Below are 61,446 nucleotides of genomic sequence, written 5' to 3' on the forward strand. Positions count from 1 at the left end.
GTCTCTTCCAGCTCTATTCTGATTGATTGAGGGAGAGAGCACAAATTATCCTGATATATTTTTCGACTGTTTGAAGGATGGAAGGATGTGTGTGTGTGTGTGATCTGTAAATGCTAGTTTTTAACCCTATATTCTTAGAAAGTGATTCACAAAAAGTGTGACTTTCTCCTCCATTCTAATGATGCTTCTTCCCAGTCATAATCTATCTATCTATCTATCTATCTATCTATCTATCTATCTATCTATCTATCTATCTATCTATCTATCTATCTATCTATCTATCTATCTATCTATCTATCTAGACTAATTTAACAAATTAGAAGTTAAAGTAAAGCAGAAATCGACTGGGAAGAAGCATCCTTAGAATGGAGGAAAAAGGCACACATTTTTGTGAATCACTTTCTAGGAAGAATGCAGGGTTAAAGAGAAGCATTTACAGATTACAGAAAATGCTTGAATTTAATTCCTAAATTTCTTTACTGATTTTAGTGTTTTAGTAAAATTCCTAAAACATTTCACACTGCACATTAAAACAGTATAAAATTACTCCTGAATATTACAAAATTAAAACAGCAGATTGAAACACAATTGTAGTATCAAGGCCTCACAATTGTCTCAATAAAATCAGGAAGTCATGATTAAACTTTTATCTACTAACACACTTGTGAAATATCACCCTGAAAGAACAAGCAGAAGGCATGCAATGTGCTAAGAACAAAGTTCTGTTAATTGCAGAAAAAAGGATGTGGCTGTTATGTGTCCCATGAGCGCATCTCAATATCTTTTGAAAAAGGCAAAAACAGATAAGAAAGGTATAATGCAAAAGAGTATCAGAATTGCTTCTGTTGAAGCAATGGCTCACCCTTATTCTGTAATTTTATAAATCTGATGAATCTAGAGCTATAAAGGTTTAATGATTATGTGAATGAAGACAATCAACATCAAATGGAATACCTATACAACAGAAATTCAATGACCTGTATAAAAATATGCATTAGAAACCGATATATTTTGATTGATAAAGGTTGAGAATAGTTTGATAAATATAAACAGGAGAAATAGTTTGTATCATAATAGAATCAGTGGTCATCCAACAAAACTGAAATCTGACTTAAAAACAAGATGAATTTTCTTATAAAGCACATACTAAATAGAGGGTTGGGGTAAGGGAGGGAATATCTATAGCTACTTTATTTTGGTCTACTCCAGAAAAGTTGCACACATGCCTTGTAAAAAGCTTCTTCCATGCAGACCTCTCAAGGACTGGTCTAAAATGCCTATTACCTTGAACGTGCTGTTCTGGTTATGACATCTTAGTTCCAGGAGGCTGGATCAGTGATTCCTTGCCTTTCAGGAATTCCACTCATAGGTATTACAATCTTGGCCATGTCTTCAACAGGTTGGCGCTTCTTGGCGCAAGGGTGTTCAGGTCATGCAGCAATTCTTAGCTATGTTTGGGCTCTTGATACAAATCTTCATTTTAGTAGCATTTGCTTCTTGTGCTGGCAAAAGCTGATGATTGAAGCAGAGATCCCACACAATAAGAAAGCTTCTTTCACTGTTCCAGTCTCACATGGTCCCTCATCAGCATCTGCCTCTTGTCACCAACTGGTTCTCTGGGTTGTGAGACAATAGAAGCTTGCATCTAAGCTGCCTTAACCCTTGATACACACTTTTTCCTCCAGGAGCAATCAAGACCTGGGTTTATTGTTAGCTTCTTTTCGTCATCCCCTGCTTAAGGTACAAGTAACAGAATTTAATTTTTATAACTTGATAAAGTTGTTGACCAGCATTTAACTGTTTTATACCACTTTGATCTTCTGATTCCCCCCCCCTTTAGGTATCCTGGAAATTAGGCAAGAATCTAGGTGGAAAGTGGATGCTGAATATGTTACGGTATTTAGGAAGAGTAGAAAAAAAGTACTTCTCAAGGTGGTGACTCCTCACTGGGCCATTTTAAAAACTTTTCAATATTTAATTAGGAGTTTAGATTTTCTGGTTTAAGTGGCCTTTTCAAGTTCTATAATTCTTAGTCTTCCTCTGTAGAATATCAAAAGTATCAGAGACCTGAAAATGAAATTATTTTCATAAGCAAATATGATAATTATGAAATCTGGATGGCCTTAGTCTGTTGAGGCCGATTTATTTTGCTGAGCTCTGAAATCAGAAACTCGCTTTGTTTAAAAAGTTACAGTACAGTGTGAAATCTAAGTTCAGAATCTGAAGATATCCAGGAGAAGGTACAGTACTTACATCCTGAAATGTGTAGTCTGTCTTAAAACCCTTTACATCCTTTATTGAGGCTTAAAAGCAATCTATTTACAATACTGTTTTTCTTGTTTTCTTTCTTCCGGCTTCCCTTGTATTTGTTCACACATGAAACGAACATACAAGATGTAACATTGCCTAGCTCTCCTTGAAAGTAAACCTTCTGCCAGCCTGGTGTTCAAGCAATGTATTGAGCTGCAATTTCCATGTTTCTCAGTATAAAAAATGTCCCTCAATATATCTCCTTGCAGCATGTCAGGGAAAGTTGGCACTTCAAATGGACCCCAATTAGTTTAACATCTTCTTAACCAAAAAATGCAAAGAGGTCTGCAAAGAAGTAGATTCATATCTGAGAGAGAGTGTTACCTTGATTTGGCTCAGTGCTAAAATCATTGCCCTTTTTTGTATTTTGGCAGATCTTAGCTGGGGAATTAAGTAAGATAGAAAAGGCAACTTCACATGTTGACAATACATATGGGCATAGGACTCAAAGCAATGGGGTGGCCATTTATAAAACCATCGGTAGTCAAACGCAACAATTCAATGCTGCTTTTTTTTAAATCAGAAGGATGTATTTAAGAATAATTATGTACAGGGATCTAACAGCACATAATGGATTTAGAGGATATTTAGTACAACACATAAGAATGAAAGAAGTATAATTAATCCTCCCCCACCACTTCTCAAATAAGAGATCTCATTTATCTCAGGCAATTGTTTAATAATTTAATCAGAGGCTACTGGAGTTCCCTTGGCAGAAACAGTCAGCGAAAGAGGAGGCTTCTGATCCAGACACAGCCTGACAGCATCAGCCCAAGCCCTCCCCTACAACAGGGACAGAACATGAGATCACTGTTAAAACTATATGGAGATCAGGCCCGGTTTAAGGCAGATTGCCAGCTAAGTCACATGATTGGAAAAACCAGAGTACTAAATCCAGTAGTAAATTGTTGGAAGGTGGATCAACATAGAAGATAAATCTCTCCCGCCCCCAGACATCCCCCCCCAATCTTTTTCTGCTAGTTGTGATTGAAGCTTGAATTCTTGAGAAACAAACAGTTGAACCCCTGTGGATGTTAAATTATGGGTACAATATTGACATGAAATCCATACTCATGGCTGCATCCATTTCATTTAAATACCAAATAATGAAAAAGAGTTATTATATGCCCACCCTTTGCCTGAGGCTGTATATATATGGTGTTCACTAGCTTGGGACAATGTTTGCTGCGTTTTGCTGGAGCGCCTTTAGCTAGGAGAAGTTAGCAGCTAACTTGGTTTTAGTTATTCACCGTTAACACATATGGGAAAAGACTTGTCTTCCTCATCATTTCCAACTTTTAGTAATTGAAGCTACTGGGTAAGGAAACCTACAGAGGAAGAACATTTTTAAGATTTACAAAGTATGCCAATTCCGCCACCTACTTTGTGAACCCCTGAAGTTTAAATGAAAGTAAAAGATAAACAGAAATACATGGCAATTCATATGGAAATAAATACGTCTATATGTTGGTATAATATAGCTCAGGAAAGAATGTGTATGAGTGGATTACACTGTAATCCTCTGAAAAGTTTCCAGAAGGCAGTTTCTTGACTGAAAAGAGAAAGGATAGCATGGCATGGAGGCACAGATATTTTCTGGGATGGACCTGGAGTTCACTCACCTATGGCTGATTAATCATGGAAGATGCTGTTGCAAGAATCTTTTCCTGAGCCATGTTCTTGGGTTTCCTAGGATCCTGGTGCCATATTCCTCTTCCATTGTGGTTGCTTAATGGTCAGTTTTTACGGTATGGTCCAAAGGTAAAATTGAAACCTGCCTTCTGCACTCTCTGCCTGAATATGCCTATCAAGTAACAGGTGCTAGTTCCACCTCCCTCCTCCGTCTAACACCAGATGCTTCATCTGATAGGCTTGCAACAGTCACTGACCTTTGCCCAGGCAGGTACATTCTCTAGCAGGGTGGAGTTGGAGAGACAACCTGTTGTCCTTGGAAACATTCCAGCCTGATGACGGTGTGTGCACACGTGGGAAGTGGAAACAAGGCTGGTGAAACAAAAAAAAAGAAGGATATACATTACAGGTAGAGGTAAACAATACAGGATGATAAATATTGATGGCTTCTTGCAAGACAATTGACTTTTTTTTTCCTTCGAGGAACTGCACAGGGGCAGTAAAGACATGGTACAGATTAGTATCACCTTTTGGGAAATTGAGAACTTTTGGCAGACTTCCTGAGAATAGGAATGGCTCTTGACTCCTAATAGGAAATATTAATCTGGGGAGTGAACATTTGGTGTTAATTGAATAGATCACTGATGACCCCTACAAAGGCTAGAACAGCATGCAATTATCATTAGAAAGTCTATAGACTGTTGCAGAAAAATTGGCTAATTGGGCTGGATTTGGGGGATCTGTTAAAATGCAGTTGGCAGAAAACTATACCAGCATAAAATTTTCTGTCCCCACTGCCAGTATCTATTCTGCACTGGTTGCCTGTTTTGGCTGGAAGCCAAATAGTGGTGCCCTTATTTCATGTCTACAGGGTGATTCAACAAAGTAATTGGTAAAACCTTATTTGTGACTTTGTTGCCCTCTGACTTTTCACCAACCAGCAGCAACAGCCAATCATAACAGTGATGAGAAGATGGGGCTGGGACAGATGGCAAGCTAACAAGTGGCTTGACCTGCCATTCTCTTTTGATATATGTGCTAAAGGAGGAAAGTGCTGAGTGCAGTGGTGGGATTTAGCCAGTTCGCACCACTTCGGCAGAACCGAATTTTTTGTTGCTCAGGCCCAGAACAGACTTCCGGAAGCGGCATCCACACAGAGAACCGGTTGTTCACATATTTGAATCCCACCATTGGCCGAGTGCATCTGTTCAGTGGTCTTCTGGAGATGGTGAGTTTTGACAAATGGCTAGGAGGGCTTTGGCCTGTTTCTCAAAACTTATTCCCTTTGTAAAGCTGAACATGGAAGTGGCCTCAAAGCTATATCCAGTTCTCCATGGACATAGGGAGAAGTGGGGAACCCAGAAGGTGGAGGTAGAGTGTGCCCAGTAATTGATAGGCATGTCCCCAGATCAGCCTGAGCTGGCTATTACCGGTAATCCTAAATTGATCCCATCTCCCCATGGTTCCCTGACTCCGTTGCCAACAGAATGGTTGGTGAAGCACGTAATATTTTAAGCATTTTGAAACAACCGTGGGATGCTATTAGTTTAAGAGGAAACTATTACTTTAGCAATGGGATAGCTTACAGCTGCCTCACATATGGGCTGAAGACAATAGGAAAGCAATATAACCGGGATGTAGTAGAAAAAATATGTTGCCCCATATCAGGCAAATTTGTCCCCTGGTTAGATACAAGTTGGGAAATGCCTTCTGAAGAGCATACAGTAAAGTTGTTAGATGCTCAAATCTCCTTTGTTCTGATAGCAAACTGAAATTGAACTTATCTGAAGGTCCATCATCAGGGAAAATTGCACAAGTTTCTTTCATAATATTTCTAAACTATGGCAAACTGTTGGGTGTTTTCTGTTTCGGTATCTTGAGTTCTTGTTTGCGATTTGTAGCAGCATATTTCCCTCCACATAACAATGGAATTTTTTAATAAAAGCAGGTAAGACAAGACATTTTGGCATCTTATTAAGTTCCTCCTGCAATATAACTCTCTTCTAGTTGATATAATTATTAGTTTGATGAATATACTATAACTGAAGTTTCCAAGTCCAATTTAAGTCATAGTGACTTCCTGGACAGAACTATGAAGTTTTTTTTGGCAGTAATACTGAAATTGGCTGCCATATTCTCTTGTCAGGCTAATAACATACCCCTTCAGTAATTTTGTAATATTGTTTTCACCACAAATATTATGCTTTAAATCCTTTTTAGCTACCTCTCTCTTGAATGTTCTTGTTTAAATTAAATTAAATGTTTTAGCAGGATATATTGATATTTAGCTTACACTGATTGCTGTTTAAAATGTAACTGTTACTAGGACAATACTGATCACATTAAGTGTACACTGTTTGCTCAATAATGGGAGTTACGTTCCATACACCATGGATACAAAACAACATTAGCACCTGTTCATCTAGAGAAAACTTCCTCTTGTGACATTGATATGCCTTGCGCACAAAGATTTGTTATTCTGCCTTTAGAATTCCAAGCAGAATCGTACATTTTGAACAAATTTTATGAAGCCCACATTACAATTATGCAGCGAGTCCATAAATATCTTCCTATTCGAGAAATGTCTTTTCTCTAATGCTAGAGAGCAATTAAATGGCAAAGTGCTTCTTCAATATGAGCTGCTTGGCCCTTTTTTCAATCAGGAATAGTTGGCTACTTTTGAGCAGGATCTTAGATTTCCTCTTTAAAAGTTGTATATGCACGTGTAAAGACGTGGTAGCGAGAAAATGTCTCAGAACTAAGGGCAGCACTTCAGCTTGATGAAGCCAAAACTAAGCTATTTTACTATACCTATCAGAGGAGAATAACTAGCTAGTAATTATCAATGATAGAGTTCAATTACATCCGCTTTCATTGCAGGAAATGATGATAGATGTACAGAAGAATGCTGAATATGAATGGTGTAATTTGTAAGCTATTATAAAGAGCTGTGACCAGGACCTTTCATTATAAAGTCCTTTATGACCGAAAGCTGGACTGGAGCTCACAATCTTCTGTTTTTTAGGCCAGCATTTTAACCATTCCACCAAACTGGCTCTGAGATCTGTCACTCAATGTCACTCGTCCATCTTTCAGCCATTCTCTTAGCCCAAACCACTTACAGGGTTGTTGTTGGGGAGAAAATAGAAGGAAGAAGGAGTAGTAGGTACATTCACCACCTTTAGTTACTTATAAAAGCAATAAAGCCAGGTTAAAAAAAATATAGTAAAAATATGTGAGGGGCATTACTTTGTTCTATTGTTTTCTGTTAACAGTAAGACATGAAAAAAAATACAGTAATATAAATGCTTATAATAAAGACACCTATTAATACCACTATAGCCATAAAACAGAAGGAAAATATTCTGACTCTATCCTTCCAATGATATCATGATGCCCACTGCAATGTCCCGTATAAAGCTTGGTCATGACAAGAATATCTCTGCAACGTGTTTTCTTTAAAAAAATGTGACCATTGATTTAAAAAGAATGTTGTATTATCAACAGTTATGACACTTTTTGTGCACATCTAATTATATATTTCAAGATACTGTTTTATTTCCCCCCCCCCCACTTTTCTCACTGCTCTCTTTACAGTGTGGGCATTTCACTTGACATCCACAGACCATAATACTCCAAGCATTTTTCAAATGTGCAGAATCAAAATCAGCATGTAAGTTATGACAGAAAGTCAAGCAATAAAAACCTAACACAGGAGGATGAAGGAAATGGCATGAACCTTTAGTTATTGTTTAAAGCGATCTCATCAATGTTATTATTCCAAGTATTCCTTAGTATCTAGATCAACAGGGAATTTATTATACATATAGAAGAAGCTAAAGGAAGTATAACCTTAAAATAGGGACTGTGTTGGAGAACAAAAATGGCATGAAGGAAGAGGGAAGGGGAAAGAATTGTATGAGAATGAAATAAAATTGTTCTGGATAAATAACAAACAGTAACATATTGAAAGTTTACATCCATTAGCCTGTTTCCAATAATGCCACACACACACAAGGGTTTTTATCTCCAATGGAGTCTGCTTTAAGTTGAAGCCAGGTGACCAATTTCTTTCCTAAAGCTCTGTGTATGCTCTCACTTGATTTTCCAGTCCTGAGACTTGAAACATATTAACAGAAGACAGGCAAATCCAGACTAGCTTGTTTACTGTTTCTTTAACATTCTGTCTCAGTCCAAAACTAGACATGCTAAAAAAAAAAAAAAAACAGGAAAAAGCCATCCTCCAATCACACTTGGACAAGATTACAAGTGCAGAGAGCTGCATTTAGGGAATGTTTAGAAATGCAGAGAGCTGCAACGTGGAATTCTTTCCAGCCAGGTCAATGTGATTGTATGAAACTAATTTTGTCCATTTCCAGAATAGGCAGTTTTCCATCGGACAGAGGCCGGAGGGCGAGGGCTTTTTCTTGCCCCTGCATTTGCTCTCGAAGGCATTTGATTTCCAGTCGCTGCATTTGAATTATTCTCTCTGTTTCCTCTTCAAGATTCAAACGCAGAATGCCTGGACTTAGCTGCCGATCTGGGGAGGGACCTAGATGAAAAAAGAAGTCAAAAGTCAATAGAAGTCGTAGACATGATTATGGGGATGCTGCAAAGGTCGTAACTGTGAAAAACAGTCATAAATCACTTTTTTCAGTGCCGTTGTAACTTTGAACGGTGACTACATGAACTGTTGTAAGTTGAGGACTAACTGTAGAGTATTTAGAAACTCAAGAGAAAATAGTGAAAAATATAGATGCTGCCATATATGAAATGATATAAGAAGAGTTGTGCTTACATTATCTAATAAATTGTATTGATGGGTTATTAACTAAGTTTTCATTTTTAGCATCTGGAATGCTTGCACATGTTGCATTCCAGAATACCATTTTATACATTCTATAGCATTAAGGTTCCAACATAATTGGCTCTGGGAGCGCTTCCAACTGGTAACAGTGTTAAATGATATCATGTAATGTCTAAACACACTAGAAATGCATAGTTGCTGAAAGACTTCAGGGCTATAGACTGTTGGGTGATCCATGATTAATAAATCCTTTTGGATAACTTAAAATGAAGGAAGAGTCTAGTCTACTAACCATCATGTTCTTACAGGACATGACAAATTGTCCTTCATGGATAAGAGCCGATTTCAGATTCTTTTCTGAAGTTGTAACGATAAAGAAAATTATTTTTCGACCAGATATCAAAACTAATATCAAACCGTTTAAACAATTTTCAAGGATGCATTGGGTGCAATTTAAGTAGTCATGGTAAAAATGATACTCTGGAGAGCAAAAAAGTTGAAGTTGAGCGCCTTCACTTTCTGCCGCAAGCGGCATTACCTTCTTGATTTATGCAAGATGTCACATCACATATCCTGAGGGGAGAAAACTGATGAAGGAGTTATGAGGATAAGAAAATTAGCCTAATGGTATTGCTTTTGTCCTTCATCTACATGGCCTGACTACTTGACTACAAACATAGCATCTCTTCTTAGGGCCCTGAAGGAATTCACTGGCAAAGTTTGAAGAACTGGTCTACTTCACTTGCAAAGTCAGAGAAACATGTGACTGTGTTCTTTTCCAGTAGCAATGGGAGAATTACAGAAAAAGTGAGAGTAGGAAAGTAACTAAGGTCATTTGAAACCCTAAGGTTTTTTCCAATAGAACATAGTGTTGCTGTTCTCTTAAACAGGAATCAGTGTGTGCTGTAAACTGCTTGATTTTTGCCCAGACAGAGAGATCAACCCTGAAGTGGTATCTAAGTATGGCATTCATACACAAACTTTTTTTTTACTCTATTGGAAACTCTAGCTCCATAAATGAAAGCAACATAAAAATTGTACTACAATGTGCCGAAAGTGACTTTTTAAAACTCTAAATATAGGCGTGCCCGCACTGTTTGAAAAGACACATACGTAGAATTTCCCACTAATAGTAGTTATTATTGTTGCTGTTATTTTTATTTGAGGATTCTTAGTGAAAACAGCTTGATAGGGAGGCCTGACTACTAAAAAAAAAGTTCATATTTGAGATATTTGATTTTTTAAAAGTATTTTGGGTTGATTATGGCTCATTAGAACCCTGTAGAATATTTTTTTCTATAACAAGGAATTTCTTTGCAGAAAGAATAGTTCTGTTACTTTAATTTCGGGGGGGGGGGGGGGAAACAGAAAGTGATGGTTCTATCATTCTTCCTTCAATAAACGGGCATGGCTCAGAAGTACTGCCAAGAATCATCTTGACTCTTCAAAGCCTTCTTTGACAGTTGCAATAAGTATATAATAGCATAACCGAACTTTTATGGGAGAATTAAAAGAGAGGGGTCTGCTAAAAGGAAAAATACTTTTAATGGACAGTTCAGGAGCTCTCTTGCAGTAAGTATTCTTCCACCAGAGACAGAAAAATTCTTAAGCAAGTTAAGTAGGAAAATTAACTCTGGGGATCCAGTGAAAACATTAATGTGTACTAAGATTCTAGACAGGTTCTACACTGGAGGAAAAAGGAAACAGCTTTCTTTAATCCACAGCTATTTGAGTGCAGAGACCCCATCGTTGCTTATTATCGCCCTCTGGTGGCCAATAAGTCAGCACAAACTAAAAAGAAGCCACTGAAACAGATGAGTGCCCTCTGTCCCCCATGAAGGTGCAATTCTCCTTTTACCATATACCCACTGTAATTTAATTCTGGTGCTTTTTTCATCTGTCCTTCCTAGGACTGAATGAAGCTTTTGCCTTGTATTGCTTGGCTTTGCAGCTCAGCCATCACTGATACAATGGACATGACTGTTCACTCTCATATACAGTAAGTGGTTTAATGGAAAAAATCCTTACAAAAAGAGTTGAATTATAAGACTATTGGCACACACAAATAGGAAATGGTTGAATCTTTGATTCTCAGTCATTTTGTGTTTATCACATTTACATTTTGTTTCTCCAAGAAGCCAGGTAAGTCATATGCTGCATTTTCCTTATTTAAACCGTAGACCAAACTTTGGTTGGGCTGAGCAATAATGGTTGGCTTAAACTTCATAAGCAGAGACTTGATCTCATCTCCTTGATTGCTGGTCAAACTATCTACAGGGAGGTCCATAACAATAGAAGCAACTGGCTTCAAAATGGCAGGTCTGAGTAATCAAAGCCCTGTCCCTCTTTAAAATGTGTCACACACAATATGCACAGACGAAGCAGGAGGGGTTTCAATCACCTGGCTCCACATACAACTTTGAAACCAGTGAGTTGCTATGGATGCTTCTGCTCCCTACTAAATCATGCTACACTCCTCTTGGTGGTTAGAATGCTCATATATATTTAATCACAAAATACAATGAACCTAATGTATTTATGTTTAAGCTGAGTCCTATCTACGTAAAATTTTAGAATAAAATAATGCCAGGGGATTTAAATTAGCGATTTAAACTAGTATTTCTTTCTGCAATTCAAAAATACCTACATGATAACATTAATGAATGATGATCCAGTACAAAGATGCTTTTTTTTTATTAGATTAGATTTTGCAGCAAATATACCTAATCTTCCTCCTCCGATTTTCTCCACAACAACAGCCCTGTGAGGTGGCTTGGGCTTAGAGAGAGTGACTGGCCCAAAGTCACTCAACTGGCTTTCATGCCTATGGTGGGACTAGAACTCAGTCTCTTGGGTTTTTAGACAAGCACTTTAACCACTACATCAAACCGGTTCTCATTCCCTATTTCAGGGGTGTCAAACTGCCGGACCGCAGGCCAGATGCATCATGCCGAAACCACGCCCACCCCACTGCCGGCAATGGAAAAAAAGTCACGATACGTCGCGACACGTCACGTGACGTTGCGAGTTTGACACCCCTGCCCTATTTCATGCCTCAGAGCCTCTAGTGAAAAGCAGCAAGAAAAAGATAGGATATTAGTTGCTGTGAAAAAGTAGAAGAAAGTGATAGTTAAAAGAAACGGGAATCACCTGGGAGTTGTGCTGCTGATTTCTTGTGTTTCCTAATCAGGCTCAGACTTGACTGGAGGTCATGGACTTGAACGCGAGTGACCTTCAGTTCTCTCCGCAATTCATTGATTTCCTTAATAAGACTTACGTTTTCCTATAGATTCAAGAACAACACAGTTTTAGCTGGTACAGTTGTTGACTAGTATAGTGAACAAGGACTTATAGAGCCATCTAACTCATCTAATGGTTCTAGGGTGGCTTACAACAATCCATAAAAACATAGCTAAAGTATATGCAAAATATCAAGCCTTAAATTTGATGTATAGTGGAGTATAGACCCTGTGTTCTTCGCACCTGCCAGCCTGCAGAAAATATATTTAAATATATTCTTTTCCATTCCCAGTTACTTTTCATATTAATATATTCAGATATCATCACTGAGACTCAAACATATCTTCTGGGCTTGGAAATAATTAATCTCTGTTTTGAGTCTGTATACAGAACACAATGAAATTTCCCTCCGTTGAAAAAAACCCTGCACTCCACTTTTTTAATCTGAGTTTTTACCTGCATGATGCGCACATAATCGGAACGATGGATCTCACTTTCTTTTACCACTTTCTTTTTCAGTGTTGCTAAGTTGTGTTCAAGATGCTCTCGCTGCCGTGTATACTCTTGATGCAAGTCTGAATCAACCCCAACAATTTCTACCTGAAGAAACAGAGCTCAAACAAGTGTGTGTAAAGATCAACTTTATGACTCTCAATTATTAGGGATCTGCTGTACATAACTGAACAGCAGGTCTGCTAGACTCCACACACAGTGCAATTTTGGGTTCCACTGTGGAAATGTACATGATAAGAAAATAATGTATATCAAAGATGTAAGCATTAAAAAAGATCAGTCAAGAAACTTATGCAAATAACTTAATACATTAGGAGAAATTGCATATAGCTTCTCTGTCAGCAGTATATATGGGAGGAAAAACCTAATACAGTAGAAATATGTTTGCATGCATGTTTTTTAAAAAAAACAGATTTTAAAAATATACTAATCTATCAAGAGGAATAAATCGGACTAGATTTATATTGATGTACATCCTTACTCACCATATCTGCCTTCTGTACATACTTCTCATAGATCTCTCTAATGGACTCCTTTAGTTTCTTAGGCTCTTGGATGAGGCCTACACAGTTGTGAATATCTGTTTTAAATCTCTTGACAAGTGCTTCCATATCTCGCTCCTGCAACCAAAGAAATATTTAAGGCAATATGCAGAATGCTGCTCCCTTTGATACATTTCCTTGCTGTGATCCACCTAAAGGCACACATGTTTTTTGTAAAATACATACCAATCAGATGGCACCCAGTTAAAAGGAACATGGTAGATAACCAAGTAAATATTTCAGCATATCATTTTGAATTGATTAATCCTTGGACCAATTCATACAGGCTTCCATCATTTAAGAATTCAGCCCAGATGAGTTACTAATTAGTAAATGATGAATAAATATGCAAACAGTGTTTATGAAAAGCATAATGTGGACAAAATATGAACATTTGGGAGCTGTTTTTTAAATTGTGGTAATGTTCCTCATGCAAAGGTACATATATAGTCACCTATTCAGTTGCTCATATTAGGGAACCAAAATTGATTCAACATTACCTTCTGCTCATTAGAAAAAAATGCAACTATAACAACAGAACTGTAAAGAAAGAAGGAAATTTCAAAACTCATCCACTCTCTGTAAGTTGTTCAAACAAAGAATAGTGGCCTGTACTGATAACTTATACATTATTTTTAAAAAAATCTGAAGGCTATTTTGTTATCCAAAGTGCATTTTACTTCATCACACAATAGAATAAAATATATAATGTACTTAATGAAAATGATAAATTTAGGACAGAGAAACACCCAAATGGTAAGCAAAAATTATGCAATCTTACAATGCCAAGATTTAACAGTGCTACATTTGTAATACTGTAAGCACATGTAGATGATATCTCAGATCCACCTCTCCTGGGAAAATAAAGTGTAAACATTTCATATTAACTGTAGTTGTCAGGAAGCAATTCTTGAATCTCCATCATCTCCAGTCCTTGGTGTGATTCAACAAACACTTTTGTCACTCACTTTCTGCATCTCTTTGTGCATCTCACGGTCTGTGGCTCTCAGTTTTAGCCGCAGTTCAGCTATATTAAGTTCCAGTTGGGTGTTCTGTTTATGGAAATGTTCCAGCTCTCCCTCCATCTGAAGAGATGATATGAGAAGCAATAAAATATTACACAAAGTCTGTTACCTGATATGGGGTGCTTTCAGACAGAGATCCCTTAATACTACTAATCAAAAGCTAATGGGCAATAGCATCATATATCTATATTAATATATAGTATGCATATATACACATAGATACATACAGACATACACAGGGCCCATAAACAATTTATAAATTACATTAATTGATTGAATGGGTTGCCATTTTTTCTAAATGTTCCTTTATTTCCTTATTGACTTTGAACATTGCTAAGTACGGTATCATTTTCCCTTAAAATAAAATAAACATAGTGACTGGTCTAACTGGATAAGACAATGACACTGATCTGAACAAAAAACATGAGAGAAGTATCAAGGTGGGATTGGAGTCATTACATAAGCCATACGAGTCCTGCATCAGTACCGCAAATCTGATTTAGCCAGCTATTCTTTGAGTTAGAGGTTTGTGTGTGTAAAAGTAAAAATGTTCTAATTCAGAAAATGAACAACAAAACTACATTTGTTTCTACATATTTTGAATCTCTTGATAAATAAGAAGTAGTACTGGAGGGAGTGAAAGGATGCTTTTGACCTTTTGGCTTTTTTCTTCCTTTTTTATAAATACTTGTGGAAAGAAGGAAGAAATGGGTGAAAACAAAAGTTAGAAAAATGAACCATCCTGAAAAAGTAAAGAAAGCATGGCAATGCTTGCCTAAAAGAGCAGGAAGTGGATGGCATTATTTATTCCTCACCTCCTGGATCTGTTCCTTCATGGCTTTGATATCATTCTCACGTGGCTCTATTTGTTTCTTCAACTCCTTAATTTTGTAATCTAATACAAATTTGAATTTCTCCAGTTCCTGATTTTTCTTTTTTAGATCATAAATTCGCTTTTCCTAAAGCAGGCAAAGCAGGGGAAAAAATGTAATTAAGAAGCAATAAGGACATTTCAGATTTTTATCAGGTAAAAGCAATCCACTGTGATTTGAACAAGGAAGGACATTGTAGAAGAAAGGTGTTCACAAATCAGAAATATTTGAGGAACTATAAAGAACTTAGAGCAATGCCCCCTTAGAATGGGAAGTCTTGATCCTAAACAAAACTTTTCTTCAATTTGAGAACTGATTCTGTTTGAGGACTACTGAGGATTATTTTATGTGAGGATCAACATAGTAAAGAGATGTTGAGATGTGATAGCAGCTGAGATAAAACTACCCAATCAACTTACTTTATCTTGGATGGTCTCATCTCTTTCTTGAATCTCTCTCTTCAGCCCCAGAATGTCCTTCTCTAAAGCCTTAATAATCGCTTGCAGCTTTTGCTGCTCCAACTTCATTGCCTCAATATCACTGCATCGCTCCTCAATCTCTTTTTGGAGACTATTAAACTGTTGAAAAAAACGAGTTATCTTTCAAGCTGAAAACAATGAGTCAGTGTTTCCTGCAGTACTGTTAACAGCAACAAAATAATCATTTGCAACAATCAATTGAAATTATAGCAAACTGGACATCTTCATATCTTTTTAGAAAGCTATTGTACTAAAAATCATACTGTACTCAAAAACATTCTCAAGGTACTTTGGTGATTTCACATTTAAAAAGTGAGATTTAAACAATCTTATGGAAATAATTACTTTAAAATGTAAATTGTCATATTTTTTGAAAAGCCCATGTAGAAAAAAAACAAGACGAATAAGAAATTCAGGTTCCTCCTTCTGACAGCAAACCCAGATTTAACATAGATCATTCTGGTATGCTAACTTGCCATTCCCATTTGAGGGTTTCAGAAATACTGGTTTATCTGTAAATATTTTTCTAGAGATTGATAGAATGTAAAGGTTTATATTCTGCTGTACATTTTTGCTGACAGCAATTTCCCAAGAGATTTAACCTCTGGAGAACAGCAGGATTCCAGTTTACCTTAATGGTTTGTAAAATCTAATATGTAATCGAAGACTAGGAGAGAAAAGCAATTTGGAGTAATATGTCATCAAAATACTGACAATGCTCATGTGTAAATTTCATTTTATTTCCTCGGTGAATTCATCAACCTGACTGAGAGCTACAAAATTTAGATTTAAGATAAGACATGAGTAGTAATAGGCCTAGTAATTATTATTGTGATTTTTACTGTCTCTTCTTTCAGTATGTTTTTATTGTAAATATTTTAACAGGTGCTTGAATCTTAAAAGTTATGGTGTTGTTTTAAATATTTTTATTGCTTTATTCAGTCTTAAATAATTTATTCATGTTGTATGTTAATATCTTGATTGGCAAGTTAGCAAACAGTGTGCTTGCTGTTGATTTTAAGTACACACATACACACATGCTCAAAAAGTACAAAAAAAACAGAAAACACCCAGCAGACCTTCTTCCTCATGATTCCTGTTTCCCCTTTTAATCGCAGATTGGATTCCCTTTCTTCTCGAAGCCGTCTCTCGTATTTAATTTTTATATCCTGAATTTCTCTATCCTCATCTTCTTCGATTTGCTTCTTAGTTTCCTCAAATTCCCTAAGTTGCTGCCTAGCATCATCTTGAGCCTGTTAGGAGAATAAAAAGAATAAAAGTAAAAGTAAAGTGACGGGAAGAAAGAACCTAGGCAAAACTGCTTGGGAAACAAATGAAGTCTTAAGAGTGGCCTGGAAAAGGCAAAATCTTGAAAAATATAGGCTACAGTACATTTTTCTAGATGTATGATTGGAAACAACTGAAAATATTTTAAATTAGTATTTTAAGTTGCTGATTAGCAACCATTTTCCAATGCTTACAAGCCACTGGTTTTAAAAAATGAATATTTATAAAGGCAAAGAGCTATAAGTCAGAACCTAATTTGAGGATATCTATTTGGAAGAACTGTTATAAATATGTATTAATAAGAGTTTTATACCACTCCAATCAACCAAAACTGTGCAGTTGACAATAAAAGCATACACTAAATAGTACATAAATAAAATAATGAAGTGATTTGGTAATGACTGGTAATAACACAGTATTTCTGTGTCTTGTATGCTCACTGCCTTTCTCTCATTCTCAAAATAATTCAAGAATACAGATTTACATTTCCGTGACGTCATACAAAATTATGCCAAAATTAGCTAGGAATACAGGACCTTAAAAGGCGTGTTGTACTTGCTTCAGTTGTTTTAAAAAGAAAAAAAAAAGGTTATACCTCTTCCAGTAAAGTTACTTTTTCAACCAGCTTTGCTTCATAATATTCTGTCAGTTCCTCAAGTGCTTGGCTCTTGTTCTCTTCCATTTCATGAAGTTGTTTCTCATACTCTTCCTGCATTCTTTGGGATTTCATTTGCAGTTCCTGGTACTTTTCATATTCCAGCAGCAGCTTTTGGTTATTGCCAGATTCTAAACACCAGAGTAATTTTTAAAAAATGCAATTTAAAAATAGCACTATAAAGTAAAGAATGACCTGCCCTTTACAAATTAATAATGAAGAAGCATTTTTAGTACTGTATCCAGTATCTTTTAGAACTTATCTTTGTAAAGTCTATATTCCTACATTTTACACTATTTCTAAATCACTATTAGCTTTCAACTCTGTTTCTGGCAACTTTATGTCTACATAAAACTTTCCTATTCAGTTTTTTTGTTTCTTTCAAGATAAGATCAGAAATGAAAGTGACAATCCATTCCCTATGCAGAAAATGAGGACAGAAATGATATTAGATGATTCCTAGGTAAATGTCTAGGTCAGTGGTGGCGAACCTATGGCACAGGTGCCAGAGGCGGCATTCAGAGCGCTCTCTGTGGGCACGCACGCCGTTGCCCTAGTCCTAGGCCTTCAGCTGGGTTTTATAAAACCTTTTCGCTTTAGGCCTCCGCTGCCGTGTGCAAAAAAAAAAAAGGTTCAATCAGTCAATTTCAACTTCTCGCGGGAAAAAAAAGATCTTACAAAGTTGGAATTGATTGATTGAACTTTTTAGTCCCACCCAGTCTGCCGTTACCACCACAGCCACACCCACCCAATTGGCCACGCCCACCCGGCACTCGACGATGCATAAGTAGCTTTTGAGTTCCAGTTTGGGCATTCAGTCTCTAAAAGGTTCGCCATCACTGGTCTAGGTTCTTCAAGCTAAATGGTTATTACAGAAACTGCATAAACGTTAACAATCAGGGCAGGGAAGAAGGACAAAACAAAACTTTAAATGTGAGTAATTTTCAGGAACAGATGCTTTGAAAATATTCTTGAAAAATCTGTCAGCTTATTATGCCATGTGCAGGGATCCCCTTCATTATTAGAGAAACCAAGAAAGTTATAAAAATAAATGAAAAATAAAATCAACTCCAATTACTTGTTTGACAGGACAGAGTTTAAACCGAAAAGATGTGCCTGTGTTACCTAGACATAAAATTGTTATCTTTTGTTATAAAGACTGGAAACTTTCACTCAGTTATATCAGATTCTCCTAACCTAAATCTTGCACCTCTCTTGATTGTTTCTCTATTAATTCTGATAGTTGCTCCTGGTGTTGTATTTCCTGTTTTTCTTTTTCTGTTTGCAGAACCTGAAATATAGACAGATAACATTTGCATCTGAAATCTATTGACAACTTTTAATTTATTTAACTGATTGTATGATTGGAAACAGAGTAATGCAACAATACAGAGAGATATGCAATTGATATTTGAGCCACACCTGGTTTTTAGTTTTCAATGATTCCATTTCCTGGATGAATTTCTCAGTTAATTCCTTTATTTTTTCATTATAATTCATGTCCTTGAGTCGAAGCTGATATTCATTTTCCATCTTTAGTTCTTCTACCCGTGTTTTCAGCTCTAGCATGACCTGACTCTGTAGGATAGGAAATTGTAAAACTGTTAGTAATAAAAAATCAATGTGTAACTATTTAAATATATACATGGACATTAAAGTAATGATTGTGCATATTATCTATCATAAATATAACTGGTTTCCTATATTAATAATGTGATCCTATATTATTATCCTAAATGGTAAAGGAAATAGCAATTCAGAAATAGGTCACAAACTAGCATGGTAGAGTATCCTTGAAGGCTTTGAAAAAGACATTTGTTTACAAAGGTTAAAATGTAGGCAGTGATTTTTCCTGTGACACTCAATGGAAATCAGACTTTGAAAAGTAGGCTAGAAACAGGATTGACACTTTTGAATTCTGGGGTTGGAAAAAAACACTTGAAAATACCATCAAAGCAATCAACCCAGAATTCTCCCTTGAGGCACAGATGATCAGGCTCAGATTATCCTAGTGTGGGCACATGCAAAGAACTAACTTTTGGAGAAGTCTATAATACAGTACTGGGAAAGATGGAAAGAAAGAGAAGAAAAAAATGACAAGCAGCAATGTGGATGGACTCAATTATAATGGTGTTGGCTGCACTGTTTGTAGATATGAAAGACCAAATTGGGGACAGAGCCTCCTGTAGAAAATCTATGTGGTCATTAAGAGCTGACACCAACTTGATGGCTCATCGTTATCACATTACTATCCTGTTGCTATGGAGTTTTGCAACTTGCTGTTAATATATGGATTAATAGTGCAATCTTTAGAGGTCCTATTGAAATTTGCTATACGTGTTTCCAGGTTAGTATGAATATGATCTAGTTACATATATACATACAGTTTTTTATGGATTCCTGAAAAACCATGAATCAAGATAGCATATGTTTTTTGCAATTGCACATATATAGGCAAAAATAAACCTGTGTTTTCTCTAATACCTAAAGCATTTCCTAAAAACATGGAGCAGTATGGCCGAGGAGCTAAGCTTTAGGTCATCAGTGCCTAAATCTTACACGATAGACTCCATTTTAACTTCTACTATATCTCTGCTATGGTTCAGAGTGCTGCTTATTGACTAACATTTGTTGATTTATGATTTATGATGATCTAAACATTTCCATTGGGAAATACATATAATAATGATTCTTAAATCAATACCTTGCAGTTATACTGACCTTCTCTTCCATGTCTGTTCTAGTAATCAACACTTCATCAGAATATGGTACTTCTCTCTCCCTTTTCAATCCCCGTCCTTCTTTGTCATATACTTTCCAGATAATTATACATCCATCTTCTGCAGATGTTAACAAAAACTGATCATCAGATGTTATGGATATCTGTAGAAGTTAAAAAAGAAGCATCCTGAACTGTGAGAGACAGCACTGTTAAAAAGTCAGTGATTAAAAGGAAAAGCAGACAATAGTGATAATAAAGATGTCCCTGCTGGATTCATAAGGGCTGCTATGAAAAATGATATGAATGGTGGTTTTCTACCTTCTTATTTTCTTACTTCTGAATGACTTTTCCATTGCAAATAAGTACATAAAACAGGATTAATCACTGAATGTCTCCTTGCACTTCTAGAATCTTGTGCATCTTTTATATAATGAAATTCATGAGCTCTGGATATAAAGAAAGCTTAAGCAACTTACTGTCAGCTAAGTCTGTTTTTAAAAATTTATATTCACCAGAAATAACTGCTGCTGACTCAGTCTGGAGGTCTGCGGTGCCGTGTGTACATTCTATTTTAAAAGGTATATTCTATCACATTCAATATGGCCTTAATAAGTAAGACTGTATCATTCATGTTTAATCTTGACTTTCTCAGAAATAATAACACCACATTATTATCATTGTGATCACTGACATCTGGATTCACACAGTGTTCTAATGCTATCATCATTTCCAAATCCCCAGGAAAAAATCCTGTTAGTCTAGATCAGGGGTAGTCAACCTTGGTTCTTTTATGACTCGTGGACTTCAACTCCCAGAATTCCTGAGCCAGCACAGCTGGCTCAGGAATTCTAGGAGTTGAAGTCCATGAGTCATAAAAGAGCCAAGGTTGACTACCCCTGGTCTAGATGCATAATGTGGACATGAACTGCCGTATAAATGCAATGGCAATAGTGTGATAATGAAGAAAGCACAGGACAGGTATTTATTCTCACAGAATAAAACTAGCTTTTTCCTACTCTTTATCAAAATTTTATTGCACTTTCTAAAAATAAAAGCCATCTACACTTAGGCTCTTCCTTTACTATCAAGCAATATTCATTACACCGACATTTCCTCTCATTGCTCAATATGCCCAGCACAAACGTCTTCCCTTTCTTAAAATGCATTTCAAATTAATTAGGATTTTTTCCCCTCACTCTAGCCAGCTTCACCTCGCCCACTGTCTTGGCCGTCTGTCACTCTAATTTCTATCACTTCTCATGACAAGCAGAAAAGTGGAATACAAATCAGATCCAATCAAACCAATGCATCAATTTTACAAACAAACAAACAGGTTCATGATATTTATAATGCACATACAGATGCTTAAACCTGTTAATGCAGTCTGCTAAAATACTGAAGTTTCTTCCTTGCATTCTCCAGATAAATGAGATCAGTGTGGAGAGTAGTAATAATGCCAATTGCAGATTGATGATTCATATTCACACTCCCCTCTTCATTACTACAGAAGCCTGTGGTGTAATACTGTTAAATGTATTGATATGATACAGAGATGTACCCCAGCTCCACTCCTAGAGCACCCCAGCTGATTTTATTAGCTGTGGGTCCTTCTAAGAAGATTTAAGATCTTTCAGAACCTCCCTTAAAACCCCCAATGCAGAAGAAAACCCAATACAAAACAAGCTCTTGGAATTCTTGGGAAAGCAAACAAATTTAAGTATAGGCCCAACCATATGAAAGCTACCTTCTGTTACCTAAGGTGGAAAAAGAAAAAAAGAAAAATTCCAGAAAAGCTCAGGCAGTCAAGGTAATGCAGAGACTTTACCTTGGTGACTGAACCAGCATGAGCCTGATACTCATTGAATTCCTTGTGCACAGGTAATGGATATTTCATGGACCGGATGGTCCCAGCAGAGGTTCCAGTGAATACCATCCGCCCATTATGAGCTATCACAATGCAAGTGTAGGTAACGTCAAAAGAGGGCACTTCTCTCAGTATCTGAAACATACATAACATTCCTTCTAAGACTTACAACTTGTGTTGATTGTAATTTGTAGATGTTTCTATATGCAGTAATTCACAAAGATTTATTCAGAACAGGATTCACTTTACCCCAACCATATCCACCACAGTGAAAGTTTCATATCTGCTTTCGTTCCCACCCCTCCCACCCCCATCTGTGTGAAAAGGCTGCGCTACCTCCAGTATAGATTTTTAGGAGGAAGAATCCATGGTACCAGAAAATGATTTAAATAACTGGATTGCCAGTTATGAAAACTAGCACCACTGAATAGTCTCAACTACAGAAAGTTATGTATATGAGGTTATTTCAGGGATGACCCTAACTTCAACAAGATACGATTTCACTATTCTCCACAATCTATGCATGCAGTGTATGTATGTATGTATGTATGTATGTATGTATGTACGCAATGGCTCACCGAAGAATCACAAATCTCCTTGATAGAATGATCAGAACCAACAGCGAAGATGACTTTTGCATCAGGTGTTATTGCTACTCCACTGTAGCTGCAAGACTTCAGCACGCATTCTGATTCTCTTTTGCCATTCTGGAGATTCCATTCATATACTGCTCCATCTGTGCCACAGGATACCAGTTTATAATCATCCATGCTCCACACAACTGACCGCACCTGGGATGGCATGGAGAAAAGGAAAGGTAAGAGGATGGGAATGCACAACATCCGAGCTTCTGCTTTATATTATTCCCATTTATTTATGTCACTGTTCATTCTGTTTTTAGGCTAGGCTCATGTAGCTTATGAGAAAGTCTGACGGGAACACAGCAGGTCAGGATAAAGATGATCTGTCTTTAGGTGAAAAGCCACGGTTGCACTATAAAAAGTGCTATAGGAATCCAAACAAAAGCCTTGCTTAGTTTGATTTCCATTTAAATGTATTTACAATTAAGCAGCTAATATTACTTTTCAGTCATTCCCTTCTGTCACGCTGAGCATTACAACATGAAATCACATTTTGGAGGGCTCAGAGAGGTTACCACTGAAAATGTTGGAAGGTCACATTGTGCCTTGCATAGGGCACTTCTGCTGTAATCCAAATCTAGTGTTAGGGAGCTCTAGGCTTCACAATTATTGTATAAATAATTATTTATGATGACAAAGCACTGTTCTCAGTGAAATCTTCACGATCCATGTTTAATTTGACAGTTACATGCATTTCTAATTATGTTATTTGGTTTGGTCTGATAATATTTTTCGCAATGTTCACATCTAAATTTATCCTGTATACAGTATTCCTCCTCCTGCAGGGTTCTTGTCTGAAACAGAAGGAGAACTGAAGGATCAAGCCCAGGAGGAACATGGAAAGAAACTTACACATTCCAGTGGAAGGAGGAGCCAGCCCAAATAGTTTAAAACAGGGGTAGTCAACCTTGGCTCTTTTATGACTCATGGACTTCAACTTCCAGAATTCCTGAGCCAGCACAGCTGGCTCAGGAATTCTGGGAGTTGAAGTCCACGAGTCATAAAAGAGTCAAGGTTGACTACCCCTGCTTTAAAGGAAATACATTAGCTGTTATTGATCAACTGGAAGAGTCTCTTTCCCTCCTCCCTGATTATAAAGGGAAAAGATTTATGGAAGTTCATACTCTTCACTTCCCACTTGGAGATAGGTTCCTCTTTGTGTGTGCATTTAACTTACATTTTACCTATCTTATAGATCTAATCACTGACCTTACCATTGTGTCCTTTCAAATTTATGACATTGTCAAAACTTATGGCAGAGTAAATGTGAATCACATTTCCATTAACTGCTGCAAACAGATGGCCACCTGTACTGAAGGCACACTGAAGAAAGAAGCAGGAGACTATGAGAATCAGTAATATATACACAATATATATTATGCAGAAAGCAACATCCAGTAATCCTGTACCCCTTTGATTGCCAGATGGAGCTATTCTTTCAGTGTTTCACAACAAGAAATTTTGTTCAAAAGGCTAAATTGTGTCTAGGAACATCAAAAAAATGTATTCAGAGTTCTTATAAAACCTGTCAAAGAAATGATCTATAAATTAACTTTTTGACACATTAAATCCATATAAATAAAAATGTAAATGTTCGTTTGTTCAAAATCTTAAATCTCCGAAAGTTCTTCACCGATTGCTTTGAAATTTTGACACAACGTTGCATTCGAATACGCACGTGTTTTTATATACCTACTATTATATAGATGTCACACCTGTGACAGGTAAAAAACATGCTTTTTTTGAAAAACAGTGCCATCTGTTGGACGTAAAAGCAACACACGCTACGATTTTACGATTCCATTTCAATGTTTCCGATTTACGATCCATTTGCGATTTCCAAATTTCCAATTTTACGATTCCATTTCAATGTTTCCGATTGCATTGTTAAATTGAATTTTCATAGATTTTGATTTATTTTCATTTTGATTTAATTATTTCGTGTGACATTGCATTGGAATTGAGCTGTGTCGTTTACCATAGCGTTCATTTCGTGAGTATAGTTTATTTTTTTCTTTTACAAGCATTGTGAAATTAAACATATTAGGAATGTGCGCTTTCTCTTTTCTTTCTTTTTCATTTAACCAGACTGAGCCACAGCAACGCGTGGCCGGGTACAGCTAGTATTCAATATAATTTAGCATCCCACAAGTGCTTTCAAAATAGAACTTTTGAGTTCAGGACCCTATTCAAATTAGTAGAAGCAGCAAGGCTTTCCATGCTTAATATACATTATCCTTAATTAGCTATACCATGGCAAACCCTAATTAAATCAATGCTTACTCTCTCACTAAGGATTTGGCTATGATTCTGAGCACTTTTTCAAATAAAAAAGCCTTTCTTCTTGTCAGAAGATATTGACTGGGTTTACATTTCACATTGATCCATACTATAAATTGCTTGTATTGGGTTAACATAGTGCATGAAGTATCATGGCTTGTAAAACTACTGTTATACAACTGCAGACGGGTGAATCCAGTTACTACGGTCTATTATTGATGTATAAAGAAAGGCATGCTTAAGCATAGTGTATGCAATAAACCAATAATTTGTGTGCTCTGAGTATCTGAATTCCAGGACTAACTTATTCTTTTGTCACCAAAATATTTTCCTATAATTATTCAAGTATGATGAGAGGCAATTTGATCTAGTAGTTAAGGCACTAGGCTAGAAAGTGGGAGACTATGCGTTTACGTCCCACCTTAGTCATGAAAGCCAGCTGAATGACTTTGGGCCAGTCACTTTCTCTTAGACCAAGCCACTTTACAGGGTTGTCATTATGGGGAAAATAGGAGAAGGAAGGAATGTTGGATATGTTTGCCACCTTATGTTATTTGTAAAAAAAAAAAAAAGGGGGGGGGATACAAAGAAACAAAATATTGTCTGTCCAAGTTGTCACATGAGCCAGCACCTGCTCCAAAATGACTAATTAGTAAGTAGTCTATCATCTAGCACACTAGAACTAAAATCATAATAACAACAGGAAATTGGACATCAGGGATATTTTAACTATTTTCCCTGAATGTTTTGTATTTTAGAAAGGTGTATTCCCTGAACGCAGACAAGTACAGTAGCTTGCAAATACAAACTATACAGTAGACATTGCTGTTTAACAAGTTGGCCTCATTTCAATCTGCTTATGAACTTTTCTCCATGATCCTGCTTTTGCATATTTTCCACACACGTTTCTATATCAGTACCTTTCCCTAAATCCTTACCTCTCGGCATCCTCGTACAGTGAAGTCCTTAAAGGTTCGGATGTCATCAATAAGTAAATTCATCAGTCGAAGTTTGTCAGCAAAACCAACCAAAACATACAGACCACCGGGATGAAAAGCAAGTGCATAGGCCTCTTCTTGGTACTCTTTATATAGGTCGAGTGTGCTGTAGCAGGATCAGCCATGGCAATTAATGTACAACACAGTTAAAAAAAAACCCTACAGATGGTGCTATTCTTGGCCATACTTTATGATGAAATACTGGGAAACCAAAAAGAAGGGCCACAGGGTCAAAGACTAAACTAGCCAATCCAGTACATGTAAACAAGGTAGCAAAAATAATATCACCATGAAAGAAGCAATTCAGTATATCTGAGGGTTTCATGCTGTTTAGAGAAAGATTAAAGCTCTATCCCTGAAACCAGCTCAGTTTTTTCCATTTACATTTGATTTTACATTTATATTTGAATTAATTGACAAAAGTGATATACAGTAATTTAACAATAGATTCCATCTAATTGTTAAATTACCATGCATTGATAGGCTTGACAGGAGGCATCGTTACCTTATATCCCCCATTCTGCTATGGCCTCTGATGATATATTACAATATAATGTAGGAGATGTATACTTAATTTCATATTTATTTGAGGACTTTACTTGTTAAGGGTTTTAAGAAGGCTACTTATTTAGATATGTGGCACCTTCTGACTGTATTCATTATAAAACTTAGGTAAGATTTATTTATGCTCATTTTTGTAATGAAGTGGACATAATCAGTTTTTAGCAGTCTAGCATTTTCTTAACTTCCAAGAGAAGAATTACATTCAAAATAAAGAAGGAACAGAGGATAGTGAAATGTATCAGATTATGACTTTGTACAAACAAGGAATGCTTTCACCCTCTAATCTAGGTATAACCAAGGTCAGAGGTAGGCAACCTTGGCTCTTTTATGACTCGTGGACTTCAACTCCCAGAAGTCCACGAGTCATAAAAGAGTCAAAGTTGCCTACCCCTGACCTAGGGTGTGAGATTTTAACTGACCCTTTTGTTATCTTGTGCTGTGTCAGAAGACTTAAGAACATTTTCAGAATAATATGCAATATAACATAGATATTATGAAACATTAAGTGGGAATGGTCAGCTCTTTGAACAAATTCTTTCCATGAGCAAAAAATTAGGAATCAAGCTAACCCAATATTTTACACAATAGTTTGGATATTTTTATAACATTCTATTTGTTTTATCTGACAAATAACAAAAGTTATTTGTATTTTTTTCTAATTTGAACAGCTCAAAATACTATATGGATTTTTGCCCAGATTTAAAACCATTATACAGATAATAATCCTTTCCTAAGCTATCATCATAAAATTAAACATAGTGCCAATGACCCATTTCTACCACAACCACATTATTGTAATGGGATCATGTTTTCAGAACTACACAATCATAGGGCTGGAAGAGACCTTGGAGGTGTTCTAGTCCAACCCCCTGCTCAAGCAGGAGACCCTATACAGGTAGTTCTTGACTTACAACAGTTTGTTTAGTGACTGTCCAAAGTTACAACAGCATTAAAAAAGTGACGTATGACCATTTTTCACATGATCATTGCAGCATCCCCATGGTCACGTGATCAAAATTCAGATGCTTGGCAACTGACTTATATTTATGACAGTTGTAGTGTCTCAAGATCATGTGATCACCTTTTGCAACCTTCTTACAAGCGAAGTCAATGGGCAAGTCCGATTCACTTAACAACTGTCGCAAGAAAGGTCATAAAATGCATCAAAACTCACTTAACAAATGTCTCACGTAGCTACATAAATTTTGGACTCAATTGTGGTCATAAGTTGAGGACTATCTGTTCTATTCCAGATCAATCTTTCTCATTTTTCTCATCTTCTCATTTCTCATCTTCTAATCTTTCCTACTGCCTTCTCCTATTGGTATCTTACGATTTATTACTTGTTGTTCGTATCTTATGATTAATGATTGTAACTAGGATTTATTACCTATGACCTATCACTTTGTTGTTTTACTGTACACTGAGAGCTTATGCATCGGAGACAAATTCCTTGTGTGTCCAATCACACTTCAGAATTCTATTCTAAAAAATGGCTGTCCAATCCTAGCAAGTACATGCAATTTTCATTTGTTCTATTATATTGCTCACTTAGATAATCAAATGACATGTGTAGTAACCAAGAAATCATGCCTCCTTACTTTGTTTCATAATTCCAGATACGGACAGATTTGTCCAGCGAACATGTAGCAACAAGTGGTTTGCGAATGCAGGTATCCAAGCCAGTAACAACAGAAGAGTGTATTGGGAAGTTCAGGTATTCAAAGTGAGCCGTCTCTCCCTTATGACAGATCATATGTGTTATCGAACAAATACTTGTATGATAATCTAACACTAAATCTATCAATTATTCTCAATGGGACAATAAAAGGATTAATTATACACCAGATCTACCAGAACAAAATGTGCAATGACCTTAGCTTTTAATTATCAACAAAAAGGAGAAAATAAAGAGATTATAGCAATGTGCTTCAGCAGATAGCTAAACCTATCTGGACTCACTTACTAAGTCCAGAATCAAATCTTGGTGGGACACCTCTGGGAAATACCAGGATTTGTGCTATGAAGGAAGTAAACATCCTTCAAAAAAAAAAATCCAAATGCCAAGCCATTTCTACCCTTTTGCCAAGAAAACTGCAAGGGCATGTCCATAAAATCACCAGGTTGACTCGAAGGAAACTTTACATATTTATATTGTACCTGTATCTACATAATTTACCCTCAAGTAGTTTAGCTAGAAACAGCCACTTCTCAAATAGCTGCATGTTTTAAACAGATAAAATTACTCAAAATGAAAAGAAAAAGATTTTCAACAAATATCCAAGTACAGTTTTAAAAGGAATCCTAATACATGTTCAAGCAGAAAATATATTTTGTAATAACTCTCCTATTGGAAAAGTCATGGATACCTGCCAATCTGTTCTTATATTGAAAAGCTGTCAATCTTAAACTGGAGTCTATTAAGAGTGGGTAACTCCAGCTCAAAATGTTTAGGACTTTAAAGACAAGAACTAGCAATTTAAGCTGAATTCAGAAATAAAATGCAGGTGTATGATCAAAACAATATGCCCCAATTTCTGGATTGTAAAGAGCTATTTTTATTCTTATACTGCCAATTACTTGAATTTCTGATCTTCTTTAAAAGCAGTGTCTAGACATTTTTCAAAACTTGCCTCTTGCCCTATGCATTCCATATTAAGGAGTGATTGGTTTCTGCAAACTAGTAAGACTAGTGGGATGGGAAGGAAATCTGTGGAGGCTTCCTTAATGTGCCCAGAACACTGTAATTATATTTGTTGGTACAATACCTGTAACAGGATAGGGACCTTTAGTGGGGATAGCAAATTGTCTGCTGACTGAAAGTGTGGTGAATAATATTATAACTCAACTATGAGGATGTGTCTGATGCACACCTATTAAGAGTGTTTTTTACATTGCAGAAATACATTTTTAAATGTTGCCTGTGTAAGTACCTCCTTTTATTGTTTGGAGTGAACATTATTTATTTATACTTATATTTCTAAACCGCCTATCTCCCTCAGAGAGAGACTCTGAGATAACTTACTTTAGTTAATTCAGCTGATGACATGGAAAGGTAATACACCTGATTTTTATTTGTGCTAATGAGAAGTGTCTCTTCTGCAGGACTGAAGGCAATACACATAACTTCTTGTTTATCTGATTGGTGTGGATCACTGCTGCATGGATCTTGTGGAATCTATAAAATAAAGCAACCATGTTAGACTTTGTTCCCTTAAATATATGCGTGCAGCAATTCTGCAGCAAAATAGTAATCTTAAATAGCAATAGCACTTACACTTATATACTGCTCCCCAATGCTTTTCAGCATTCTTCAGGCAGCATATTGCCCCCCAACAATCTGGCTCCTCATTTTACCAACCTCAGAAGGATGGAAGGCTGAGTCAACCTTGAGTTCCATCCAGACTGAATTCTAGACTGTAGGCAGAGTTTGCCTGTAGTACTGCATTCTAACCAATGTACCATCATATTTAAGCTTGAATATTGGTCTGTATGGGATGATTCGTTTGTGCTACAAGTAAGCAGAACAGTTTTCTCTTGAGTTTGGTCCTATGACAGTGGTGGTGAACCTATGGCACGGGTGCCAGAGGCGGCACTCGGAGCCCTCTCTGTGGGCACGCGCACCGTTGCTCCAGTCCTAGGCCTTCAGCTGGGTTTTATAAAACCTTTTCGCTTTAGGCCTCCGCCGCCGTGTACAAAAAAAAAAGGTTCAATCAATCAGTCAATTTCAACTTCTCGTGGGAAAAAAAAAGATCTTGCAAAGTTGGAATTGATTGATTGAACTTTTTAGTCCCACTCAGTCTGCTGTTACCACCGCAGCCACACCCACCCAATGGGCCACACCCACCTAATGGGCCACACCCACCCGGCACCCAATGATGCATAAGTGGGTTTTGGGTTGCAGTTTGGGCACTCGGTCTCTAAAAGGTTCGCCATCACTGTCATATGACAAATCATATATGTTGGACCAGAAGTAGGTGAGAGGATTACATAATAACTTTGTCACGATCAAACACTATAGTATACCTTTTGTTTGGCTTGGCAGCATCCCTTTCAGTCTCTCTTTCCAAGCATCAGTTTTACTAGTTGCTACATTCTGGCTTGGGAAATAGTGCTTTACAGTAGCAAAATGAAGGATTATACCCTTCATAACTTTTACGTACCCGAATCTCTCGACTTTCTCGGTAACCATCCTTCTCATCTGACTTCTCAAACAGTAAAACAATACCCGGACCAGCAGAACAAGCAAATCCCTTGGAATATGCAGCAATAGCAGAGACTCGGGGCAGAGATGCTTGCTGCTGCCCTTCAGTTTCAGAAACTACCTCAGTAGAGTACTCAGGGGAAGTAGTAACAGGAAATTCAATGAGGCTTGAAAAGTAAATGAGAAAGAGCAGCAATTATTAAGAGTGTCAAATATTTGTTGTGCAGTGTATTAAAAAAAATATTGTGATCCTTTATTTTAAGATAGTTGCCTTTCCAATTTGTGATTTTAAAGTTGCTGTGTTGTATACATTTCTAGGATTTTAAGCGTGGCTTATTTTCTGAATAAACACATTTTACAAACCCAAGATTGGAATTTAGTATATTTAAAGTAGGTACTTCTCTTCCAAAGTAAGAATGTTTCCTGGGAGTAAACATTTAATGATATCTTTAAAATACTCATAGAAAATAGCTTGATCAAGGTCATTGTATAATAATAATCATAATATAGCTTTATCAGAAACTGGAGATATAGTCCAATTGTTGAATCATGCTGATTTTTGATCTTTGATTAAACAGTGCAGAAATCTCACCTTTCTGATTCTTGAACTGGTTCTTCATTCAACATGTCAGTGGTTGGCTGTTTCCGCTCAATACTTGTCTCCCACCGTAAATCACCAGAATCAAATAAATAGAGTTTGCCTGTATCAGTGCCCACAATCACTTTTTCTTCAGACAGCCAGGCATGGGACAAGTAATTTTGGGGCTCTCCCCGTAAGAAATTGGTCTGCTTTAAAATTCCTTCTGTATATTTGTATAGCTTGAAAATACCATTTCCTATGACACAGGCTTGAGTATTATCCTGAGGATTGAAGCTCACCTGAAAAGAAACACACATACAAGATCATTGGAGAATTATTATTGTATGTGCAATTCAACTAATTGATTTAATTGATTAAAATCAAGGGCAACAAAATTCTATTATATATAGTGTATATATATATATGCATATGTTAACCTTACTAGCCAGACCAGATCAAGAAGTCCATAGGAAGATTAAACTTATTTTTATTGGGATTGACTATGTTAACAGAATCTTGCAAATGTAATTGTTTGGTGCCCCTTTCTTCTTCTTATATGTCACTGAGTTAGGAAAATATCTACTTAAATCACTTATGAATGTTAACTCATTGTTCTGGACCTAAAAATGTTTCAGCCCCTTTTGCCTTGGTAATGGATCCTTTTTTTAATAGTAATGTCATTAACATTTGTTATCAAATGTATTTATTTATAACAATAAAAAATATAAACTGAAAAAGGTAAAAAAGTAAAAAAGTAGAAGTGCAGAAAAGAAAAAGGGGAAAAGAGAAAAAGAAAATTAAAAATGTAGCAAAGAAAAAGTACAGACACACACACATACATACACACACACACGACTTATCATCTCCATCACAAGTGTAAATAATTTTAGTAATACCTTCTCTTAAAATAAACAAATGATCTCTTCTTCCCATATCCTATCAAATAAATTCTTAAAGCCTCATTCTGTCAGTCCTGATCAGCAAACATTCATTCAGGGTTACCATCAATAACAACATATCTATTTTAACCTTATCAAATAAGTCAACGTTATATTCCTGCCTTTTGCTTCTGACAATCTTAATCTCTAGTCCGTTCAAATGTCATAAAAACAAATTTTTTTTGTACCTTCTCATAAGATTCTTCAAAACTTTAACAAGCCTCCTTTGTAAATCCAATATAGAAAAATTATTCACGTCATTTTTTTGGTCTAAATATCCCTATCCCTCTTAATTATTAAGATATATTAAGACATAAAATATTCCTTTTAATTATTAAGGCATCATCCAGTTTCCACTCTAACCCTAACCCTAACCCTAAATCCAGATTGATTCATGGCAGCTTTTTGTGTAAACATAACTAAACATAAAACATAAAAACCCATAAACAAGCTAAAGAAAAATGAATATGGTATAAATAGTATAGACTTATCATGAAAGCCAATTGTTCCCTAAAATACAGAAGAAAAACCAATTATTTAGAATTTAAAAATTTTGAACAATATAAGGAAATGTTTGGCTGCCTGCTGTTACAAGAGAAGCAATCTTATGCAAATCTCCAGTTCTAGGCCAGTTCCTAGTCTGGAAGCCAGTTCCCTGCACTGAACCTCAGGTTGCTATTAATTGGTGCTAAGTCCCTGTGTAATAAGATCACATCCATAAATGATATGGCATTATCCCTGAGAAGTAGTTTGGCAAAGGCTTCATATCATTCATGCAAATTAATTATGACTTAATGTCATCAGACTTTTTTCTTTTTGTTCAGCATAGTATATTTTTTCTTTAGCCTAAGAACCTTTACACACTCTTGAAAAGGATGTCTTTCAAATATTTAGACATTATTGTTCCCCATTTAGTTAAAAGCAAAATGGTAGTGGTTGTTCTACATATAACTTAATACAGTTCTACATCATTAACATTTTGCACTACCCTCCTCAAGTTACAGGAGAGAGTTGTACAGCTGTTCAAAAATGAAGAAAATTGATTACCCACTACTTAAGTATAATGAATGCATTAAAATATTTTTATTAATTATTTTAATAAAAACAATGGCTTTCAATTAAATATTATAATAAAGATATTAAAAATAATTATTTTTCTCTGAGTCCAATAGCATCTTGCGGGAGATAAAAAAACCCAACACATATAGATACTTTTTTCTTTGCTATATTTAGAGATTTTATCCCCTTATATAGTTGATAATAGTAGCAGAGCTTGCTTTGGAGCAAGAAGAAATAAAGTGACAAGTTAAAAAAAATGACAAAAAGATGAGAACATAAAAATACTGGACTACAAAGATTTGGGAACATTATCATCACAGAATGAACAAACTATATTAATTAAAAATAATAGACTGGTATATTGGGAATTTAGAATAAGTGATATTTATCCTATGCTCCTTTATAGCTACATAATTCTGTGTTCATAAACTTAAATAAAAATCTCACTTTAACTGTGAGCACTCTTAGTCACAGAATTACCTATATCATGTAAGGGCTGGAAGACATCTTAGAGATCATCTGGTTAAATTGACAACAACAGCAGAACAACACTGTCCCAAGTGTTGCCAATCTGCAAACTATTGAAATTTCTACAATTTGTGGATACATCAAGAAAAATACAGAATATGGTTAACTGGAATTGCACACTGAAGCTATCTATTCAGTTACAGCTTTTTTCAATACTGTATCCAGAATGACAACATAATTACTGACACTTAATTGTCCCCAAGATATCACTTATCTTCAACTTACTTGATAAAGAGGATTATTCTGAATATCAACTCTAATAATTGCCATTGTTCTTTGTTTCTCCCACATCCAATAGGCAAGATGTGATTCAGGAGGTCCTGCCTGTGCCACTAAATATTTGGAATCGGGAGAAAAAGCCAGGCTGATAAATTCCTGCACAGCAAAATCAAAGGTATTCAGAATCTTCCGCTTCTTGCATGGAACGGATGACAGCTCGTAAATTGTGATAGCCGGTTTATCTTGAAGTGTCTCTGAAATGGCCAGATAGCGTCGATTGGGACTTATTGCTAATGCAAGCATCCCTTGACTTTTTTCTGAGCCTACATAGTACACACACAAAATACAAAAATCCTGTAAGCTTAATATAGTAATGTTAAATTTTGGTTAGGGACAAAATGGCACCAAATTATAATATTATGATTATCCACATAAATTACTTGATTTTCTAATCTAATGAACACTTTAATATATCCCTAAGTAATAATGCAATTAAGTAATCTGAGAAATCCATAAAATTCTTAAATGCTAGTTCTGCATTGTAATAGAGATAGAGAGAAAATTGTCTACAGAATTCTTCACTGGCTTATGTTTAATTGTGATAATGAAAGTCGCTGCTTCATTTAGATTTAACTCTAATGCCTTGCAATTCACATTACTCAAGTGAATTGAATTAGCTTAGCCTCAAACAATTTCTCCTGTCCTTCTTGGCATATTCACAATAATTCACATAGGTTTTAAACTACTATAATCATATTCTGTACAGATCTAACAGCTGTGGCTAGTTTTACAGTATTGAACTATGTTAATTTAAATATAAGGTTTAATAATGTAACTATTTGCAATAAACAATTATTCATATGTGACAATAAACAGAAGCTAAACAGAAGCAAAAGCATCCAATCCTGAGTACATTAAAGAAAAGCCAAAGCCTAGTAAACAGTAAAAAGTAAACTGGAAGTTCATAGTGCTTATATTTTATTTAACCTGGAAAGTATATTGTAAAAGACAAAGAGACTATTGTATTTTGTTTATCAGCACTGATGATAAAAGAACAGAGTAGTGAAAACAAACTTTGTATCTCACATTTGGAAAGAATGAATAATGTAAAATAGCTTTCTTCCCCCAAAAATGTTCTTATCTCAATGTGCTACTTATGAGAGCCAGAATGATTAATGTGTTGAATTAGGATGTTGGAGTCCCAGGTTGTAATCTATTCTCATCCATGGAAGCTCACTGGGTGACTTTAGGTCAGTCACTTCCTCTCAGACCAAATAACTTTGGACTTAATACCGTACATAGTTTTAAATTCGCTAGTTTATGAGTTTATACATACAGATAATCCTCGACTTATGACAATTGAGCCCAAAATTTCTGTTAAGACATTTGTTAAGTGAGTTTTGCCCCATTTTATGACCTTTCTTGCCACAGTTATTAAGTGAATCACTGCTATTGATAAGTTAGTAACCCGGTTGCTAAGTGAATCTGGCTTCCCCGTTGACTTTGCTTGTCAGAAATTCGCAAAAGATGATCACATGACCCCAGGACACTGCAACGGTCATAAATACGAACCAGTTGCCAAGCATCTGAATTTTTTGATAACATGATCATAGGGATGTATCAAAGGTTGTAACTGTGAAAAGTGGTCATAAGTCACATTTTTCAGTGCCGTAGTAACTTCGGACGGTCACTAAATGAACTGTTGTAAATCGAGGACTACCTGTATTTAAATCCTGCCAGTGAAGAGAGAACAACCAACAATATATAAGAACCATTATATCTCTTTGTAGGGGTATTATAGTCAAGGGAAACAGTTTTAAGGGTGTAGAGAGGATCTCACTTTCCCCTTCTTGTAAGGGGATCCGAAATTAGATAGAGAGAAAGAGGGAAGGCTAATTTACCTGGGATGAACTTCTGCCATTTCTGCTCTATGTGGTATTTCACACAGCTATTTCCCGCGGGGTACACTATTATCTGCTCATCAAAAAAACAAATATTATTTGCTACTCGGGACTGGAACCCAAAGATGTGGAGAGCCTGAGCCACAATCACCGACATCGCGATTGAATTCAGGAAGCTGTTGTTAGAAATAGGAGGCACAAACGGGAGAGGATTTATTGGGCGGAACTGAGTGGCTCCCGCGTTTCCCGGGTCTTTCCCTTCACAGCCCCTGAGATGGGGCTCCTCTCGGCGGCCTAGCTCCTTCTGTTCGCTGGCCTCTCCGATCCGTTTTCAAAAATTGCTACCAACTGCCCAGAATTTTCCCTCAGAGCCCCAGTCGTGCCCTCAGCCCTGCTCGCTAAAGAGTCCGAAGATGCGCCGCCGCGCTGAGTACGAGAGGAAAGGGAAGGCGTTGCCATGGAGACAGCGTCCCCAGGACAAGGCTAACAAGTTGGCGAAGCGGAACCGGAACCGGATAAAACCAGCCACGGAAACCGGAAGTCCCGTTGTACAATTCCTCGTGGTGAAGGTGGACGGCGGAAGGGGCTTCCGGGTTAAGTTTAATTAACCGGGGACAGGTTGATAAAAGTGAGTAGCACGCATTTCGAAATTTAAAAAGAAATATCTAAAGCTCACAGACATAAAACCACTGATCGTAGCTAATCTAAAATGGGGACCGCGCCGAATTTCTTAAGCAGATAGTTTGTGGGGTGTTTTCCGAGGAACGGAAAGATAGAAGGAATTTTAGATTCGGTTTAATGCAAAATTAATAATTGGAGAGGGGGGTAATTGGACATTCAATAGGCTGTAGCTGATCATGTTTTATATTTTGTTTATTTTAAAAGCAAAAAAGATGGAAATTACAAAATACCGGTATTATATGGAATATCTTTGCATTTAAGATAAAGTAATTATTCCAGGAGGGGGAGGATTAAAACAAATATAAAGCAAAGTCATGATAGTTAAACACTTTAGTACTTTTCAAAACTTATTTTTAACTATTAAATCGGGTTTTAGATTAGCCGAGAGATCTGTTTTATAAGGCATAATTATAGTTAAAGAGTGTAGAATCCTTATTTTAAAAAGAGTCCAGGTGTCAAAATGTGGTAACCGGCCATGTCCAGAATTGTATTACAAAAAGATTTTCCAGGTTAAATTGACATTCATGTTGTTTTTCATGTATAAATTAGTTTTAAACATTGATGCATAATAGCTCTTAATTTAATAGAAGATTAACATTGTATGTGCCTTGCTGAGGAAAGGATAAAGTTAGTAGCCCAATTCTGAATTTGTTCCATAGTCTTGAATTTGCAGTATGTTGTCTGATTATTCTCTTGATGTTTATATAGCTTTTGGAGGCAAAATCCAAACATCTCAAAAAACAGTCTAAGATGCCACCCATAGCTGTGGAGCAAGAATTATCATTATCCTCTGATTCTGAAGAATCTGTTGTAGCAGATCAAGAGGTATGTTTGGCACCTGAGAAATACCCCAATGTTCTAGTAGTATATAAACTATAGGCATGAAACTAACATTTAAGCTGAATTTGAAATGATCTTATGTGAATTGATAAATGCATAGACTGATATGGAGTACTGCTGTTTTGGAGCAGTGCTTTGGAGGTTTTAAAGAAGATATTGGACAACTGTTTGCCTGAAATGGTATAGGATTTCCTGCCTGAGCAGGGGGTTGGACTAGAAAACCTCCAATGTCCCTTCCAACTCTGTTATTCTGTTTTAATTTGGCTAGGACAGTTATACAAAATTTCAATGATCTTAAGATTTATAGCTCCTTTAGATTACATGTAGCTGCCTTGTAATCAAAGATATGCACTTATTTAAATAGTAAAATAATACTATTTAATTATACAAGGTGTTTCAAATAGTCAAAGTGTTTATATTATAAAGGTAGAGATATCTGTAAGGGAGATAATTGACACTTAGACATTGGTGTGCAAGCTCCCGGTGTTGGGAGCGACGCGTCGCTCCCATGTAACGCCGCTGCTGCGCGAGCTGCACTGGCTGCCAGTGGCCTTCCGGGTACGCTTTAAGGTGTTAGTTACCACCTTCAAAGCGCTCCATGGCATAGGACCTGGATACCTCCGAGACCGCCTTCTGCCACAGATTCCCTCCCACAGACCGGTACGCTCCCACAGAGCGGGNGGTGCCGTCGGCCAAGCAATGTCGGCTGGCGACCCCCAGGGGGAGGGCCTTCTCTGTGGGTGCCCCCACCCTCTGGAACGAACTACCCCCTGAGATCCGGATGATTCCGGATCTCTTAACCTTCCGCCGCGCCCTCAAGACATGGCTTTTTCAGCAAGCGGGACTGACCTAGGGTGAATTTTTAAATAGGGACAATTTTTAATGATTTTAAATAAGACACAGCTACAAATATTTGGTTTTTAATTGGCTTTTATAGGGAAACGTTTTGTATTGTTTTTTAATATGCTGTGAGCCGCCCTGAGTCCCATGGGGGAGAAGGGCGGCATATAAGTTTAAAAATAAATAAATAAATAAATAAGGGTGGTAATTGTGTTGTGATGTAACTATGCACATGTTTCCATTTTTGTATCATTATGACTTGCTATATTGTATTAAGATAACGATATCCTTGATTGGAATTTAACACTTTATGACTACATAAACTCAACCATGAAGGGGTATAGAAGTAGTTTGCCAATGTCTTTCTTTAGAAATGTACTTGCAACCATAGAATTCCTTGATTGTCTCCCTGCGATCTTACCCTTTTTAGGGTCTGAGGCCAGACAAGGTTGACCAATTGTTGTCTCTTGATGAGGCTGTATTATCTTAGTAATAATTAAAACAATCTGTTATCCCAAATAGGCTAACGGGCTGTGCCTGAAAGTACAGTGACTTTAGGATTACATACTAACTGGATTAATGACAGTATTATGTGCCACACTAAGAATTGCACAGTGCGATACATAGCAGCATCTAAACTGAACCAGAAGTGCTCATGTGGCATTAGGATAAATGCTGTAGCTTGGAAATCACTGAAGAGATGATTCTTTTCCCGTGTGTGCTCATTTATCTGCTTTGATGTCACATGCTCACTTCTGTTATCAGTGAGATCAGTTATTTTATATTTGTATGTATTAATTTCGTAATGTGTTAACATGAATATTATCTTTTTCAATATAGCTTCAGGAAGCATTAGCTAAAGGTTCATTGAAACCAGGCTTAAATATTGTGTTGGAGGGACGACCAAAAGCCCTTAATAATGTGGTAAGTACTGTGATATCAGTTGTTTGAACTTTTTTTTTTTTTTTAACAACTCAACATTTACCTTGCATTTTTAAACAGCCTTTTAATACAGAGGTCACCAACCTTTCAGACTGGACGGAAAGGGAGGGGGAAGCATTTTACACATGTGCGCGCACGTGGCCGCGAGCATGTGCGTGCCGCAGATGGGGCGAGGCTAGTGCCCGCGTGATACTAGCCCTGCCCATTCTTGCATGGCACAGCGCCCCGTTTCTGTGGTGGCTGTTTTTGCGCCTTGCAGCGCAGCGGCGGGCCATTTTTGTACTCAAAGGTTTGATCTATATATCTGACAGCTAACTGGATCCAACGTTTTAAATTAGGTGTCGATTGGTTACAAGCTTCAGTTCCTTAGTTTTTGAAAAAAATATATTAGAAATGTTGGCAAGTAAAGCACTCCATTTATAAAGTTAGTATTTTTGGACTGATATATTATGAACATACAATAATAAGAAGAGTGACTTATGGAGCAGCTTGGGTTTATGCAGTCTGTGTAACAAAGCACTAAGTTGCTTATGTAGGTCTTCGTTAGGAAGATCTTAAACCCAGAATACCTGACATTCATTTGGATAGAATGTTTAAATGTTGCATGTTTTGTCTGAGGGGCATGTAGCTGGAATCTGCCTTTTTGTGAGAAATTAGTGTTTTAATGCAAAATCTTGAGTATCAGCTGCAGCCATTCTGGATGGTAGTTTGGGTAACACATTAACTGATAAGGAGAAATGTCTAAGCATTAAGGTTATATAGAATTAATATGATCTTCCTAGGATGGATTGAAACGGTGTTTGTCTGAATTCCAAAGAAATCTGTCCTGGGTCGAAAGGCTTGATGTTACCTCTCCCCTTGAAACAAATGTCACCAGTGCGGCTTCTAAGAACACAGTTGAAAAGAATGCTATTGATCCTGAAGATGACTTTAAAAGAGAAATGAACTTGTAAGTATATGAGGCAGAAGTTTATCTTATGTTGTGAGTCTTATATGCAGCCTTTTTTTTCATTCTCATGCACAATAAATGACAATGTGAGTTCACGTGAAGGGCTAAAGCAGGTCTACATAGAGCACTAATCCATAATGAATGGATTCTTATATCACATAAGAAACAAAAGGCAATATAGCTTAATGTTGTGTGTTAACTGGTCCACTGCACTATGTATAAGCTATATGTTGCTATGATATTAATATCAGTTCTTTTACTTCCCACTGCACAAATGTAACAACTTATTAGCATATTAACACTATTTGTATAGCTGCAATTGTTTGATAATACATATTAAAAAGCTTACCTCTTGAGTGCTCCATAGCAGTAATGATTTCAGCTCGAAAGGGCAACTGGATGAGATATTTTTGATTTTGGTGAAGTGTATGTTTAATAGCAGGTCACGAATCCTGAAATTTTTGGAATATTTAGCCATTTATTAGAGATAGTAATATTGGTTCTGATTTCCCCAGTTATCATCAAGCCCAAGCCTCTTTTCTGGAAGCATTACCTCGGTTACATCAGTTTAAAATCCCTACAAGGCGGCCTGATGATTATTTTGCAGAGATGGCAAAATCCGATCAGCAGATGCAAAAAGTAAGATTTATAGGTCTTCAATTTCACACCTCTGCTAGCTGTCATTATTAATGAGTGCTGCTCTGTGGGAGAGAAACTTGTCACATCTATTCTAGAATTTTGGTGACGCTGGTTTCAAAGGTTGCACAGGAATGTAGAAATGGGAATTAATGTGGTAGGTTTACGTGATTGACAAGAGTAGCATTAAGCCTCCCAATCTTCATATAACTGATAGTCAAAGTTATATACCGTAGGATAAGTTATTCAGCTAAAAGTCCTATAATATAGAAGGCCTAATACCTTGCTGTCCTGCAGTGCTCTTCCTTCACTCATTCTTGATAAAAGATATGGGATCAATAGGACCTAGACCTGTATTGTTGTTTAGTTATTTTGAGATTGCTGCTTATTCTTTTAGCACAGAACATTAATAGGAATTTACTATTAGATACATATTTCTATTTCTCTAATTTCCGTTTTAGAACATACAGAATAAGTTACTAGATTTTATTACTTCTATGGAAGTATATAGTTACCATTTAATGCTGAATCCTCCTTAGTATCAGTATTAAAATTAATCTTGTACCTTTTGGTCTTTTATTGATTCCACAATTTTTAATCTTCTACTTATCTTTCCATTGTCTATATACGCAGAATAGCTTCATATAGAAATGTTGTAGAATTTTATAGTTAGCGTTATTTATGCCAGTGAATGTCTAAAATAAAACAAGTGAACGTGTACTGAAAAAAAATAGGAAACGGAGATCTGTAAAAAAAATAATTCAGTTTTCACAATATATCAGATTATTAATTTTGAGACAATGCATAATATTTAATAATGTTTCTGTAATAAAAAATACCATATTTTTTGCATTAGATTCGTGAAAAGCTGAAGAGCAAAAAAGAAGCAATGGAAAAGTCTGAAAGGGCCAAACAACTCCGTGCCCTAAGAAAATACGGGAAGCAGGTAAGGAGTACACTTGCAATTGGATGACAAAAACCCCTTCAATTCACCAATTGAATAAACTTTTTTGCTTTTAAGATTTTCAGTCAACTGACAGGATTCCTCACAGGTTGTATGAGAACCATATGTAGCCATAAAACTGGAACATTCAGGTACAAGGGAGAGCAAGGCTCATTTTTGATTTCTTGTTGATAGGTTCAAATTGACGTGTTGCAGAAGAGACAGAAAGAGAAATCCACAATGTTGAATGCAGTCAAAAAATATCAGAAGGGTGAGTCACTTCTTCCGCACCTCTCTCTCCTCAATTTTAGAAAAGGAATAAGAAGCTGTGATAACAAGAAAACATGTGTCTCGGTATCAGCTGCCTAATAAAGGCTTGTTATGCCAGTAAATAATCTGCTATGGCTGAAATATAGGACCAACAATATGTTGGTAACGTGTGCCTTTTTGTAACAGTTTTATATCTACAACTGAACAGCCAAGACCTATGTTTGCTGATAAAGGATCCCCCATTAAGTGTCAGCTATGTTTTTTGCTTCTATTCATAGTTTTTCTTTGATTTCTGCTTTTTTGCAGACTTTCTCTTTTTGCCTTTTCTCCATTCTGTTGATTCACTACAAAAGAGAATGTAGAATGTGCATTGTATCCACTGACGGATTTCAGTGGCTCTGTAAGGATTGTTTAATTGCTGCATCTATCAACTGACCTTTTCACATAGACAGCTGAAATAAAGAAAATTTGAGGACAGAAGAATGGCTATTTTGTGAATAATCAATTTATGAATTGAAAACAAAGTAACAGATTCAGAGATGCTCACCTCAAAATACTGTTATACACATTTTCTGGTTTATAGATTTGGGGATCCAGTAAGGTCATAGTAGATTCAACAAGCCTGATGTTTGGGGATTTGGGGATTTGATGTATTTTTGAACTTTGTAAAAAGTAAATGTTTCTTTATGTTAACTGTAGAATGACTTTCTTTAAATTTGGTTCGATATACATAAAATATTATAGAACTTTGGGATCCAAGGGTTAAGAGTGCCATAAGGCTGTAGCCTCTCACTTATTCCTTCTTTCATGTAAGGTCTCTTGGACAAGCTGGAATTTCTGGAAGGTGATAAATCATCAGAGCCTCAGAAGAAGAAAGAAGGAACAGAGAGGCAGCCAATGAAGAAGGGGTAAGACTAAAGTGCATCTTGGTTCTGAATTTGAGTCCTTTGTATAAGAAGAGAATTAGGAGAAGAGTTGGAAGGGATTTTGGAGGTCATCTAGTCCAACTCCTGGCACTAGCAGGAGAGTCTATACCTGGACAGCTTGATCTAAAGCATGCACACACAACTAAGATCAAAGGTTGATCCACTAAGAGATGTTATTATAATTTCTGTGGTGCAAATTCTTTATTTGGGGGATTGTCAGTGATTGTCAGTACTGACTTTTCAAGATTTTTAAATGATGTATTTTTAGAAGCCTCAATAACTGAATGAAACAAAGGAGTGAACATCATTTCTAAAATCAGATTATATCATAAATATGAACATTTAAGACTTGCATTCCCAACATGCAAGAACTGTCTTATAAAGCAGAACTTAATTCTGTTGCTACTTGTACATATGGAGAAAATTTAAATCAGGTGCTGACATCTAGCATTTACAAAATGATCTTGAATACAGATTGAGTAGTCTTTTTGCTAGATTAAGAGGAATGTTTACTGAAATGGAGCCTGGCAGAAAGTGTAATATTTGGCTATTTTGAAAAAACAGAACATATATGGGCCAAAGTATCTAAATTTTTTGAATTTGTAGGAACAAGTACCTAGTCATGACTGACACATTGTCTTTTCTTTCAGACCAAGTGCAAAAAGACGCTACAAGAATCAGAAATTCGGCTTTGGTGGCAGAAAGAAAGGGTCCAAATGGAACACCAAGGAAAGCTATAATGATGTGTCCAGCTTCCGTGCTAGCAAAGTCCACAACAAGGGAACTGGCAAAGTGGGAAAAAGGGGTGCCAAAGTAAGTTCCAGCTGGGTTATTACATGCTACAATTGGATCACTAGAGGATCATGTGTGACTGTGCTGATAAGACTAATGAATTCTATATTTTTTCCCTCTCTTTTCAGAAGAGGCCTGGCAAAAAGATGAGGCAGAAAATTAAGAGCCGTTCCCGATAAGGATTGGAAATGAAATGACATTTTGAACCCAGCTCGTACACAATATTGGCATATAGCCAGGAACAGATATCGGACTTGAACCTCCCTGGTTGTGGATGTGCTGTGGAATGGCAGATGTTTCTACTTGATACTGAGCACAATATAATTCACACACAAATGGCAAACAGATGCTTTTTGTTGCCTTTCTTTCAGACTAGTCTGATAATTCTTAACTGAATTAAAAGTATTGATGGTTTCATCCTTCTTCTTTAGGTTTGGAAAGACACATGCTGGAATATTTGAGAAAGATACCAGAGTCCTTCAGTTCTTTGCCTATTGTGCAAAACCAAGGTTGGGCTTGCCAAGTATGGCAGTAGTACCTGTGTTTAACCGCTTCATTATTTCCTTCACATAATTGCACTTGATTCTCTCTTGAGTATCATGAATTGTGCATATAAGTACTCAAGAGAGATGGCATAATTATGAATGAGAAATTCATTGCCTAGGTATCTTAACATGAAAAACACACACATACTCTCACTCAAGATTTGGGAACAAGTTTATTTTGCAACCACTAAAAGTTCAAAGAGCAAGACAGCTTCCTTTCTTAAAATAACCAACTACGATGACAAGATGGTAATCTTGCAGGGCAGAAATCCTAAATTAAAGTTTAATGTCTTCACAGTAAAATCCCTTGATGTTACTACGCCCTTATTTGCTTTTGGTCATCGCCTTCAAGCGCCACATAGCATCCATGTACCTGCTGATTTCAGTGCTCCGACTTGGGAAGTGCAGCCTATTATCGTTCCGGTTGATACTGATCTGTGAAAGAGAATATGATTTTAATATAAGAGCATTTAAATAAAAAGGAACAAAGTGTTGGATGCTTCAATATAACTTACTCTCATCTGACAACCCATTTGATGCTACCTGAACCCTTTCAAGGCTTTCTAAAATGGTATCTTCCTGTGAAGGCTCATCTTAATCATGGCAGTATTTCAAAATTTGCATGGCAGTCTTCCCACAATATTTAGCTTTCACTGAACTCCTACTTACCAATGGGGTGGAAAACCAACCAATTTCCTGACTTTCAGTTTGGGGTTCTGTGTATTTCTTGGGTGGCTCAAGTACAGCATGATGAATAAGGTTTAGGAATTTAGCTGTTGAGTTAAAACAGTAATTAGGTAAATTGGGTGTGAAATAATAAATGTGTGCAAGTAGATTACTTAGAATTATGTAAATAGTTCTATTGAACATTTAATGATATTTTGGTTTGCATAACTTACAGGTCTGTATCCAAAATTAGGTATTTTACTTTGGAATATACAGTGCATGATGCTATTCAAGAAATACTGTCACAAGATGATTGACATAAAATAGAACACCAAAACAAACACAAAATTTTACTTTATTAAATTGCTCTAATGGTTCTTTCTGGGGAAAAGTTAGGCAGCTTTGGTGTGGCATTTATATCTTGTATGTTTAATGAAGCAAAACTGCAAAACATTCCTTTTGTGTGCTAAATTGACAAACATACTTAAATGTGAAAATATGCATTTAACCTTTTCCTGTATTTAATGCTAGATTGTAGATCATGAACAATTTCTGCCTAGTAACGTTCTCATATTTTTGTATCATGGGTTCTCATTCTGATCTAGATTTTGCCCTAATTTTTGCTTGGCATCTGGTTCCCTTGCAATTCCAAGAAATTTTATATCCTGCTGTTTTAGACAATACTTAGCATAATTTATAGAAATACAGAAGCCAATACAAAATATAATTGCAGAAGATACTTTTTTGGGAGAGGCAAAAAAAGTCCTACACTTGATCTTGGCCAAGAAGCAACCCATACATCCATCTAATCAACCCACTTTTTGTTTTAGAATACTTTTAGATTTTTGTTTGCATTTGAATGTGTTTTGTTTCACATTCTGGTGAGAGAAGTTCCCTGAGGTGGGCTTCAGCATGAGTTCGAAAGCTCAGAAGATTAAACCTTCTGGTCCCAGTGACCAACCCAGATTGGACCTTGCAAAATAAATTTAGTTATATTTCCTCTTCATTTTTCTCTTACCTCATGCCCTAACTTCTTTGCAGAATTTTACACGATGTTGGTTAACCCACAAGAGAATAGTATGATGGGCTTGTATGAATAAAAGGTCTGAAATCAAATTTGATGGCATCATTTTACAGACAGGAAATGTAAGCACTTTTTTGAGCAAAGGTAGTACCAGTAGTAATAGGCGCCTTGGGTGCAATCCCAAAACAACTGGAGCACCACTTGAACACCATTAGCTTTGACAAAATTCACGACTCAATTGCAAAAGGCAGCTTTACCTGGAACAGCTTACATCCTGCAACAATATCTGTAACATCACCAAACATCTACACTGCCTATCCCAGGTCCTTGGAAAGAGCTTGATAAGTGGATAAAAATGCCAGATCCAATCTGAACATCTGGCTAACTGCGATGAACCGTAATAATACATTAGGACATTCTAGGTACGTGGGGAAAACTATGCATACGAAAGCAAATATCAGCTAAAGGATTGGCAGCTTCACATTGTTGTGAAAGATAGTAATACTAAACATTTGGCAATCGACCATAATAATAAAATATCAGCATCTATAACAAACTGCAATTTAAAAAAAAAACTGCTGTAACAGTGTCTTACCATCTGCAGGCTCCTCTAAGTTATCATGCCAAGAGGCAGGTTTCCCAGTTAAGGCATGAACTGGGGGTAAAAGCAAGATTATGGAATTAGCTATTGCTGATCTTCAAATTAAAGCTGTCTTAAACTTCATTTTAGACTAAGAGAATGAGAAAGTTCTCCTTATCTTGATTTCTTTGGGAACATTTAGAACAACATTTAGTTTGAAATGCAGACTTTTGCAAAACCAAAAACATGCATAGAATGATTTCAGCCAGGTCTCTATCTTTCACCACACTCCCTTTATATATCAATATGGTCTACATCAGGCTTTGATTACATTCAATGGCAAGGATACATTTAAAAAAAAAGGGGGGGGGGAGGGAGCAATATAGGTAGTCGACTTATGACGCCAAATGAGCCCAAAATTTATGTTGGTGAGTTGAGTTTTGCCACATTTTACGACCCTTCTTGCCACAGTTGTTAAGTGAATCACTGCAGCTGTTAAGTTAGCAACATGGCCGTTAAGTGAATCTGGCTTCCCCATTGACTTTGCTTGTCGGAAGGTCACGAAAGCTGATCACATGACCCCAGGACATTGCAACCGTCCTAAATATGAACCCGTTGACAAGCACCTTAATTTTGAGCATGTGACCATGGGGATGCTGCAACGGTCATAAGTATGAAAAACGGTCACAAGTCACTTTTTTCAGTGTCCTTGTAACTTTGAACGGTCACTAAATGAACTGTTGTTAAGTCTAGGATAGGGGTAGTCAACCTTGGCTCTTTTATGACTCGTGGACTTCAACTCCCAGAATTCCTGAGCCAGCTAAGCTGGCTCAGGAATTCTGGGAATTGAAGTCCTCGAGTCATAAAAGAGCCAAGGTTGACTACCCCTGGTTCTAGGATTATTTGTATTTCACAAAACTGCCTTCTTCTTCCAGCCCCACTTACCTTTCATGAGCGGGTTTAAGGCATACTCGGTATGCAGGCGCTGGCATCGCAGCTCCTTCCGGACCGTCTCACAGAAGATCTTGTTCTGACTTACCGGGTCCAATGGTTCCTTTACGCCCCCCTTAACCGCAGCCATGCGGCGTTACTTAGAGCGACTGTCAATCGCTCCAGAACCTCTGCCGACGCTTTCTCTGGGCTGAGCGTATCCAGGGGCGGAGATCGTCGCTTCTGGTCTCCAAGCTACGTATTGACGAAGAACGTCGCAAGCCGGAAATGCTAACTCCTCCTCTCCTTCTCTTGATTGGCTGAAAAACTAAAGCTTCCAAAATGCTGATTGGTCGTTGCGGCCGGTAGAAGATATTTGAATCCGCATGAGTCCGCAGCACGACCACGGCGGAGAAAGGCAACCTTAACGTGAGAATGTCTTTTCAAAACCCGGCTTGTTCAACAGCTAGCTGAGGTGTCTGTTCCGCACAGGACGTAGACTTTAGTCGTTCTCGATCTCGTTCTGTCATGTTTGTGTGTTGCTGCTCTCTCGTCTTCACGCCTTAGAATGCAACCGGCAGAAGACTCAGAGCTGGATGGGAGGATTCGCTGCACCGTAGCAGTTGAGCATCTGGGTGCAGCGGCGGCCCCGAATCGGCTGCTCCTGAGAGATGCCTGGGTCACCCTTGGGCGGAATGAGTTCCGCGAACTGGTATTACAGGTGACGAACACCTCGGGTCCGGGCCGTCTGCAGAACTTCCCTTTGCGACAGAATGAAATGCGACTCTTCACACGTTTTGTGAAGGATGGGAAGAGCTCGATCCGGTTGGGTCCCTTAGGTTCCAATTATGTACAGCTGCTGCTCTCTAATTGTCCTCCGGATCGCTTGCGTCGCTTTGTTCAGACTCTGCGCATCAAATTTGAAGCCACCCAGCACAGAATGAAGCCGGTGGCTGAGCGGACAAGGCTCCTCTCTAGCTTGCCACGCACATTTGACACAGTAAGCCCGGTGCAAGTCCGCGATTTGCAACAAACAAATGCCAGAGAAGCTCTGGCTAAGGTTACAGCCACCCCCAGGAAAGGACAGACTTTATGCTGCAGGTCTCGGAAGCGTCCAATGGAATCAGTGGATGGGAGGCAGGTAAGCTATCATCTGCCTGAAAAGTTAATACAGTATTTGCTTATACTATAAGCATCAATAATACTAAACACTAAAGAAAAGATACCGTCATACCCTCTGATGGTACTTTCCCCAAATCCAAGAAGGCCATTGACTGTGTTGATTAGATGATAACATGTTAGGAAGATAGATTTTATTAAAATTTACAAATAAAAGGAGAAAAAACTAATACAAACTAAGAAAAATAGAAAGAAGAAAAGTAGAAATAAAAACAAAATAGAATATATACATAATACATATACATCTATTTCCACCAGAACTGAACCTGCACTCCCAACTCATCTTCCCTCGTTCTTTCCTTCCCTTTTTGGCAAAGAGATAAAAGTGTAAACCTTTAATGGCACTCAGCCACTATAATAATAAGTTCTGATTTCCTGAGGTTCAAATGTATGGTTTTTGCCTTTGGAACATCAGTTAAAATATGGATTGTCCACCAGATGACTGAAGAACAGCAGGTGAAGAAGCCTTGGTTGATGAGCTCCAGAGCAACCCTTTCCCAGGAGCAGTCAAGAGTGCTGAGTGCTGTGTTGAGTGGAAAGAATGTCTTCTTCACAGGGAGTGCTGGTAAATGAAAAGGGGTGAGAAGGGTGTATATGATTAGTCACTTCAAATTAGGAATCCCAGATCTTTCCTATGACTATGGTGGGGATTCAAGCTAAATAGCTCCCACTGCTTTTATTCATAAGAGATTTACCTAATGATTTCTGGATTTCTTTTGAGTGTGTATGAATAGATTTTCATTTTTTTGTGGAGTTCTTAGTGATAAACTGCCTTTTTTTAATTGTCAGACCTGTAAATCACAAGTTCACTTTTGTCAGTAAAAAAAGTCCAAAGGGTAAGAGCAAATGGTCTAAGGTCATGCTGCAAATAAAAAAAAATGAAGATTCCAATAGAACTGAATAAATGTAGCTCGGGGTTGAACAGTGGAGTTCTTGGTGATCTCTGAGTTTGGTTTGCTCACAGATGTTTTATTACCTGATCAAGGTAATATCAGTGCTACACTGTGTAAAGCAGACATGTCAAACACAAGGCCCGGGAGCCGGATGCGGCCCGTGAAGTGGTTTCATGTGGCCCGCGAAGCCATCCTGGAAACAGTGAGGGAACGGCCCCCGCTGCCTTGGCCCTGGCCCTGGCCCAGGCCGGCCGGGAGCCAATGTACAATTTTGTGGTGGCCATCTATGCTGAAACGTATTCAGTCTTAGCTCCACAAGGCCATCTGGAAACAGTGAGGAACCAGCCCCTGCCGCATTGGCCCCACCCCCTGGGTGCATGCTGGGGAGGTGTCACTCTTTATGAGGAATGAAGAAATGCACCATCGCCTGGAAGTGGCCAGCAAATGGCCCTCGCCTACTTCACATATCCGGCTTGATGGGCTCTGCCCTGGTCCCACCCCTTTCTGCCAGAGACCCTCAGATCTGTCCCACTCCTGCCCAGGCCCCCACAGGCACCCTTGACGCGAATGATATAGAGCTGGCCATGCCCACCCAGTAGGCCACACCCACTCTATCTACACCCACCCAGTCGGCCACATCCACCCGGCCCCCTGAGGGCAACCACAATGCTGATGCGGCCCTCAATGAAATTGAGTTTGACACCCCTGGTGTAGAGTATGCTCCCTGTTTATATACAGTAGCTTGTTCTGCCATGTTGGTGGGGTTGGCATTTTCTCCTTGGTAGTTCCTTGATTAGGATATTGTAAAATCCTAATTCCGAGGATTATTGGGTATTGTAAAATCTTAAATCCAAGCATTACTGTATTGTAAATCAATATCCTAATTAAGGAACTACCAAGGGGAAAAAAAACCCAAGACTGGGTGGGGCAAACTACTATAAATAAACAGGGAGCAAACCCCACTCTCACTAGCACCGATGATGTTACCTAATCAGGTAACGAAACATCTACAAGCAAATAACCAAGCTCAGAGATCATCAAGGACTCCACCGTTCAACACCGAACTATATTTATTCACTTCTTTTGGAATCTTCATTTTTTATTTGCAGCATGACCTTAACACTATTTGCTCTTACCCTTTGGACTTTTTACTGACAAAAATGAACTTGTGATTTATGCATTTGAAAATTAAAAAGACAGTTTATGGAAAGAAGGAAGCTAGGATGTAACCGTAGAGAGAGGGTAAAATGTAAATGCATTTATAATTGCTGCAAAGAAGATCATAAGACGCTTCTTTATAATTTTTCCTTTCCCCCCCTTTTTTCTATTTTTTTCCTTTCCTTTTTTTCTTTTCTCACTATGCACTATTTTTCTCTATGTGCTCTATTTCTTTCCAATGGTTTTTACTTTGTTAAAATTTCTTTAATACACACACACAAAGTCCCCGGTTCAGTGGAATTGCTCTGTTTTAAACTGACCCACTGTTGCATCCTAAATACCAACACTTAAGCACAGGAAACTTTGTACAGTACTTGCCATTTAAATAGTCCCTAAATAATAATAAATTGTAGAGAGGAGAATATGAGCAACTTTGAATGAATTGAGCTGAATGTTGTTTCTCTAACGGTAACTTTTGTTTTCAAAGGAACCGGAAAATCCTATTTACTGAAAAAGATTGTGGCCTCCTTTCCTCCAAATGGCACTTACGTCACAGCCAGCACAGGAGTGGCAGCATGTCAGATTGGGGGCATCACACTCCATGCTTTTGCAGGTAACGAGTTCAAATCCTGGGAAGGAGAGAGGTTGGAAAGAATTTAGGCCTGGTATGCCACTCTCGTGCCCTCTTAATTTCCCCTTTGTAGGTATTGGGTCAGGAAAGGCCCCTCTGCATCAGTGTCTTGAGCTGGCTCAGAGACCTGGGGTTCGGCAGCAATGGCTGAATTGCCGCTGTCTGATCATTGATGAGATCTCAATGGTGGAAGGGGAATTCTTTGATAAACTGGAGGCAGTTGCTAGGTATGTAGAACCTCCTTTTCTGAATGTATTCCTATACTTACACTGTTCCTAAGTAAATGGATCTAGAACACCACAGGAAGCGTTGCAGACAGCTAAGGAGCAGTCACCTTATGGATATTAGATTAGCTTCTTCCTACATGACATTTAGAAGTTTGTTGAAAACAGAGTTTTTCCACAGAAGGTTCACAATCCTTAACTATTATGCCATCTTTTTTTAATTTCTATTTTTGTTAGTTTTATTGTTAATCTCTATCTTGGCTATTAACTTTATGATTTATTTTCATCACTTTAATCCTATTGTACCATAGGTTTTTTTTTACTTATATAAACTGCTGAGAGTCATGAGATTTCAGCAAGATAGATATTCAACCACCTCTCTCTGCTGCAGTAATAAAGCGTTAGTAACTAAAAGATTGGTCATCTGGTTAACTCATGAACTGGCTTAGATTCTAGCTGTGACTCTTAATCTCAACTTCACTAACTCTTGAGCATACTATGAAGCACGTAATATATTCTCCATCCACCCCACCAAAAGTATCTGAAATCCCTGAAGCACTTTTCAGGTTTTGAAAGGGAATGTGCCAATGGTGTGATTAACCCTTAGAGGAATTATGGACTTTTGCAATGGATTGGAAACCTGTGGGAGATTAGGACTGTAGCCACTATTGTCACTGTACTTCTCGAGAGAAGAGGGAGGGAGGGAGGAAGGAAGGAAAAAAAGGAAATAAGAAAAAAGAAAGCCAGCTGTTGGAAATGGGAGTATGGCTTATCCTTTCATAATCTGGAGCTTTTCCAGCTTGATTGGGAATCCTGGAATTGCAGACCTAATACACTAAAAAAGGTGATTTTTGAATACTGCATTCAATTTTCTTGGCCCAGATCATTAAAAAACCTCTTTTGAATCTTTGTTCTGTTTGCTTTCTGGCTAGAGATGTCAGGAAATGTGAGGATCCATTTGGAGGAATCCATCTTATCATTTGTGGAGACTTCTTGCAATTGCCTCCCGTTGCCAAGGACCACAGGCAGCCCAAGTTCTGTTTCCAGGTCTGTTGCCATTGCTGCTGTTTCTAACTATGTGGTCAGTCGCTAGCTGACCAGGAATGTGCTTTTACAGGCAAAGAGCTGGAGAAAATGCATCCATCTCAATATGGAGTTGACAGAAGTTCGGAGACAGGCTGACAAGGAGTTCATTTCTCTTCTGAATGCTGTCCGTCTTGGCAGGTGAGATATCTCCTTGTTCATTAGAACCATCAGGTGGGAAAGGATGGGGGTCTGTCCTCTTGGGATGGAATGACCGAAACCTAGAGATCCTTCTTTTCCCATCTCTCCCTCATTTTATTTCCAAATGTTGACAGTGTTATATGTGCCAAGCTTGAATGCTGACTGAAGTTTCATCATTTTCTTTTAATTCTTCACAAAATTTCGAATGTAACGTTCTTTGAATGGTGGGATCCTAAGAGAAATGTTGGGTGATATTTGCCACCAATGAAATAATTTGTGGCAATTGTTATGGTAACCTTTCTGATTCATTGGTTCAGCTATCACTACCCAGGCCGGTTGGAGTTGATGGAATTGTACTGTAACACACATGGAGTTAAGTGGGATAGGAAGTTAGTGTGGAGGAATGGTCTTTTTTCCTCAATAGGCAGGGAAACATACAGTACAATTTATCAAATAGATAAATATTTAGTGTTTTCTAGAGTTGCTGTGATGCCGGGATTTCTGCACACCCATGGATCTCAATTACAGGTCTTAGCTCTTGTGATTTTAAATACCGCTACTGTGGGGGTATCAAACTGGTGGCCCTCAGGCTGGATGCGTCATGTGCAGGCCATGCCCACCCCGGGTCTGCAAAGACAAAAAACTGTCACGATACATCACAATACAACACGTGATGCAAACGAGTTTGACACCCGTGCTCTACTGCAATCTGACAGATGTACAGAGGAAGTCAACAGACTGCTGACCCAAACAATAATGCAAAAAGTGGAGAGAGATGGAATATTGGCTACGCGGTTGTGTACTCACAAGGATGATGTAGAGTTCACAAATACCATGCAGCTACAGCAATTATCTGGTAAGAATCAGGCAGCAATGCCTAGTGAGATATAGTAAGTAGCTCTTTCTTTGCCTTTGAGAAAGAATATGATTTCCAATACGAGTTGTAAAAACGTGGAACCAATAATAGGAATTATTTCATATCATTTTTGTTTTGAATGAAATGTGATATACTGTCTTATCAATTGTAGAGATTATAAGGTTGTACTTTGGGAATCCTGTGAACTCTTGATGTTCAAAATATTTGTGATTGTAGAAGGATAGACTGAGAGGCTTGTGGTCAGTTGCTGGAACATTATTTAGGAAGCATTTTTTCAAACTAAATTTAGCCAGAAGTTCCCCACTCATTTGCCCCAATTGGATAAATTTGGAAATTTGAGAATAGACTGTGGGGAAGATTCATAAACTAGATGCACTGTTGGGTTGTCTACTCACATAATTTTTCATATGAGTCACAGAAACTCCATTTCTCAGAAGTTAACCAGGTAGGTATGTTGCTTGCCAAATCTTTACTTTTCTGTTATTTCCCCCATCCTCCTCCCTCCCTGCTACTACTTTTATAGCAACTGCACTCATTTACAAATCTGTGCCCGGTAGTCCCCTACCTTGTTATTTGTTCAATATTTTAAAGGTCTTCATTTCTAGAGGCTGGAGCTTTAGTTTAAAGCAGTGGTGGCAAACCTATGGCACGGGTGCCAGAGGCGGCACTCAAAGCCCTCTCTGTGGGCATGCACACCGTCACCCCAGTCCTAGGCCTTCAGCTGGGTTTTATACAACCTTTTCGCTTTAGGCCTCTGCCGCCATGTGCAAAAAAAAAAAAGGTTCAATCAATCAATCAATTTCAACTTCTTGCGGGAAAAGAAAAGATCTTGCAAAGTTGGAGTTGATTGATTGAACTTTTTAGTCCCACCCAGTCTGCCGTTACCACCGCAGGCACGCCCACCCAATGGGCCACACCCACCCAGCACCCGACAATGCATAAGTGGGTTTGGAGTTGCAATTTGGGCACTCGGTCTCTAAAAGGTTCGCCATCACTGATTTAAAGCATGCCAGTTTCCATTCCTATTTATTAATTTGAAAAAGAAATTAACAAGTGTAGTGTTGCAGGATGTCTGAGAGGATATAAGTTTGCAACACTGCAATCAGAACTCTAGTAAATAAAATGTTATTTCTTTTCCAGGACAGCTAAGGTCTTTCAAGGCTGTTGACAGTGATCCTATGTTGGCAAAGACTCTTGATGCACAGTGTCCTGTGAAGAGCATTATTGAACTCAAGGAAGGTGCCCAGGTGAACAAACAAAACTGAGCACTGCTTGAGACAGAGGTGTTGTGGCTGCTTCTGAGATCCTTCTCTTTCTTTGCAACACATTCACATTTGGAATCAGATCTTGCTAAATGCTAGAGTCTCCTTGATTTTAACACCTATATCCTAATCGCTAAGCACTTCTCTGGATGATTCCCTTACCCACAAATGGGTGGAGGATGGTTTCGTTAGTATGCAGTGGAAGTAAATCTACTTTAGAAGGTGCCGTGGAAAAATCCACAAAAGCATTCCTGCGTCTTTCCTTTTTTAACAGGTGATGCTTACAAAGAATCTTGATGTTTCTCAAGGTCTGGTGAATGGGGCTCGTGGAGTTGTGATTGGATTTGAAACTGAAGGAAAAGGTTGGTTTCTGACAGGCACACACTTTGGATGCTCTCCTCATAGGTAGTCATGTGGTTTGGTTTCCTTTTGCAATGAAGAAAATACATTCAACTGCTAAGATTGTAATGCAACACTGGCATTAATATTAATAAAAAATAGGAAACTCATCAAAAAAGTTATGTCATATACTAGTGGTTCTCAACCTGTGGGTCGGGACCCCATTTGGGGTCGATCGACCATTTCACGGGGGTCGCCAAGCAAGGCTGTCCGCCATTTTTTTGTCCGCCATTTTTTTCCCCTTTTCCGGCGGGTGCCTTACCTCCCTTAGGCTGGGCCAGCTGGTGGTCGGCCTGCTCCGTCTCTGCCACTTGACAGCTATGCCTCGGCCGGCGCAGGGGGCAGAACCACGCATGCGCGGCGCTCCCGGGAAGGGAAAGTCCTCGACTTACGACCGGTTGGGTAGTCCTCGACTTACAACCGGTTTAGTCCTCGACTTACGACTGGTTTAGTCCTCGACTTATGACCGGTTTAGTCCTCGACTTACGACCGGTTGGGGTCGCAGCATTAAAAAGGTTGAGAACCACTGTCATATACAGAAAAACTTCCACCCTTCTTCCTTTGACAAATTTGTTTGAAAGTGCTGTCTAGTTCAGTTCTAACAAACTCCATTGCTACAGATCAAGTCCAGATTTCACTTTCTAATGTAATCCTGTGCATTCTTCCTTTAGAAGATTTACTATAGCCTTGCTTCACAGATAGTGGAGAGTCATTCTATAAAATACTGTGATAGATGGTAGTTTGGCATATTACCTACACAGGTAGTCCTCAACTTACAACTGGTTGCATAGCAACCTTTTGATACTTACAATCTGGTTTTAAAGTTCTGATCCCCCCCCCCCCCAGGCTTTGTGCCCTATGGGCACAGTTAGGGTGCTTGCCAACCAGATTTATTTATGACTGCAATTTTTGGCATTTTTGGGAGGGGCTGGAAATCGCCATTTACTTCTGTTTTCTGGCAAAAACCAATGGCTTCATTTAATGACCATGAGAGTTCATTTAACTTCAGTGTTTGCTTAATCCCTGCAAAAAAGTTAATAAAATCAGGCATGGTCATATGGTGACACCCTTAACAACAGCTACAACCTATGAGGCTAAATTATGGTTGTTAGTTGAGGATTACCTGTAACCAACAGTAGTGACATATTGCAGTACCGGATAATAGATGTAGATGTACTTACTCTGACTTGTGTTTTACTATAGGTCTGCCTAAAGTGAGATTTCTTTGTGGCGTGACTAATGTTATTGGATTGGAGCGATTGGTTTTTAAAGGGCCAGGAGGCACTTACCTTACTCGCCAACAGATACCCCTGAAGCTGGCCTGGGCCATTTCTATCCACAAGAGCCAGGTTTGTTATCCATCTTATTTTTGTGGGAAACAAAACAATAATAATGGTCTATCACTGGACTTCTCTAAGTAACAGCAGAATTTTCCTTTTTGTACTAGACTCTTTATCAGTGTTAAAATGCTGAAAAATTATTAGTCAATTCTGTTCTTTTTTGCCCATACCTGATGGAATCCAACTTGTTTTGTTCCTACCAATGATTTATAAAACTGAGCAGACCAAAATTGCACACTAAATGTCATTAAGGTACAGCTTTATCCCTAAACTTTAAAATAGATCTTATAATGCACAGGTAATCCTCTGTTATTGACTATTTCTGTTCAGTTACTGTTTAAAGTTACAACAATGTTGAAAAAATAATAACTTTACAGCTCATTTATGACCTCTGTAGCATCCCTCCGTCATGTGATTGCCATTACAGTTCGTAGGCATCCTCCTGTGCCCAACTGGTGTTCCCCCCCTCCATCTCACAGAGTAGATTAATTGAAGAGAAGGGAATTGGAAGAAAATAAGCTATTTGCTTTTCTAAAAGCAATCCGATCACGTCAGTAGCCCAAGGCTGGGAACCACAGGCATAGTACTCTCTAGAAATCGCTTTCCACTCTCTCTGCTTTGCAGGGTGAGGGAATGAAAAAGCAATTTCTGTAAGCAATCTCCCCTCTGTCTGACCTTTTCCTACTGCCAGTACAACAACCTTTCTGTTGAAGTTTAGAAGAGCAACAACTTACTTTCTTGAAATCTCTTTCTATCCAATTTCTCTATTCTGTGGTGGGGAGGGTTAATAAGAGTAGTGATTTCTGTAGGCAATTTCTCCTTCACCTGACCCCCACCCACCCAGATAACATCATCAGTGAGAATATGGGTGAGTTTTCCTCCTTGTTTATATATAGTACAGGTCAGGGGTAGGCAACCTTGGCTCTTTTATGACTCATGGACTTCAACTCCCAGAATTCCTGAGCCAGCTATGCTGGCTCAGGAATTTTGGGAGTTGAAGTCCACGAGTCATAAAAGAGCCAAGGTTGCCTACCCCTGGTACAGGTAGTTCTCAACTAACAACCAAAACTGGGACTGGAATTTCGGTCAGAAGTTGTTGTAAATCAAGGTACCCACGAGATTGGACTTAGGTTTTTTTACTGTTTTTAGAGCAGTTATTACGTCCAAATTACACAATAATTAAGTGAAGCAAATCCATTATCTTGAATGGTTTTGGCTGGAAACTGGCCAAAAACACTGGAAACTGGGGGAAAAAATAAACCATGGTCACGGGACTGTGGGACATGGCATCTGGTCATAAATGTGAACCAGTTGCCAAGCACCTGACATGCAGCCACATGACTACAGCGGTATCTTTCTCCACTGTGTCTTCAAACGGTCATTACATGAATGTTCATAAGTCAAGGACTACTTGTAACTTGTCCTGCCAATTTTGGTGGGAAACCAAAAGAGCCAAAACACATCGTCTCCAGTAGCCAACATCCAGATAATCAGGGATTAGCACTAGACAAATAATCACACACAATACAATGCCCTAATCAAGGAAAAAAACATACCCTCACCAATATTGGCAGGGTAAGCTACTATATATAAACAGGGAGCAACCTCCCCCTCACATACACACATACAGTACACACCAGTACTGATATTACTTGGCCTGGTAATGAAACATCTGTGAGAAACAACCAAGCTTGGAGAGCATCAAGGTCTCCACAGTTATCTGGGTGTTTGGAGCCCTAATCTGGTAACCCCATTATACCATTTAAAGTTCTATCCCAGTGTTTCTCAACCTTGACAATTTTAAGGCATGTGGACTTCAACTCCCAGAATTCCACAGCCAGCATTGCTGGCTGTGGAATTCTGGGAATTGAAGTCCACATGCCTTAAAATTGTCACGGTTGAGAAACACTGTTCTATCCCCTAATTCTGGGGTCATCAGAAAAGTACACTGGCCTAAAATTTACTGCCCCAATTTCTGAGGATATATACTGCTACACAGTAATTAAGCTGATGATCGGTGCCCTCCTTTTTTGTTTTTATCTGGGACAAAGCAAAGAAATTGGTGGATTCCCTTGGTTTCTGTTTCTTTGGCTTCCCTTCCTACCAAACACTGCTCGTCAACTGGAAAATAACTAACAACTTTTGCTAATTTGGATTAGGACAATTAGGTGAGTGTAGGCAGGGGCTTGGAATGGTATAATTAGCCTTCTGTCAAACCGTTCAATTAAAAGAATGCTAAATATATATATTCGAAAATAGTCTGGATGACAGGTCACAGACATGGAGGAGGACAGTAAGCTAAAGGAAGAAAGAGCGATTGAAAAACATGTGAACTTCGTCCTCAGGTAATCTTAAAAGGAATGGTAGTGTCTGCAGCATTAATCCAATTCTGTCCACGCGGCCAGCAGCATCTGGAAGTAGCCTGTGAATGCCCATGAAGCAGAAAAGAGTAGACAAAATAGTGCTAACAGTATGACTGTACAAAAATATGTTGGTCAGAGTAGCAGAAAATCTGTAATGTGTTGAAACTTAACAGAACAAGCAAGATATAGCTTATAGAACCCAGATTTTGTTTCCTGGTTTAAGCTGAATTTCTGGGCAGCAAAACTTGCTTTTTTTTTTTTAATGCCAGGTGCTCTTTCAAGAGTGCTACACTCATGTAAATAAGAAGCCTGCATAAAACCTGGTAAGTGCTTTAGAAAGCACCAATCAGACATTGCACCAGTAAATTCATCGCCAGGGGTCTCGTCTCTTCTGCTACTCAAGCAAAAAAAAAAGATCATGCGAGGCAGTTCTTTATTGGAGGAGAGATGCATGCTGGCGGCAGCTGCCTAAAGTAGCAGTAGAAGCTGAGCAGATTCAGCTTCTGATCAGGTCAGCAATTACTCTGTAGAAAAAATATGTTAAGACAGCATCCTTAGCAAAACTTGTGTCAGGAGAATTACTTTAAAACTGGAACTAAACAGTTTAAGTTACATAAGTAGAATTAAGTAGAACTGGAAATAAGTCAAGATCGTAAGGATACGTACATTGAAAAAATAGTTATTATATTTGTACTGCAGTCAGAATGCAGCAAGCTCGAAGTTATAATTCCACTTACTGAATAGTTTCCCATTATTATTCCAAAGATAAACCTGGGCTATGCATCCTAGCAGTTGACTTATGTACATACTTCAGTCTACATTAACTGTTGGTGTTCCTAGCTCAGTCTTGTCTACTAATGATTTTTCAATCTTCGTTTATTTCTTTTTCTAGGGTATGACTTTAGACTGTGCTGAGGTTTCTTTATCTCGCGTCTTTGAAAGTGGGCAGGCATATGTAGCACTTTCTCGTGCTCGTAGTCTTGCGAGTCTTCGAGTTTTGGATTTTGAAGCCAAGGTAGTCAGAGCTAATCCATGTGTACTGCGATTTTACAAGGAGCTGAAGAGAGACCAATTTTTAAATCAGGTAATTTGTCATTAGGTTATTCCAGAGTAGTACAATTTGGACAGTATATTCCTCTACAGACTGGATACATGGGGGCGCGGGCGGGAGACTCATAGGAGACTAGAGCAAGGTCCTTAACTGACTAGTGGCATTACTGAGGTTTCTGGGTAGAACAGTACCAGACTCTTGAACAATTATTTTTGGTTTGTAGGTCTCTGTTTTTGTAAATGGTATTTTCCATTTGCCCTCATCATCTTTAATAAACTACAGACCACAACTTTACTTAAAGTTTTAACAGAGCAAAGTAGATTTCAGTATAAGGGGCTAAACTGCTTCTTTGGCTGTTTAATAACTTGAGACTTTGTTTGTTTTTACTCTTTAGGCCTCTTTGCATTCCTATATTCATGTTGGTAAAGAAAATGAAAAAGTTAAAGGGACATAAATGGAATCCTTGATACCATTTTATTAATTTACTTTTGGAACAACTGCTTCTACAAATTCAGTATTTCTATGAAGTATTGAAGCATTGTGAAGAAGGGAAGAATTATATGAGACATCGTTTTCTATAAACAGGGACAGTCCATATAGCTAAAATGGACATTTAAGTTTTAACCCAAATCATTCTGTTTCTGGAGATTGCACTGACAGATCTTAAAAATTACTTGAAGCCATCTTGATGAAAGTCAAATTTTGCTAGGATATTTACTTCAAATAGCATTTACACTGTGTGTATAATATTTGACATTACTGAATAAAACAACTTAAAGGACTCAATTACTTCCTTAATAAACCAAATAAGATTTTACCTAATAATCATTATAAATGCGTGATTGATAATTCAATAGCCTAGATTTTTTGCTTCTCTTAATGTACCAATTTTGAGAAAGGTCTTACACTTTTTAGATTGAAAAGGGACACTTTCATTTTCTTTGTACTGTACAGTATTTTATACAGTATGGCTTCTCGAGTTTAAAAGAAAGCCAACCAGATAGAGTGACCTGCATCACATCCTAGTGCCTACAAAGAGATTCTCTGTGTATATTGCATTGCAATTTCAAGAATAGAAATTTGTTCCCTTAGTTAACATAACTTGAAACAAATTCAATTTAAAATCTGAATATCTTGAAGCAAAATCAATTTTGCTACTTAAATATTCCATAGAGGGATAGAATCAAGATCACGTGAAGTATTAATACCACTTTACAATGCTTTGGTAAGGCCACACTTGGAATACTGCATCCAGTTTTGGTCACCACAATGTAAAAAAGATGCTGAGACTCTAGAAAGAGTACAGAGAAGAGCAACAAAGATGATTAGGGGACTGGAGGCTAAAACATATGAGGAACGGTTGCTGGAATTGGGTATGTCTAGTTTAATGAAGAGAAGGACGAGGGGGGACATGATAGCAG

General features: G+C 37.7%; 4 protein-coding genes across 4 annotated transcripts; 2 read left to right on the forward strand and 2 right to left on the reverse strand.

Annotated features, from left to right (window-relative positions):
• Positions 1 to 8,091: 8,091 nt before the first annotated feature.
• CFAP57 (cilia and flagella associated protein 57) lies at positions 8,092 to 36,189 on the reverse strand. The gene is made up of 22 exons (XM_015811375.1): positions 35,861 to 36,189; positions 33,966 to 34,282; positions 31,228 to 31,514; positions 30,595 to 30,802; positions 29,457 to 29,609; positions 28,033 to 28,172; positions 25,808 to 25,973; positions 23,799 to 23,912; positions 22,527 to 22,739; positions 21,910 to 22,083; positions 20,084 to 20,245; positions 18,785 to 18,940; positions 18,560 to 18,653; positions 17,303 to 17,493; positions 16,500 to 16,673; positions 15,361 to 15,519; positions 14,885 to 15,028; positions 14,013 to 14,129; positions 12,988 to 13,122; positions 12,446 to 12,589; positions 11,900 to 12,032; positions 8,092 to 8,494 (listed from the first exon to the last, which is right to left on the reverse strand). Exons 1-22 carry the CDS (start codon positions 36,015 to 36,017, stop codon positions 8,283 to 8,285), a joined length of 3,750 nt encoding a protein of 1,249 aa, XP_015666861.1. The 5' UTR covers positions 36,018 to 36,189; the 3' UTR covers positions 8,092 to 8,282.
• Positions 36,190 to 36,411: 222 nt separating this feature from the next.
• Positions 36,412 to 44,093, forward strand: EBNA1BP2 (EBNA1 binding protein 2). The gene is made up of 10 exons (XM_015811376.1): positions 36,412 to 36,488; positions 37,250 to 37,366; positions 39,062 to 39,145; positions 39,946 to 40,112; positions 40,628 to 40,751; positions 41,605 to 41,694; positions 41,887 to 41,962; positions 42,776 to 42,869; positions 43,538 to 43,700; positions 43,808 to 44,093. The coding sequence occupies exons 2-10, from the start codon at positions 37,292 to 37,294 to the stop codon at positions 43,856 to 43,858; spliced, it is 924 nt and encodes a 307-aa protein (XP_015666862.1). The 5' UTR covers positions 36,412 to 36,488; positions 37,250 to 37,291; the 3' UTR covers positions 43,859 to 44,093.
• A 284-nt stretch (positions 44,094 to 44,377) lies between these two features.
• Positions 44,378 to 47,668, reverse strand: FAM183A (family with sequence similarity 183 member A). The gene is made up of 4 exons (XM_015811377.1): positions 47,440 to 47,668; positions 46,510 to 46,569; positions 44,894 to 44,997; positions 44,378 to 44,659 (listed from the first exon to the last, which is right to left on the reverse strand). The coding sequence occupies exons 1-4, from the start codon at positions 47,573 to 47,575 to the stop codon at positions 44,549 to 44,551; spliced, it is 411 nt and encodes a 136-aa protein (XP_015666863.1). The 5' UTR covers positions 47,576 to 47,668; the 3' UTR covers positions 44,378 to 44,548.
• Positions 47,669 to 47,992: 324 nt separating this feature from the next.
• PIF1 (PIF1 5'-to-3' DNA helicase) lies at positions 47,993 to 60,519 on the forward strand. Its single transcript, XM_015811303.1, has 12 exons — positions 47,993 to 48,565; positions 49,042 to 49,168; positions 51,142 to 51,267; positions 51,359 to 51,512; positions 52,442 to 52,556; positions 52,627 to 52,733; positions 53,450 to 53,589; positions 54,751 to 54,857; positions 55,147 to 55,234; positions 56,475 to 56,620; positions 59,867 to 60,058; positions 60,420 to 60,519. Exons 1-12 carry the CDS (start codon positions 47,993 to 47,995, stop codon positions 60,477 to 60,479), a joined length of 1,935 nt encoding a protein of 644 aa, XP_015666789.1. The 3' UTR covers positions 60,480 to 60,519.
• The last annotated feature ends 927 nt before the right edge of the window (positions 60,520 to 61,446 follow it).

This window comes from Protobothrops mucrosquamatus, unplaced genomic scaffold (assembly GCF_001527695.2).
Source record: "Protobothrops mucrosquamatus isolate PMUCROS unplaced genomic scaffold, P.Mucros_1.0 scaffold39, whole genome shotgun sequence".
Classification (NCBI taxonomy): domain Eukaryota; kingdom Metazoa; phylum Chordata; class Lepidosauria; order Squamata; family Viperidae; genus Protobothrops; species Protobothrops mucrosquamatus.

Coding starts and splice junctions, on each gene's coding strand:
- CFAP57 (XM_015811375.1), bottom strand. CDS start 36,017: ATGTCGGTGATTGTGGCTCAGGCTCTCCACATCTTTGGGTTCCAGTCC. Junction 34,283..35,860: donor ATGGCAGAAGTTCATCCCAG/GTAAATTAGCCT, acceptor TGTACTATGTAG/GCTCAGAAAAAAGTCAAGGG. Junction 25,974..28,032: donor ATCTGGAATTATGAAACAAA/GTAAGGAGGCAT, acceptor ATCCTGCTACAG/CACACTCGACCTATATAAAG.
- EBNA1BP2 (XM_015811376.1), top strand. CDS start 37,292: ATGCCACCCATAGCTGTGGAGCAAGAATTATCATTATCCTCTGATTCT. Junction 41,963..42,775: donor AGTCAAAAAATATCAGAAGG/GTGAGTCACTTC, acceptor CTTTCATGTAAG/GTCTCTTGGACAAGCTGGAA. Junction 43,701..43,807: donor TGGGAAAAAGGGGTGCCAAA/GTAAGTTCCAGC, acceptor CTCTCTTTTCAG/AAGAGGCCTGGCAAAAAGAT.
- FAM183A (XM_015811377.1), bottom strand. CDS start 47,575: ATGGCTGCGGTTAAGGGGGGCGTAAAGGAACCATTGGACCCGGTAAGT. Junction 44,998..46,509: donor CTTAGAGGAGCCTGCAGATG/GTAAGACACTGT, acceptor TTAACTCAACAG/CTAAATTCCTAAACCTTATT. Junction 44,660..44,893: donor GTTGGTTTTCCACCCCATTG/GTAAGTAGGAGT, acceptor TCTCTTTCACAG/ATCAGTATCAACCGGAACGA.
- PIF1 (XM_015811303.1), top strand. CDS start 47,993: ATGCAACCGGCAGAAGACTCAGAGCTGGATGGGAGGATTCGCTGCACC. Junction 51,513..52,441: donor AAACTGGAGGCAGTTGCTAG/GTATGTAGAACC, acceptor CTTTCTGGCTAG/AGATGTCAGGAAATGTGAGG. Junction 52,734..53,449: donor AATGCTGTCCGTCTTGGCAG/GTGAGATATCTC, acceptor GCAATCTGACAG/ATGTACAGAGGAAGTCAACA.